At 42.6% G+C, this 60,474-nt stretch overlaps 4 protein-coding genes across 4 annotated transcripts; 1 reads left to right on the top strand and 3 right to left on the bottom strand.

Annotated features, from left to right (window-relative positions):
• Positions 1-2,480: 2,480 nt before the first annotated feature.
• LOC144459770 (uncharacterized) lies at positions 2,481-8,786 on the bottom strand. Its single transcript, XM_078164388.1, has 2 exons — positions 8,608-8,786; positions 2,481-5,149 (listed from the first exon to the last, which is right to left on the bottom strand). Exon 2 carries the CDS (start codon positions 5,124-5,126, stop codon positions 4,224-4,226), a length of 903 nt encoding a protein of 300 aa, XP_078020514.1. The 5' UTR covers positions 5,127-5,149; positions 8,608-8,786; the 3' UTR covers positions 2,481-4,223.
• A 3,971-nt stretch (positions 8,787-12,757) lies between these two features.
• LOC144459912 (uncharacterized) lies at positions 12,758-20,597 on the top strand. The gene is made up of 2 exons (XM_078164720.1): positions 12,758-13,459; positions 20,544-20,597. The coding sequence occupies exons 1-2, from the start codon at positions 12,758-12,760 to the stop codon at positions 20,595-20,597; spliced, it is 756 nt and encodes a 251-aa protein (XP_078020846.1).
• Positions 20,598-22,140: 1,543 nt separating this feature from the next.
• LOC117272818 (L-amino-acid oxidase-like) lies at positions 22,141-40,097 on the bottom strand. The gene is made up of 8 exons (XM_078164058.1): positions 39,951-40,097; positions 39,111-39,162; positions 35,536-35,759; positions 31,949-32,061; positions 31,453-31,654; positions 31,239-31,307; positions 28,977-29,113; positions 22,141-28,836 (listed from the first exon to the last, which is right to left on the bottom strand). Exons 1-8 carry the CDS (start codon positions 40,005-40,007, stop codon positions 28,047-28,049), a joined length of 1,644 nt encoding a protein of 547 aa, XP_078020184.1. The 5' UTR covers positions 40,008-40,097; the 3' UTR covers positions 22,141-28,046.
• Positions 40,098-45,721: 5,624 nt separating this feature from the next.
• LOC144459696 (L-amino-acid oxidase-like) lies at positions 45,722-58,659 on the bottom strand. Its single transcript, XM_078164147.1, has 8 exons — positions 58,504-58,659; positions 57,664-57,715; positions 54,061-54,284; positions 50,478-50,590; positions 49,982-50,183; positions 49,769-49,837; positions 48,165-48,301; positions 45,722-48,024 (listed from the first exon to the last, which is right to left on the bottom strand). Exons 1-8 carry the CDS (start codon positions 58,558-58,560, stop codon positions 47,235-47,237), a joined length of 1,644 nt encoding a protein of 547 aa, XP_078020273.1. The 5' UTR covers positions 58,561-58,659; the 3' UTR covers positions 45,722-47,234.
• Positions 58,660-60,474: the final 1,815 nt, after the last annotated feature.

The raw sequence follows: 60,474 nt of genomic DNA, 5'->3' as shown, positions 1-60,474 counted from the left end.
GTCACTAAAACAGGGATACTTACTTTGTTGATTGCAAATTACCTTCAAGGGTGCAATTTTTCAGTTCAGCCAGGTGTTTGCTAAAACTATACAGGTAAATGAGACAAGTCGCAGTTCATCTGTCACTCATTGGCTGTAGTATTACTGGTCTGTGTGCCCGTCACCAGCATCACATGTTGGACTCAATTTCTTCTGAGTGTCAGCAGTGACAAATCAGGTTACTTAACTGATGGACATTTGAGATGTGAGCTTACACAAACAAAACACACACATTTACAAACATGAGTTATTGTGACATTTATTTTGCATTTAAAACAACAATATTGCAGTACACATATAGTATTATTGTATACAACTGAACCAGTTTAAACCATTAAGTCAGTGGGCTTGGTGTAATGGGTGTCACCAGCACATAGATCTTAACTATGGTTTGAGTCCATTAAGATGAATATTTGACAGCATTCAAATGTCATATGGACAAAGAGGTATGTATTCAAATGTTATGGTGTCATTGAGCTCAGACAGCACCTGTTTACCCTGTGTGTGTGAGAGAACCTGTAATGGTATCTTTGTGAGGACCAAACTCAGCTTTAAACCATCGTACTGAGGACATTTCTGCATTGTGAGGACATTTTGGCCAGTCCTCACTACCTTACAGTACTGTTTGAAGGTTAATACTTGGTTTGAAGGTTCAGCTTAGAATTAGGTTTAGGTTCGAGGTAGTGTTAGGGTCCGGCATTTAGATGTGATGTTTAAGGTCTCGGGGTAAGGGGCAAAGGTCTGCATTATGTCAGCCAGGGTCCTCACAAGTATAGAAATGTAAAAACTGAGTAACATCTGGTTTGTACAGTACAGGCCAAAAGTTTGAACACACCTTCTCATTCAATGCGTTTTCTTTATTTTCATGACTATTTACATTGTAGATTCTCACTGAAGGCATCAAAACTATGAATGAACACATGTGGAGTTATGTACTTAACAAAAAAAGGTGAAATAACTGAAAACATGTTTTATATTCTAGTTTCTTCAAAATAGCCACCCTTTGCTCTGATTACTGCTTTGCACACTCTTGGCATTCTCTCCATGAGCTTCAAGAGGTAGTCACCTGAAATGGTTTCCACTTCACAGGTGTGCCTTATCAGGGTTAATTAGTGGAATTTCTTGCTTTATCAATGGGGTTGGGACCATCAGTTGTGTTGTGCAGAAGTCAGGTTAATACACAGCCGACAGCCCTATTGGACAACTGTTAAAATTCATATTATGGCAAGAACCAATCAGCTAACTAAAGAAAAACCAGTGGCCATCATTACTTTAAGAAATGAAGGTCAGTCAGTCCGGAAAATTGCAAAAACTTTAAATGTGTCCCCAAGTGGAGTCGCAAAAACCATCAAGCGCTACAACGAAACTGGCACACATGAGGACCGACCCAGGAAAGGAAGCCCAAGAGTCACCTCTGCTTCTGAGGATAAGTTCATCCGAGTCACCAGCCTCAGAAATGGCAAGTTAACAGCAGCTCAGATCAGAGACCAGATGAATGCCACACAGAGTTCTAGCAGCAGACCCATCTCTAGAACAACTGTTAAGAGGAGACTGCGCCAATCAGGCCTTCATGGTCAAATAGCTGCTAGGAAACCACTGCTAAGGAGAGGCAACAAGCAGAAGAGATTTGTTTGGGCCAAGAAACACAAGGAATGGACATTAGACCAGTGGAAATCTCTGCTTTGGTCTGATGAGTCCAAATTTGAGATCTTTGGTTCCAACCGCCGTGTCTTTGTGAGACGCAGAAAAGGTGAACGGATGGATTCCACATGCCTGGTTCCCACTGTGAAGCATGGAGGAGGAGGTGTGATGGTGTGGGGGTGTTTTGCTGGTGACACTGTTGGGGATTTATTCAAAATTGAAGGCACACTGAACCAGCATGGCTACCACAGCATCCTGCAGCGACATGCCATCCCATCCGGTTTGTGTTTAGTTGGACGATCATTTATTTTTCAACAGGACAATGACCCCAAACACACCTCCAGGCTGTGTAAGGGCTATTTGACCAAGAAGGAGAGTGATGGAGTGCTGCGGCAGATGACCTGGCCTCCACAGTCACCGGACCTGAACCCAATCCAGATGGTTTGGGGTGAGCTGGACCGCAGAGTGAAGGCAAAGGGGCCAACAAGTGCTAAACACCTCTGGGAACTCCTTCAAGACTGTTGGAAAACCATTTCAGGTGACTACCTCTTGAAGCTCATGGAGAGAATGCCAAGAGTGTGCAAAGCAGTAATCAGAGCAAAGGGTGGCTATTTTGAAGAAACTAGAATATAAAACATGTTTTCAGTTATTTCACCTTTTTTTGTTAAGTACATAACTCCACATGTGTTCATTCATAGTTTTGATGCCTTCAGTGAGAATCTACAATGTAAATAGTCATGAAAATAAAGAAAACGCATTGAATGAGAAGGTGTGTCCAAACTTTTGGCCTGTACTGTAGCTAAAGGTCACATCAGTGAAATTGCATCAGTGAGGTCTGACATACTTTTACATGCATTTGTAGTTCAGTGGTTTTCCTGACTAGGGGGGGAAGCCTTTGCTGCTGGACTCCTGTAAGTAGTCTTTGTTTGCACAAGGGTCCATTCACAGTCCACTATATGTGCTAGACCACTGCGAACATACAGTACTCCCCAGACCATCATGGCAAATACAAAATACACTCCAGCAAAATACCTTGAAAATTCCTAGTAGTTCTATAGAAACCACCTTGAAAACCTTGAAAAGAGATCATTTAAGAACAAACGTTAAATCACGAGAGCAGGTGACACCTTTAACCACCTCACAACCACTCAACGCACAATCACATATTATATAAATAAAACTGACCTCACTACTTTCCTAAAACCTTTAAAGAGCACTCCACCAATTTGGCATTGTACTCCTATAAAATCAAATTGTCAAAAACCTGTCATATTACCCACAATGCAACTCGACCAACAACAAAAACTAGGCTACACAGTGGATGTATAAAGAATGCTATGAACGTTATGAACTGACACTGCCTGTCCACAGATCTGCTGCATCCGGTGCCATCTGGCCAACTGGTGGCATATCATAACACCACCAAAGGTTAGGTCTGGCTACACTCTGCTGTTATATGGGATGCCCCAGGGCTCAATCCTTGGTCCCATTCTTTTCTCATTGTATATGCTTCCCTTGGACCAGATAATCAGTCAATTTGGTTGTATATCCTGTCATTGCTATGCAGATGACAGTCAGCTATATTTTTCAGTGAAGCCAGATGATCTTAGCAACCTAAACACTCTCCACAACTGTTTAGCTGCGATGAAGGACTGGATGTCTTTCAACTCTCTTCAGCTAAATTCTGACAAAACTGAGATTCTCATTTTTGGCCCTGAAAATACTGCTCAAGGCATCTTTCAGCATATTGGCCCACTTGCCCCCTATGTCAAAACTAACGCTAGGAATCTTGGCGTTACATTTGACCCTAAATTGAAACTTGAACAACATGTCAATAAAATGGTTCAATCCTGCTTTTTTTCAACTCAGGAACATTGCAAAAATCAGACCATTATTGTCAGCGTCTGACTTGGAACATATCATTCATGCCTTCATTTTTTCCTGTCTCGATCACTGCAACTCCCTTTTCACCTGCCTTATCCAAGCTGACCTGTCACGTGTCCAGCTTGTACAAAATGCAGCAGTGAGGCTATTAGCTAGGACTGGCCGTAGATCCCACATCACTCCTGTTTTAGCCTCACTGCATTGTCTGCCAGTGAAGCTCAGGATTCATTTCAAGATTCTTTTAATCACTTATAAGGCCTTACACGGGTTAGCTCCTACCTATATTTCTGAGCTACTAAGCCCATATACCACCGAGCGGTCACTTAGGTCTTCCAACCAAAAGCTGTTGGCTATACGACGTGCCAAACTAAAAACCAAAGGTGACTGTGCTTCTGCTGCCCTGGCACCCAGACTTTGGAACAACCTCCCCACTTCCATTAGATCAGCTGTGTCTGTTGACTGGTTCAAAAAACACCTAAAAACCTATTTTTTTTTAGAATGGCTTAAATAACATTTGATAAATTCAAGTGTACACTCTGGGTGATGACTGCATGCTCGCTGTGCTTGTATATGTGTGTGTTGTCTGTATGTGTTCTTGAAACTCTACAGGATGATTTAAACATCAACAACATGATGTAACACAACAACACACTAAGCACCTAGAAAGATCCAAGCAGCAACGTACAACAACCAGTTTGCAACAGCGATAGTTTTCCTGCTCTTTGAAGATACAGGACAGGTAACACCAAGCAGCTGGGCAGACTAAACCAGCTTCCACATGACGCCACCACACACATGACATTAGTGTTTGTCAGGACATAGTTGTACAGGCCAGTGGAAGCAAGCAGCCCCACAAACCACAACCCCAGCACTCCCAGTATGGCTGTGACAGTGTGAAAAGCCCTCTGCTTTGACCTGTCAACCCGCTGCTTTTCTCCGCCTCCTTCCCCTGGGCCTGGACGAATCAGAACACAGAGAACAGAAAGGCTGCAGAAAGACACGACTGCTAAGGAGAAGACCAACAGGATAATCAGTGGGATGAGGGCTGTATCAGGCAGATACAGAGCAGTTACACCCGTCATCACAAAGCTCATCAGCCAAACACATCCAATGCTGATGTTTCTGATCCTGACACCACGTTCATTTTTTAATCCCATGTAGGTGATGGGGTGAACGACAGCCAGGTATCGCTCCACACAGGTCAGGACGTGGAAGAGGGACTCTCCAAATAAAACAGAAGAAGAAATACAAATTCCAAATGCTTTAATCAGCAGGTGATTCACATACGTGCCACAGACGTAGCAGAGGCACCCCGGGCCCCAGATCAGATTTACAGCAGCCGTGTTGTAGGTGAAGACGTCAGAGTGGCTCGTTGTCTTAAAGGAGCGCTGCTGCCGCCATCGTTGGTGACCCAGGTACAGGACGAGAGAGCCGAGAGGGAAGGTGAGGAAGGTTCTTATGACCATAAAGGCATCGGTTATGATCATGGCAGCTTGAGAGCTATCACAAATGTAGAATGGAGCATTGCTGGAGTTGGAGTTGAAAGCAGAGTTTGTTGCCATATCTACTGAATGTAGCTGCTGGCCTGAGGAGAAAAAGAGGAAGGAGACATGAAGGGTAGACGAAGGGAAAAGAGAGAGATTGAGACACAGTTAAGTTATATTTCATTTACTTAAAGCCCCTAAAGGAACTTTCATTTTGAGTTGATTTTGGCGACCCTGTGGACAAAAGTGGTAGTGTTTTGCTGGAATGAAGCCTACATTTCCCATGAGCTCTAGCGCGTATTGTCGTAAAGACGCTTACCTGGCTCGTGCATGTGTTTGTTTTGGGGATGAATGAAACAACAAGACGGGAAAACTTTGCCCTCGCTCCTATCGGGGATCCCAGCTCCACCTCTCCGGCGTAAGTGCCACCACCGCCGGGGTAAACAGGGTCTGCATTGGTCCGACAGCCCATTATTCCGACATCCCATTGGTCCGACCATATTAAACCCATTGTTCCAAAGTCCCGTTCCGAAATCATCATGATGCCCTGTGGTTAAGGTCTGGTTAGGTTTAGGCACAAAAACCACTTGGTTAGGGTCAGGAAAAGATCATGGTGTGGGTTAAAATGAAAAAGAAAGTGGCAAACACATAAGCTGTGAGCCTGCTCCGCCTCAAGCCTTTCCCAGCCGACCCAGAGCCGGTTGCGGCGCACCATCAAGGCAGAAATACGCCCGCTGGGAGCCGTTCAGCACCGCGGAAAGCTCCCCACACAACCCGGACCCCAGAGTTAATAACAGGAGGTTATGGTGTTTCATTCTCTCCTCTCTATGACACTTGTATCTCGACCAGTAGCCTACTTTTGTTGCGTTTGCTGATCCTCTATGGTACACAAATACAGTATAGCCTAGTATAATCACATATCGGAACAATGGGACGTTGGACTAATGGGCTGTCAGACCAATGACATGGAGCCGGGGTAAATGCAGCAGTTGGCTGGTAAGGCTGAAAGCCTGTTTGGTGAGCACTTCCATGGCTTCTTGGACTGAGTATGGAGCGGTGCCTCGCCTCTTTATTTCTCGGCACTCGCTGGACCCTGTCGACGCCTGGCTGGTACCTGTCGTTGGCCCGGATGAGGTGTTCCAGCCCTGCGGCCCCTGCTCTCCTCGTCCCCGCTGGCGCGGGGTGAATCTGAGCAACCTGCGGCCTCTGTGTGTGGCTCCCCGGACAGCTAATGCCGTGGGCCCGCTGGCTCCTGCCAGGATTGGGCTGGTAAATGCTAGATCGCTAGCGAACAAAACGTTCATCCTGAAGGATTTCCTGACTTCCCGAGGATTGGATTTTCTCTGTGTGACTGAGACGTGGCTGACTGTTGGTGAGTCCAGTGCTTTCACAGAACTGTTACCCAATGATTGCTGCTATTTTAACTCCCCGCTGACGTCGGGTCGAGGAGGAGGAATAGCGACTATTTATAAGAGTCACTATAAATGTAAGCAGCTAGGTAAGATGACGTGTGCTGTCTGAGTGCCGTAAATTGCTTCGTCCTGGAAGCGACCTGGGGCGGACCCGGACACAGTTTCCTAAAGGTATGGATATACACTATATAGAAATAGCTTATCTTCACACCGATGGTCTCATTTGCTGTTGTAGGTCACGCACAGACATCAGCAGAAACCAGAGACTTTTGCATATCCAGTTAGAAGTTCCTTGGAGCGGCTTTAAAGAGGCAACAGACAGCATCTCTTCCTAAATATATCATGATGAAAATAATGTGGGTTGCACAGGGTAGTGTCCACAGTAAAATCAGACTATCAGTGTTTACATAGGTTACTTAGTGGCTTTGCAATCTTTGCAATAAGCTTCTGCCACCAGTGCTGAAATTTCACGGAAAAAAATCTGGAAACGCGTCATGTATTGTGAAACTGGTCGGTCAGCCAATCAGGGACTGGAGCTGGTCCTTATGAGGAGTTGGGCATGAGATAGTTGAGTCACGAGCACAATGGCAGACGGACAAAGTTTGGAGACAAGTGAAAAACGGCCTAGCAAAAGAAAAGGAGCTCCTCTGTGTGAGGAGGCAAAGAAGAGCAAAAAGGAGAGTGATAAAAGAAGAGGAAAAACAAGAGTAAACCTCAGTCAGGCGTTCAAGAGATGGAGGGAGCTCCGTGACCAAAGAGGCTTCAAAACCCATGTCCAGCTAGCTTTCTTTCTAATGGATCAGTAAGTAACACGGCTAAATGTTAGCTAGACCAGAGAGGACTGTACTGTACTGGCTGCTAGTTCATTCCTAGCTGGCCAGCATCGCAAATCGCCGCAACCAGGGAGCGGGTAGCAAGTGTTGGTCGGCTGACGTCCTGGTTGCCATTCTACGGCAGCCCTCGGACAGTGATACCCCCCTCCCTTCCTTCTGTTCTCTTCTCACGGAGGCAGCTATCCACGGACATCGCCCAGCTAAGTTACGCCCAGCTAAGTGAACACTGGACTTTGTTTCCCATTCAATTTGAGCTCCAACCGGCCGCATGGTTTCCATACGGTAGCGTTTATTCTAGAATGGGGACTGTTTACATGTGCATATTGGTATAATTCCACTGTGTCTACTGTTGTTTGTACTGATACTGTACATATTGGTATCATTTACTGTGAGCTGTTTGTACTGGTACTGTGCATTCTGCTATAATTATTTGCATTACTATTTGTTTTTTCTTCAGATAAATCTGATAATTGTTGCTCGGTCTCTTTACTCATTTATTTAGTAGAGTGTCCACACACCTTCTCATTCTACATATACATAGAGGTATACTGGTGGCTTTACAGCCTACATTTTATTCATTATCTCTGATCCCCACGCTCAATTTGGTCGTTGCCACAGTGCGACGCAACACCACTGACACTAGGTGGCGCCAGGCTAAAAAAGAACAATGAATCCTATCTGTTGACTCTTTAAATTAAAGAACTGTGTGGAGTGTTTTTCCTCCTACTGATAATTTGAAAGTTTTCTTTTAATGATCTACATCATGCACCTTAACATAGAAACATAGGAGGACAGTGTCACAATGGTCCAGGTCACTGGTGGTGAGGGTTTCTGCATTTAACAGTGGTGTAAGAAATTATTTTTAGAAATATACACAGTCGGCTTTTATGTCAGGATTTCATTTATTCCCCCCCACCCCCAAGTTATTTGGGTTAATTGCACCCTTTATCTGTTCTGCAATGCTATTTTCATGCATTCAACATAGTTTGAAATATCAATAAAATGTGTTAATTGATAAAGACATCAATCAAACAGAGGATAGTGAACCCAATTTGATAAATATATTCACTGATGTATATATGAATAAAGACAAAAACATTTTGTATCACGAATATATAAGAGATTACATTCATTTATTTTCCATACACACTTATCCTTACAGAATAACAGATTACAAAATTCCACTTGGTAATTAATAGTGCTATTTAGCCAATGACACCAGTGGAGGAACTTTCATATTAATGGGCATTTGACAAATATAATTTAAAACATATGACCTGATGATTAAGTATTGAGTTATTTAGGAGCACTCACCTTGTCAGTCGTGTTTCTGATTGTCCTCACAGCTGACAACCCTTGATGTTTAGCACAGCACCAATAGCTTTGCTTCAGTCTGTCACGTCTGACAGGATTCAAATAACCTCCGAACAACGACAGGTGTTCATTCAAATGAAATCGTGTCACACAGAGTGGAGAGCAGTTTGATGGCAAACCTCATTCATTTGCTTTACAGTGAACTTCAGTGCAAACAGTCTTCGTATGCATGACCCCAGCCATCCTTACTATTGGCAGAGTAGTGCCATGAATCAGTGAAATGACCGTACAAGCACAGATTGGTGGCTGAAACATAACCATGCTGGCTGCGAATTCACACTGAGAAGAAAGTATGGCTGTGGCTACACCCATAACACCACCAAATCTGGTTCATTTATCAACACCTTCAAACAGTCCATGTGTACTCAAACACTGTACATTTATTCACATTTATTCAGGTATATTATTTATATATTTATTCACCATTTATCTGAGGTTTGTCTGTCCAAACATCGCTACATCAGATGTCTTATTATAACATTAAAATATCCGTTATCTACCATGAAACAGTAAAAACATCCGCTCCAGTTACACCAATGACATAGCTAGCTTGGCTACACCCAAAACCTTAGATTAGCTGATGAAGAGACGTCTGTAAAACTGTTGACGGGAGTCGTCCAACTCCAAACCAGGTCATTTATTACTCTTTGTATTATTAATATTTAAGCTATGAAGGTTTAGATAATTGCCTCCTGCGTATTGGCCCAGGCATTTTTTCACTAAGTGGTTTATTTCACGCCATCCTTGCTCACGCACAATGCTCCTTTCTTAGCAATCATGACACTATCACTTGTTACTGAATAACACGTTCACCTGTGGAATGGTGTTTTTTGACCGCTCCACAACTTCTCCAGTCTTTTGTTGCCTCTGTCCCAACTTCTTTTAAACATGTTGCAGGAATCACACTCAGCAGGTTTATCAGTTTGAACATCTAATGTCTTAAATATGTTCTCTTTGTTTTTTTGTCTTTGATTTTTTTCCCACACAAATTTACAACTCAAATCTTAGATAATATCCGTGACACATTTGCCTTAGATAATAACCCAACAACCACAGTGTGACTATTCTCACCCTCACCCACACATTTGAGTAGAAGATTTATCTTGCAAGATCTTGGAAGGGTCTGAAGTTTGCAGTGGTCTAGGTGGTGATATGTGTGTTGAAGTGTCAAAAATCGGTGCCTGGAAGTGGGCCTGTAGGCCCCCGACCTTGAACCTCTTGTCTCTTGTTGGTTGTCCTCAAATGTTGTTTTGGTATCTTAGGTTCAGCTGGTAAATACTCAGAGAAACACTGGAAACAGGCAAAGTCCGATGCAATCAAGTTTAATGTGTCAACAGGCTTTAACACATACAACTTAGCGAGTCAGACTCCGGAGTGTGACTAAAAACCTGCTCTCAGAGCCCTGGCTTATATGCTGGTGGAGATTCAAATGAGTCTCCACCTCTTTTTGCTAATCTTTCCCTCTTAAGACCAATTCTATTGGTGGAAAACCTTTCTTTGTGTCCAATTCTGATTGGGCCCGTTTTTAATGGTGTAATGCAGCCTGGAATTTCCCAAGTTTTCTACCCTTAGGTTTGGTTTCGCTTTCACTCTATTTTTAAAAAACATGTGTATTTTGGGGACTTTCTATACAGTCCTCAGTGCTCTCAGTCTTATGCAAGGTGAACCTTTAGAGTGCAATCTGTGAATGTGTGTATGTATTACAGCATTTAAGTATGTGTTTCATCATTAAACAAGACACAGTGTGTTCTTTCAGTAGGTGCATACAACATGATTACATAGTCTGGTGCTATGAGCACTTCCACACATACAGCAATATTTCATCATATCTAAATGCAGATCAAGGAGCTTTATAATGCCTTGTACATAAAAAACATGACTATATAACCTTTAAATTCTTAATCAATTTATACGTCTTACCCTTGCTACTTGATTTGTTAGGCACAAACTTTTACACTACAGTGTTTTAAATGAAATTTTCTATACTGATGATGTGATCTTCTACATGACTGGCTTGTTGTCATGTTTATAATGTTTCTTGTTAAAAATCTTTTGAACTGAGTCAAAAGAAGAACAATCTAAGCCTGTAAGAAAACAGTTTATTACCTGAAAACACATCTAACACAACTATGACTCCCATTGTGACATTTCTGGCAAGAGACCTCCCGTCACCAAACTGAGAATTCTGTCACGTGCACCACTAACGTTAGTTAAAGCTTACAGCGCTAAGACAACTGAAAACAAAATCTGCAAATTAAATCAATTCATATCTAAATTGTGGGTCTATTCTCCAGTGTTTCTATTTTAATTGACAGGATTTGGTTTAAAGAAAAATGAAGGGATCCGAAACACTTCGGGAACCAGCAGCAAATCCTGATTAGTATGAATGCAATTCTGATGCACCTGGCTGGAGTTACTGAAATAACAACAGCTCTACTTGTGAAACAATAGTTTGTATTCATGGTGGTTATCAATCACCTGATGAACTCTTTCCACCAAACTGCTGTCTGTGCGCACACGCACGCACACACACACACACACACACACACACACACACACACACATACACACACACAGACTCCCATGCATGGCACCATTTAATTTGAATAAACACTAGCCTTTGTTTGCAGGTTATTTGAATCCTGTCAACATGATGGACGGTTGAGTGATGGGACAAACCTTAACACCATGAGTGATTCAAATATTTGGAGCTTAATTTAACCCTTCCTGCATTAAGACTGATTTCAACCTCACAAACCTAAACAATTACTCGGTGACGTCCATCAGCAGCTGACCCTGCACTCTCACCTCTGAAATGCAAAGAACATTTGCCTACCACAATTGAGAGTCCACAGTGACATGGGATCCATCATCTGTTTGACAATATGCTAAACACCCACAGTCCTGCTGCTGTCTGTCACTTTGACACATTGGATCATTTAATACACTCCTACACAGAGGCTTTAATGAATGTTAGGATCAGATACTGGTGATAGCAGTCAGTGACTCTGGATAAGCAGGAGCAAGATCAGAAACGAACACTACTGACAAGGTGGGTGTTCTTTGATTCTATAAAGGTATTTAAATAATAGTTTTAAATTCCTCTTTTATCGTGGATATCATTCAACGCTGCATCCATGTTTATAATTTAGCATACAGTGCTTAACATTTTCTTTAAGCTGGGGATGAACGAGCTGTTGTTTTGACTCATCTCTATACTCAACCAAACTCCAGTCCATTTTCCCTGATTTTTACTTAATGAACTTTTCTCGTCTTTTGAGGGTTTTACACAACATATACACAACACTGTTTGTCAGGTGTGACAAAGACATCTCTCAGTTCGATAGTTTAAATAAGTTGTTGAATGTAATTTCATTTTTCTGATCTCAAGTAGGCAAAATGTTATCACAGGCCACTTCCTTGAGGACAGAAAAAAAAGTGATTTTAAATCAAATTTACGAAGTTTGAGATTTGATGTTTTAGAGTGAAAATTATGAGATTGTGAGCCCCTTTTCTGTTAAAATGTTTATTTCCGTTGTGGTTTGTGTGACGCCCTCCATTGATGCAAAACGTGTGGAAATGCAGGCTGGATCGCGAGATAGCACCAAGGTCCACAGACTCCTGAAGGGAACCAGTTCAAGAACCACAGCTAACGTGATGGAAAAGGGGCATGTGTGGAGTTTGCATGTTCTCCCTGAGTTTGCTTGGGTTTTCTTCAGGCTCTCCGGTTTCCTCCCACCGTCAAAAGATATGCAGGTCAGGTTAGTTAGGTTAATGTTAAGGGTCTTTCGCGATGTCAGCTGGAACAGGCTCCATTCACCCCCCTGCGATCCTGAATACGATCAGCAGTCACAGATAATGGGTATGGGCAGAGGGACATGTAAGCAGGCTCCATTCACTGGACTGCTGTGGTCGGCCAGTGAAAGAAAGCAAACTTGGCTTTCAAATGGTCACACATAGATAAGAAATGTGTTTAGAGCAAATGCATCTGCTGAGACTACAGACAAAAAAATGTACGACAAAAAGCAGTCTGAATTTCTGTCCCTCTTGTCTCTCTTTTCACCTTCAAAGCAGCTCCATACAAGCCGATATGTCAGTCGTCTACTCTTCCTCCTCCACCCCTTACACCTGCAACGACTCCAGTGCTGGATTACTCGTCTCCGTCACTTTCAACACCACAAAGATCCTCCTCCTCCCTCTCTCCGTCCTCGTCCTCTACCTGGGTCACCAACGATGGCGGCAGCAGCGCTCCTTCTCAACAACCAGCCACTCCGACATCTTCACCTACCACATGGCTGCAATTGAGCTGATCTATGCATTTGGGGGCACAGTTGCCTTTTGTGGCATCTACACTGAAGTCTCTGAGGTGGTGATTGTGGGGGCTTATCTGTCTTCTATGGCTTTCCCTGGACAGACATGTTTTCACCTCCTGACCTGTGTGGAGCGATACCTGGCTGTCGTCCACCCCATCACCTACATGGGGCTGAGGCAGTCAGGTGGGATCAAGATACGAAATATCAGCATTGGATGTGTTTGGCTGCTGAGCTTGGTGTGGAGTGGTGTCATAGTTCAGAGCCTCAATGATATTCCTGTCGCCCCTTTTCTCTGCTTACTGCTCTTCACTTTAGTTGTGGTGTCTTTCTGCAGCCTTCGTGTCCTCTGTGTGCTGCTTCGTCCTGGGCCAGGGGAGGTGGGCAGGGACAGGAAGCGAGTGGATCAATCAAAGCAGAGGGCTTTCCACACCATCGCAGCCATAACGGCAGTGCTGTGGTTTTCGCTTGCTGGGTTCTTTGTTAGTTTTACTCTGAATTTCTTACCACTGCACAGTGGCACTGAAAGCTGTGTGATTATGTCATCTGGAATGTGGTTTTCACTGCCCAGCAGTTTGGTTTTACCTCTGCTGTTTCTACACCGAGCAGGAAAACTGCTCCATTGCAAGTAAAGATGTGGGTGGATGGGGTCAGAAAGGAATTCTGTTAAATTAGTTAAAGGTACAGTGTGTAGGTGTAGCTGCGTCCAAACATGTTTATTTTGGTGAACACTGTCAAAAACTGTATGAAATATTCTCTGCATACATCATCAAAAATCCTGGTTCTTGCCAACCTTATATTCAAAGAATGTCTTAATAGTTCCGGGTTGACTGGCACAAGGAGGGGCTTTAATCAGTATCAAGTTATCCAGTTATTTATTCTGTAGTAGTATAAGTGGAAATGTGCAGGTTGTTCTCACAAATTTTTCGTATGTTTTCCTGCAAAAAGCAATGCACCCAAATCAGTACATAACCCATGTATTTTAAGAGGCTGTGATCATGTGACCAATACTCCGACAGCAGTAAACAAGGAAGCAGTCCGAAGCTTTTGTGAGGAGGCAGGTTGGGGTGGTGGATGGGTAAAAAAACAACAACAGACTTTCGCTTGGGACTTTCCCCCGAAGTTGCGTGATCGGATCCACAAAAAAAACAAAAAAAGAAACGAACTTTGGCACAGGAGTCGTATTTTCATATCCATGTAAACTGAGTCATTTTAAGGTACACCCTCACCATGTTTCTTTTCCTAAACCTAACCTCAGTAACTTTACGTTAATTACGTAAATGCACATTAAGGACAACGTCATTCATGGGGTGCAAATTTGTAGGATATCATACGAACTGTTGTGCATGCATTTTTGGTAGGATATCATATGAATTGTTCTATGAGAACATGTTGCCTTATTCAATGTGCATTTTTATTTTTTTCTGAAGAGATGCCTTTTGATGTTTTTATTCTATTGATTGATTACTGTTGTTTTTGTTTTCACTGATTACTGATTATGTAACCAGTGTAAGGGCAAACATTGTTTTTGGTGTGCACATATTCTATTTATGGCATTATTTAGTTATAGGTATATTTTGACAAAATAAAAGGAAAAAACGGTTGGACAGCTATTGTACTGAGGACGGGCAAAGAGCCTGCTGCTACTGTGTGTGTGTTGACTGTGCCCTATGCTACTCTTAAAGATTAAACGGTAACACTTTACAATAAGGTACACAAAATTAGAGTAGTTACTGAGGAACAAAGGTACACAAAATTAGAGTAGTTACTGATGAACTAATGAGTAACTAATGAGGAATGAATGAGTAACTAATGAGGAACGAATGAGGAACAAATGAGGAACTAATGAGGAACAAACGAGTAGTTACTGAGGAACTAAGCTACACAAAATTAGAGTAGTTACTGGGGAACTAATGAGGAACGAATGAGGAACGAACGAGGAGTTACTGAGGAACTAAGCTACACAAAATAATGAGTACTGAATCATTACCTACTCATTTTGATGTCTCACTTTACTTTAGGGTACACAAAAAGGGTAGGTAATGACTAAGTAATAGTTAAGTAATCATTACCATTATCATTACCGTCTCACTTTACTTTCGGGTACACAAAAAGGGTAGGTAATGACTAAGTAATAGTTAGTTCCTCATTAGTTCCTCAGTAACTACTGAAATTTGATCAGGAGTTACTGAAGAACTGACCATTAACTAATAGTTAGTTCCTCATTAGTTCCAAATTTGTTTCATAGTAACTACTTTAAATTTTGTGCACCTCAAACAACTGTACTGTGAACAACGGTGTGATCAGTATACAGTACTTTACACGCAGCCCCTATGATACATTCTTTAAGCTTAGCCTACCTAAAATGTGACACACTATCATATTTATTTCTAAGGCATCATCGTACAGAATAACATGGATGGTCATATTAATGTGTATGTGGTCTGAAAATAATTAATAAAACTCTTCTCAAGAATCCTGCTGTCTGATTATTTTTGTTAATGAACTAATTGTAAAGATGATGATGAAGTAATGAAAGACTACTTATTATGTGTCACTTTACTTTAGGACATAAAAAGGTTAACTAATGGACGGGTTATTGAGTAATGATTCTGTACTGATGAAGTAACTAGTTCACTAATCATTAAGTCGTGGTTAACCCCACTATGAAATTTGATCATGAGTTAATGAAGAACTGACCATTAACTAATAGTTAGTTCCTCATTAGTTCCTCAGTAACTACTCTAATTTTGTGTACCTTATTGTAAAGTGTTACCGAATAAACATGCAGATCCTGATTACTAGTGTGAATTGTGTTCTTCAGCCTGTGAGCAAACACACAACCGCTGCTATGAAGGATTTAGGGGGACATATTGGAAGAAATGCAATATAATATTCATGTTTTCAGCAGTTTAAAATCTCCTGAATCTAACAATAAATGTGTCATTTTTACCGTAGAATGAGCCATTTATATCTATGTACTGAGCGGTAGTGATGGCCAAATGAAGCATCATGAACCACTGTTTTTATTCTCTGAATCCACTGGATGGCGCTGTTTGTTCAACAAAGGTTTGATAGCACACTTCACTGCCAGTCCCTCAGCCTTTATCTATAAACCAAGAGTGCCATCTGGCGGGGTCAGAAAATAAAGAAAATGGTTCATGAGGCTTCACTAGGCCATCACTACCGAACGGATCCTCTTTGTGTCTGCTACATGCTTGATGGGAGAAGTTTTAATTGGTTGCAATGTGCAACCCTTACCGCTACATACCACCAAATCCCAAACACAAGTCCCGTCCCTTTTCACTCCGTGCCCCAATAACAGCTGAACAAGCGTGGAACCTGGCAGAACCTTGGTCAGCTCTCTCCTTTCCTGTTATACATATGTGCAAGGTAAAAATGTCAAAAAGAAATACTAATTTTGATGATGGTTAAAGATGTTGCTGAAGATGTGTGTGTGAAACAAAGGGCCGTCTGGCCTAAAAAACAAAATGGCTGACAACCACAGACTACAAGATGGCCAAATCAAAGATGGCTTCAGACCGGGGGAGGTTTTGCCTGACCGCGTGGTCAGTCAGGGCAAAGACAACGGAGAAGAAGCAGGACCTCTGAATTTCCTTTTAAAGAGTAGTTGTGCTGAGAGACACCTTTTCTGTGAGTAACTCTGATACATGAGAGAGGTGCCTGAAACTGTTTGACATGATTTTGAAATCTTAGAATCATTTTAGAACAGATCAAGTGTCTGATATTTATTCCCAGCTTCAATGTGCATGTTTCATCCTATTTCATGCTTGTTTCTCTGTGCCTTGTTGTTATATATATATATATATATATATATATATATATATATATATACATACAGTACAGGCCAAAAGTTTGGACACACCTTCTCATTCAATGCGTTTTCTTTATTTTCATGACTATTTACATTGTAGATTCTCACTGAAGTCATCAAAACTATGAATGAACACATGTGGAGTTATGTACTTAACAAAAAAAGGTGAAATAACTGAAAACATGTTTTATATTCTAGTTTCTTCAAAATAGCCACCCTTTGCTCTGATTACTGCTTTGCACACTCTTGGCATTCTCTCCATGAGCTTCAAGAGGTAGTCACCTGAAATGGTTTTCCAACAGTCTTGAAGGAGTTCCCAGAGGTGTTTAGCACTTGTTGGCCCCTTTGCCTTCACTCTGCGGTCCAGCTCACCCCAAACCATCTGGATTGGGTTCAGGTCCGGTGACTGTGGAGGCCAGGTCATCTGCCGCAGCACTCCATCACTCTCCTTCTTGGTCAAATAGCCCTTACACAGCCTGGAGGTGTGTTTGGGGTCATTGTCCTGTTGAAAAATAAATGATCGTCCAACTAAACGCAAACCGGATGGGATGGCATGTCGCTGCAGGATGCTGTGGTAGCCATGCTGGTTCAGTGTGCCTTCAATTTTGAATAAATCCCCAACAGTGTCACCAGCAAAACACCCCCACACCATCACACCTCCTCCTCCATGCTTCACAGTGGGAACCAGGCATGTGGAATCCATCCGTTCACCTTTTCTGCGTCTCACAAAGACACGGCGGTTGGAACCAAAGATCTCAAATTTGGACTCATCAGACCAAAGCACAGATTTCCACTGGTCTAATGTCCATTCCTTGTGTTTCTTGGCCCAAACAAATCTCTTCTGCTTGTTGCCTCTCTTTAGCAGTGGTTTCCTAGCAGCTATTTGACCATGAAGGCCTGATTGGCGCAGTCTCCTCTTAACAGTTGTTCTAGAGATGGGTCTGCTGCTAGAACTCTGTGTGGCATTCATCTGGTCTCTGATCTGAGCTGCTGTTAACTTGCCATTTCTGAGGCTGGTGACTCGGATGAACTTATCCTCAGAAGCAGAGGTGACTCTTGGTCTTCCTTTCCTGGGTCGGTCCTCATGTGTGCCAGTTTCGTTGTAGCGCTTGATGGTTTTTGCGACTCCACTTGGGGACACATTTAAAGTTTTTGCAATTTTCCGGACTGACTGACCTTCATTTCTTAAAGTAATGATGGCCACTGGTTTTTCTTTAGTTAGCTGATTGGTTCTTGCCATAATATGAATTTTAACAGTTGTCCAATAGGGGTGTCGGCTGTGTATTAACCTGACTTCTGCACAACACAACTGATGGTCCCAACCCCATTGATAAAGCAAGAAATTCCACTAATTAACCCTGATAAGGCACACCTGTGAAGTGGAAACCATTTCAGGTGACTACCTCTTGAAGCTCATGGAGAGAATGCCAAGAGTGTGCAAAGCAGTAATCAGAGCAAAGGGTGGCTATTTTGAAGAAACTAGAATATAAAACATGTTTTCAGTTATTTCACCTTTTTTTGTTAAGTACATAACTCCACATGTGTTCATTCATAGTTTTGATGCCTTCAGTGAGAATCTACAATGTAAATAGTCATGAAAATAAAGAAAACGCATTGAATGAGAAGGTGTGTCCAAACTTTTGGCCTGTACTGTATGTGTATAAGGATGTCTGTTATTTGCCATATAAATATTCTATGTCTTGCCGTCTAATGTGCCTTTATGATAATTCCTGTTCAAGTAAGCTGACTGGCACCTGTTGTACGACCATCTTGCTCCCATACACCTCTGCTCAACTCCCCTCCCACTTGTCGTTGTCTTTGTCAAAAGTGCTGAATTTCATCCTGTTGTGGGACAGGTTAGACGCCATGTTAGACTAGAGCCTGATTTATGGTCCTGCGTTAAATCAACGATGTACCTATGTCATAGGGTACGTGGCTACGCAGGAGGCTCGCTGTAGCCTGACGTGAACCTCCCAAAAAATGTAACTACACGTCGAGGCGACGCAGACCCAGCGCAGACCGAGAGGGCTGTCTGTTGCGATGTAGATGTTGCAGTATTGACATACTTTATTCAACATCCAACAACTCCAACTTCAGCAAGATTCTCTCTCTCTCGGTCACCATTGTTCACTGTGACTGGAAAAGCCAAAAGCTAAACAAAGAATCAACTAGAGACGACGATAACCATTCAGGAAAGGAACGCAGCCCCTGACTGCTCTGGCGGTGAATTGCACCACGACGAAATGGAGTGACGGAGAAGTTCGAAGGGTTCACGACGGCATCACGGCAACGGCGCAGGTACGTCATAGGTACGCCGCAGAACCATAAATCAGGCTTTAAGCATCACCAGAGTGTCCTGGACTCCCTGATGTACCCAGAAACATCTCCTCTCCACCTAAATTGGCTCCAAAGTTGAACTGTCTTTACCACGAGATCTGCAACAGATGATTACTTGTGATAACTTTTAGTCACCTCTTCATGAACTCATCTTGTATCATGTCCTCAGTAACACTAACAGGAGATGATAAGGGACCTGTTGCTGCTCCACTCTCTATAGTGGTATCTGAAATTGAGGGCCATGCAGTTCATGATGGTGACTGTTACCTGTCAAACTGAGACACACCAGTAAGTTGAGTCGCGCCATATTTGTTTCTGTCGTCCTCCCTCTGTGTGAAGACCTCTTGCCAAATGTTTCTCCGATGCCACCGTTGGGTTATTTAAGGTCTCCTGGTTCAGTTCCACAAACCTGTGACTCAGCTGGCCTGTAAACACACTAAACACACACACATCGCCCTCCCAGCTCAGTCACTTCAGGACTTACTGGCATTCAATCTGGAATTGTTTTCTCAGAGCAAACAGTGACAAATAGCCCTGCCAATAACAACAGTGAGACAGAAACTATCCAGTCAAAGGTAGTCGTGAGGGATAGGTGACTGTTTTTCTGCATTTTCTGTATACTCGACTGTGTAACATCTAAAGCCAGACACCATCAACATCCAGAAACACAACCAACTTCGCATGAGTGTAACGGAGTTAAAAAAAAGCACTTAATTCTCAATACATATTTCCAATCTATATTTGAGAATTTGTAATTATTTTATTTGAATATTTTATTGGGTATTTGTGAATTTTATCTCAATTAGTTGTTTTTATTTGTGGTTATTTTAATTTTCCTGTGGAAACTGCTTTTTTGCCCTTCATGGCTCCTGTACCTCCTGGGTTTCCGTAGCTCCTCCTTCTCTGCCCCTCACAGTGCTGTTTCGCATTGCTGAGGGTAAGTTGTGTGTGAAAATGCTCCGACATTATTTTGTTATTTACATTATAAAACGAGCTACATAAGCCGTAACCCTTGGTGTGCAGTGTTAACTGTTGTTAATATGATGTTATCCAGCTGTTTTGAGCTGATTTGAACAGTGTTATTAGGAGTTTGGACGGTGTTTTTATATAACTTTTTGGGCGCAATTTGCAATACAGCGTACTGCCAAAAGTTGTGTCTTCATGTAGAGCAGGAGATTTTCCACCTTATTCAGCAGTGTTTGGTATGACTTTGCAAATAATTTAATAAGCAGTTTGTATGTTATATTAATTACATATTTAAATGTAATTTTATTGCATTTATACATATTGTTAAAAGACAAATGAGCTCAGACAGTGCTGTTTCGCATTGCTGAGGGAGCTGAGGTGCAGACAGTGGAACAGAGGGCAAATTATGTGCTTTGTGTCTTCTGCAGACCAAAATAAATGCTGAAAACCAGTCCCAGTGTCGGTCCCCATACGTGCGCTAGCTACATCTGTTACACGAGTACAAGCGTATCTGAGCTGTACTGACACCAAGTGTTCTGACGAGTCCATAGTGTTCAAGATTTTCAAGTTGTTTTTTTTTAAATCATGGACATCCAGATTGTTATCCGCACAAAGTTTAAAAGCCAACATCTGTGATGTATGGGTGTGTGTTAGTGCCCACGGCATGAGTACCTGTGACAGCACCACAAATGGTGTCGTTTTCAGGGACATCTGTCCTTATTCCCGCAAGACAAAGCCAAGCCACATTTTGCACATGTTACAATAGTGTAGCTCCATCATAAAAGGGTGTGCATGCTAGACTGACCTGCCTGCAGCTGGAAAATGTGTGGAACATTATGAAGCACAAAATACGTAAACGGAGAACCTGGGCTGTTGAGCAACTGGTATCGTATACCAGGAAAGACTTTTACTTTTAAAACTTCAACAATTAGAGCCCTCAGCTCCCAAACGTTTAGTGAGCGGTGTTAAAAGAAAAGGTGACGTAACACAGTGGTAAACATGCCCCTGTCACAATTTTTTGGAATGTGTTGCAGGAATCAAATTCAGAATGAGTGTATATTTACAAAAACAATAACGCTGATCAGGTTGAACATTAAACTGAACTCAACTAAACTGAAAGGCAACTGCAGATTAATGCATTCTGTTTTTATTTAGGTTTCACACAGTCCCAACGTCTTAGGGCTTGGAGTTGTACAGTTGTCCCACCTGGATCCCTGTTTTTTTGTCATGCTGCGTTCCATTTACCCTGAAGTTTGGAATTCGGTCGGAAAAACCAAGATACTGTTAGAAATGCAGTTCCAGACAGGTAGGCCATTGTTAATGATAGCAGTTTTTGACCCATACAAACACTGCAGCAACATGTCCACAGGTAGAGGCTGGACTGTGCTGTGTGTACAACTATTTTAATGAGACATAAATAAGACAAAAGTGCTAATGAGCAGTATATTTCTACAGTTTACACAACTGTTGATGCATGAAGCGGCCATCTTGGATTTTGAAGTTGGGATTAATGAGGCTTCACTGACTTCGGAGTACATATGTATATATATTCATAGCACATTACCATTATACTAACACTGCTATTACCCCATTAAATGTATCTCACTAAACAAGAAAATATTTGTAATAATATACGTCAAAATGTTGTAATAACAAGACATTTCCTCATTAACTTTACAATATTCCATTAACTTCAATTTTCCGTATACATTTTCTCATTTTAAATGTGCTGTATTATTTCTGTGCGTGTGTGAATACTGCTGCCTCTCACTAAGAGGGTTCCAGGTTCAAACACACTGGCCAACCTGGGCCCTCATGCATGGAGCTTGCATGATCTGACATATGCAGCACATACAGCTGTATTAACTGTATAATAACTAACAAAGGTCAGGTCTTAAAACCACAAAGTTGTATTTAATCTCACAGATAGAAATGACCACGATGTAAATGTAAAGGATGGAGGAAGATTAGAGGTGCACATACTATTACTTATCAGACACGGTCACTGCAACACCGCTCCTTAAATCATTGATGTCTTTGGTCGATTAAATGATTTTATTCATGGATTTTCAGATAAAGAAACAAATCCAAAGGATAACATACTAAACTGAAAACACTTATTTCCAACATGGTCCCCAGATGTTAGAGGGGAGAAAACCCAAAGAAGCACAAGACATTCAACATTAAAGCTACACCTGAAAATCATAAAACACATCCCACATCCAAAAAACAATGATAATGAAAATAACAATGTCATTGCAAATTTCATTATAAATCTGATTGTTACATCATGCGATCTTTCACTGCCAAAAATCTACCAATTTGATGTGGATTACAGCAACGTATCCACGTACAACATTCACATGACAGCTAATAAAAATGCACATACAACAGGTCGTATGGTATGTCATAAATTAGCGCCCCACAAATGGTGTCATCAAGTCATGTGTTTAACAAAAATTTATGTACACAACATGTACAATTACGTAGGTTAGGTGTAGGCAACTGAAGTTACATACGTTAGGTTTTGCAAAGTAAATTTACATAGATTAGTTTTAGAAAAGCAAAGTTATGTTGACTGCTTTTGGCAAAGTCAAAGTAAAGTTACATTGGTTACACTTAGGAAAGTAGACGTATGTAAGTTAGGATTAGCAAAGTTACGTAGGTTACTTTTGGAAAGTATTTTTTTGTGGGCTAGGGTTTAAAGGCTCGGACTCTTCTAAATGCTTTTTACATTATTTATTAAGAACTGCTATGAGATGACGTATGTAGCTTTCAGCCTGCCTCGCCTCCTGGTTTGGAGTCACTACATGTGATGATTAACATCTGTCGATCATTTTCAGTTTGTTGACGTTCATAATGAATCATCCTTACGTACCAAAGTTTGTTTTGGAGTTCCGCAAGGTTCTGTGCTTGGACCAATCCTATTTACTCTATATATGCTTCCTTTAGGTAACATCATTAGAAATCACTCTATAAATTTCCATTGTTATGCGGATGATACTCAGTTGTATTTATCGATGAAGCCAGAAGAAAGTAATCAATTAACTAAACTCCATAACTGCCTTAAAGACATAAAAACTTGGATGAGCACCAATTTCCTGATGTTAAATTCAGACAAAACTGAAGTTATTGTTCTTGGCCCCAAACAACTCAGAGACTCTTTATCTGATGATATAGTTTCTCTAGATGGCATTGCTCTGGCCTCTAGCACTACCGTAAGAAACCTCGGAGTAATATTTGATCAAGATTTGTCTTTTAATTCTCATTAAAAACAAACCTCACGGACTGCATTTTTTCATCTGCGTAATATTGTGAAAATTAGGCCTATCCTGACCCGAAAAGATGCAGAAAAATTGGTCCACGCTTTTGTTACCTCAAGGCTGGATTACTGTAACTCTCTATTATCAGGTAGCTCTAGTAAGTCCTTAAAAACTCTCCAGCTAATTCAGAATGCAGCAGCACGTGTACTAACAGGAACTAAGAAACACGATCATATTTCTCCTGTTTTAGCTTCTCTGCACTGGCTCCCTGTAAAATCCAGAATTGAATTTAAAATCCTACTGTTAACTTATAAAGCTCTAAATGGTCAAGCTCCGTCATATCTTAGAGAGCTCATAGTGCCATATTATCCCACCAGAACACTGCGCTCTGAGAACGCAGGGTTACTCGTGGTCCCTAAAGTCTCCAAAAGTAGATCAGGAGCCAGAGCCTTCAGCTATCAGGCTCCTCTCCTGTGGAATCATCTTCCTGTTACGGTCCGGGAGGCAGACACCGTCTCCACATTTAAGACTAGACTTAAGACTTTCCTCTTTGATAAAGCTTATAGTTAGGGCTGGCTCAGGCTTGCCCTGTACCAGCCCCTAGTTAGGTAAAGTAAAGTTATGTAGGTTTGGCTTCGTACAGTAAAGTTATGTAGCTTTGGCTTGGTAAAGATATGTAGCTTTGGCTTGGTACAGTAAAGGTATGTAGGTTTGGCTTCGTACAGTAAAGGTATGTAGGTTTGGCTTCGTACAGTAAAGGTATGTAGCTTTGGCTTGGTAAAGTAAAGTTATGTAGGTTTGGCTTTGTACAGTAAAGTTATGTAGGTTTGGCTTGGTAAAGTAAAGATATGTAGCTTTGGCTTGGTAATGTAAAGGTATTTAGGTTTGGCTTCGTACAGTAAAGTTATATAGGTTTGGCTTGGTACAGTAAAGGTATGTAGCTTTGGCTTGGTAAAGTAAAGGTATGTAGGTTTGGCTTGGTACAGTAAAGGTATGTAGGTTTGGCTTGGTAAAGTTATGTAGCTTTGGCTTGGTAAAGTAAAGGTATGTAGGTTTGGCTTGGTAAAGTAAAGATATGTAGATTTGGCTTGGTAAAGTAAAGGTATGTAGGTTTGGCTTGGTAAAGTAAAGGTATTTAGGTTTGGCTTGGTACAGTAAAGGTATGTAGGTTTGGCTTGGTAAAGTAAAGTTATGTAGGTTTGGCTTGGTACAGTAAAGGTATGTAGCTTTGGCTTGGTACAGTAAAGGTATGTAGGTTTGGCTTGGTACAGTAAAGGTATGTAGGTTTGGCTTGGTAAAGTAAAGATATGTAGCTTTGGCTTGGTAAAGTAAAGGTATGTAGCTTTGGCTTGGTAAAGTAAAGATATGTAGCTTTGGCTTGGTAAAGTAAAGGTATTTAGGTTTGGCTTGGTAAAGTAAAGTTATGTAGCTTTGGCTTGGTACAGTAAAGGTATGTAGCTTTGGCTTGGTACAGTAAAGGTATGTAGGTTTGGCTTGGTAAAGTAAAGATATGTAGATTTGGCTTGGTACAGTAAAGGTATGTAGGTTTGGCTTGGTAAAGTAAAGGTATGTAGGTTTGGCTTGGTACAGTAAAGTTATGTAGGTTTGGCTTGGTACAGTAAAGTTATGTAGGTTTGGCTTGGTACAGTAAAGGTATGTAGGATTGGCTTGGTACAGTAAAGTTATGTAGGTTTGGCTTGGTAAAGTAAAGGTATGTAGGTTTGGCTTGGTAAAGTAAAGGTATGTAGGTTTGGCTTGGTACAGTAAAGTTATGTAGGTTTGGCTTGGCAAAGTAAAGGTATGTAGGATTGGCTTGGTACAGTAAAGTTATGTAGCTTTGGCTTGGTAAAGTAAAGTTATGTAGGTTTGGCTTGGTAAAGTAAAGGTATGTAGGTTTGGCTTGGTAAAGTAAAGGTATGTAGGTTTGGCTTGGTAAAGTAAAGTTATGTAGGTTTGGCTTGGTACAGTAAAGTTATGTAGGATTGGATTGGTAAAGTAAAGGTATGTAGGTTTGGCTTGGTAAAGTAAAGGTATGTAGGTTTGGCTTGGTAAAGTAAAGTTATGTAGGTTTGGCTTGGTAAAGTAAAGGTATGTAGGTTTGGCTTGGTAAAGTAAAGGTATGTAGGTTTGGCTTGGTAAAGTAAATGTATTTAGGTTTGGCTTGGTACAGTAAAGTTATGTAGGTTTGGATTGGTAAAGTAAAGGTATGTAGGTTTGGCTTGGTAAAGTAAAGTTATGTAGGTTTGGATTGGTAAAGTAAAGGTATGTAGGTTTGGCTTGGTAAAGTAAAGGTATGTAGGTTTGGCTTGGTAAAGTAAAGGTATTTAGGTTTGGCTTGGTACAGTAAAGGTATGTAGCTTTGGCTTGGTACAGTAAAGGTATGTAGGTTTGGCTTGGTAAAGTAAAGGTATTTAGGTTTGGCTTGGTACAGTAAAGGTATGTAGCTTTGGCTTGGTACAGTAAAGTTATGTAGGTTTGGATTGGTAAAGTAAAGGTATGTAGGTTTGGCTTGGTACAGTAAAGGTATGTAGGTTTGGCTTGGTACAGTAAAGGTATGTAGCTTTGGCTTGGTAAAGTAAAGGTATTTAGGTTTGGCTTGGTAAAGTAAAGGTATGTAGGTTTGGCTTGGTAATGTAAAGGTATTTAGGTTTGGCTTGGTACAGTAAAGGTATGTAGCTTTGGCTTGGTACAGTAAAGGTATGTAGTTTTGGCTTGGTAAAGTAAAGGTATGTAGGTTTGGCTTGGTACAGTAAAGGTATGTAGGTTTGGCTTGGTAAAGTAAAGTTATGTAGTTTTGGCTTGGTAAAGTAAAGTTATGTAGGTTTGGCTTGGTACAGTAAAGGTATTTAGGTTTGGCTTGGTAAAGTTATGTAGGTTTGGCTTGGTAAAGTAAATGTATTTAGGTTTGGCTTGGTACAGTAAAGTTATGTAGGTTTGGATTGGTACAGTAAAGGTATGTAGGTTTGGCTTGGTAAAGTAAAGTTATGTAGGTTTGGCTTGGTAAAGTAAAGGTATGTAGGTTTGGCTTGGTAAAGTAAAGTTATGTAGGTTTGGATTGGTACAGTAAAGGTATTTAGGTTTGGCTTGGTAAAGTAAAGTTATGTAGGTTTGGCTTGGTAAAGTAAATGTATTTAGGTTTGGCTTGGTACAGTAAAGTTATGTAGGTTTGGATTGGTACAGTAAAGGTATTTAGGTTTGGCTTGGTAAAGTAAAGTTATGTAGGTTTGGCTTGGTAAAGTAAATGTATTTAGGTTTGGCTTGGTACAGTAAAGTTATGTAGGTTTGGATTGGTACAGTAAAGGTATTTAGGATTGGCTTGGTAAAGTAAAGTTATGTAGGTTTGGCTTGGTAAAGTAAAGTTATGTAGGTTTGGCTTGGTAAAGTAAATGTATTTAGGTTTGGCTTGGTACAGTAAAGTTATGTAGGTTTGGATTGGTACAGTAAAGGTATTTAGGTTTGGCTTGGTAAAGTAAAGTTATGTAGGTTTGGCTTGGTAAAGTAAATGTATTTAGGTTTGGCTTGGTACAGTAAAGTTATGTAGGTTTGGATTGGTACAGTAAAGGTATGTAGGTTTGGCTTGGTAAAGTAAAGTTATGTAGGTTTGGCTTGGTAAAGTAAAGGTATGTAGGTTTGGCTTGGTAAAGTAAAGTTATGTAGGTTTGGCTTGGTACAGTAAAGTTATGTAGGATTGGCTTGGTACAGTAAAGTTATGTAGGTTTGGCTTGGTACAGTAAAGTTATGTAGGATTGGCTTGGTACAGTAAAGTTATGTAGGTTTGGATTGGTAAAGTAAAGGTATGTAGGTTTGGCTTGGTACAGTAAAGGTATGTAGGTTTGGCTTGGTAAAGTAAAGTTATGTAGGTTTGGCTTGGTAAAGTAAAGGTATGTAGGTTTGGCTTGGTAAAGTAAAGTTATGTAGGTTTGGCTTGGTAAAGTAAAGGTATTTAGGTTTGGCTTGGTACAGTAAAGGTATGTAGCTTTGGCTTGGTACAGTAAAGGTATGTAGTTTTGGCTTGGTAAAGTAAAGGTATGTAGGTTTGGCTTGGTAAAGTAAAGGTATGTAGGTTTGGCTTGGTAAAGTAAAGTTATGTAGCTTTGGCTTGGTAAAGTAAAGTTATGTAGGTTTGGCTTGGTACAGTAAAGGTATTTAGGTTTGGCTTGGTAAAGTAAAGTTATGTAGGTTTGGCTTGGTAAAGTAAATGTATTTAGGTTTGGCTTGGTACAGTAAAGGTATGTAGGTTTGGCTTGGTACAGTAAAGTTATGTAGGTTTGGCTTGGTAAAGTAAAGGTATGTAGGTTTGGCTTGGTAAAGTAAAGGTATTTAGGTTTGGCTTGGTAAAGTAAAGTTATGTAGGTTTGGCTTGGTAAAGTAAATGTATTTAGGTTTGGCTTGGTACAGTAAAGTTATGTAGCTTTGGCTTGGTAAAGTAAAGTTATGTAGCTTTGGCTTGGTAAAGTAAAGGTATGTGGGTAACTCTCAGGAAATAAAACATAGTTGGGTGTCATCGAGTTATGTATTTAACGTAAACATACACAGGTTAGATTTCGCAAAATGAAGTTATGTAGGTTATTTTATAACAAACATGGTGACAAGGTTCCTAAAGATGAATTAAAGTTCACTTGGTTTCAGACGGTCCAAACCCCGACCCCAGAAAGCAGATTGAAGACCCTAGAGCTTCTCACGGTGTTGAGTTCCAGCTGACTCTCTGTTAATGTTGGTAGCAGCTCTGATTCCAGATTTCATAGCCGTCTCAATCCAGGCGTGAGGGAAGGCCGTGTGTTCACCAGCAAAGTGCACCCTGCCTTCATGTCTGAACAGCTCCTTGGGGAACTCTAAATGTTGGTAAGGTGTGAAGAGAGCGAAGGCGCCCAGGCTGTAAGGATCATCGCTCCACCTCTTCACCACCACCCCTGTGCACAGAGACTTGACGTGCTCGCCGTGGATCTTTGCCAAATCTCTCAGAGCCAGCTCTTTCAGGTCTTCATCACTGGCACCTAGGAAGAGGAGGGAGTCATCAGACCAGGTGTAGGAGGCCAGGAGGACGCCGATGGTCTCATTGGTCGGGAAACTGTGGCTGGGGTAGTAGATAAAACGGGACGGCCCGTCAGTGATGCTCTTTCCTCCTCGGATGTTGTCATCTTCCCAAAACTTCCTGCTGAAGGTGAGGACGATTTTAGTGGAGCTGGTGTAGTGGACCGACCTCAGTGCCAACCTTTTTGGGTTGGAGAGAGGTGGATCAAAGTCAATAAAGAGAGCTGCCTTGGCTGTGGTTGTTACCAGAACGACGTCGGCGGGAAGGACAGTAAAAGACTGTGGGCCTGTCTGGTATGTTACAATCACACCTTCATCTGAGTGCCTGATGCGTTTCACTTCAGAGTTGAGGAGAATGTCACAATCATTAAGGACGTTCAGCAAAGCATTGGGGATAAGGTCCGTCCCCCCAGTCACTTCTGTGTACCTTAAAAACAAAGAGACAAACAGATACTCTCATTGAGATTCTGATGCAGAATGGGAACCTGTAGACATCAGGTTCATGTATTCAGTCAGTTATTTATATCCCCATGTGTGATGTTGACAGTGTGAAATGTAGGGCCTTACTCAGTGTTGTCGTTGATGTTAGACTTCTCATAGATCATCTCAGTCAGCGCTATGTGCATAAGGCTCTGCTCGTTAAGCAGGTCTCCGATCATCCTCACCGCCTCTGAACTCAGAGTACTTTGTTCCTTCAGAAAATCCTGTTTAAATAAACAGAGTCCATGTCATGCTTTCAGGGTGACTCAGAGAGACAGCTTTAAGATGAAATGTTTTTTTGTTGTGAGGATTCCAAACATCAAGAATCAGAGATTCATGGAAACTTAGTCTGGAGATAAACTTGCTTTTTAACCATGCCTTTGCGTCGACAACCAGCTGCGCCATGAACAGAATTATTCACATACTGCCTAAATTCTACACTGGAGGGTTCCACTGGAGGGAACACCAGAAAACTTAGCTGTATAGAACGTCCACAATTCTCAGATCATCGCCATCATAGAGAATATGTATGAAGCATATCTGAACAACGGTGAGTTTCTTTCTCTTGTTCTGCCAACACTGCCCTGACCGTTCATGTGTGTGTGTTACATCTTGTGGATACTAGTTAATGTCTGAGGATGTGCACAACCAACACATTAGTGATGGCGAAATGAGGCCTCATGAACCACTATCTTTATACTCTGAAGCCACTGGATGGCCCTGTCTGTCCAACAGAGGTTTGAAAGCACACTTCACTGCCATTCTCTCAGCCTTTCTCTTTAAACCAATAGTGCCATCTGGTGGAATCAGAAAATGATTGGTTAATGAGGCTTCATTTGACCATCACCACAACACACCAATACCTAGTTCGAGGCAAGTAGATTTTTGACCTTATGGAATTTGGTTCCTTGTTTTCTCTGTACAGATCGCTCAACCAATCTCAGATATTTGACAGACTGTGTAATATTTTGATTTACAATGAAATGAGGACAATATATGGACATTTAAAGTCACAGGGTGTTGGGATTCACAGGACCACAGATGATTTGTCATTTGTTAAAATCTAAACTGGACATGTGAAGACTTTTCTTCTCTGCTTGCTCTTTGTTCTTCATACAAAGACAGCTATCTGACACTCAACTCCACAGGAGGTCACCTCAAACCTGTTTGTGAGGCAAGTCTCAAAACTTGATTGGACAGTACTTTTACGGTGTCACGTGATTCTGTCATGTCACCAGGCAATGGTAAAGAACGGAAGTTCTCTCACTTTACTGTCAGTCTTTCTCTTGCTCCTGAGCTGTCGACCAGCTCACACCACCTCTGGCTTCTGGGCCTTTGGCCAGCCCAGACAGACCTCTTTTCCTCCTGGGCGCTTGACCTGCCCAGAGGCTCTTCTCCTGCGGGGCAATTGCTCTACGAACTTTTGTTCTTTTTCTCTTAAGACTCTCATGCCCTCACTCCCAGCAGGAGCACAACCTAACCAGAGAAGTTAGTGTGCCAAACACAAGGTTTGCAACTACCCTTCCAGCAACAAGGAGAACCAAGTCGATTTAGCACCCCAATGTCTAACTTTGCAAGGACCCCGAGCGACTGGCTTCCTCGGATCAGCACCATTGGAACAAGGACACAGCAGAGACTGCATCTGGAACCACAGCTCTTTCCAGCCTTCCTCTGCCGGCTAACAAAAGCAGCACCACAAAACGACTCTTTCCTCCATCCATTCAAGGATTGGTAACGTAACAACTGGGCATAGCTTTATCACAGCTGTACAGGCTGAGTTATTGTTGTGATTGTTTGCAGTTAGGTCATTGGTTAGTTGGCTTCACCAAGCTAAGTGATGTTAGATTGCTAATGCTGTTCACAAACAACGTCTTGCATGCAACTAAACATCATCTGCACTAATCCAGACCGTTTGCTACACAAATCACATTCACATAGACTCATTTACAAATTTGCTTCCAACAGAGCTACACCCACACAGGCAACTCAAAGTTCCCACTTCTCGTCCTTTTCCTTTGTCCTGACCACACGTCCACACATGTCCCACAAGGGCATGTGGGGACAGCCCTTGTGACAGCATTATGAAAGGATCCCTACAGAGGTCGATCTCTTTGTTAAAGAGTAAGCACATAAGTGTTGTAAAACTCACTTCTGTCAAAGTCAACAGAAACCATCTTGGTTCATGTTTCCAGTGCAGTGAAAGCTTTTTTTCATTGAGGTTTTCTGACAGTCAGTTAGCTCACACTCGATTCATGCTATTTGTGATGCACTTAAATATCAGTATTGATTCACATAATTAATTTACTCAATAACAGTTTTTACATTTCATGACATCACATTGTGTTTTACCTGTACAGAATAACGGTCGTATTTTATCAGTGCAGCCCAGCAGCCATAAGCCTCCACATCATCTTTTACCTACAAAGAAAGGAAAAGTCACTTCCATGGAGCAGATGGTGTCATAACAAGTATTTAAAACTGAGCTCTGATGAACCACCAATGTGTAACTTGACTGTATGGCCAAGCTGGACGCAAAAAGCAAACCAGTGGAAGTCTAACGTACCTTCTGCAAAGCAAACTGTAGCAGTTTGTCAGCTGACTTTCCTTTCTCACTGGGCCACACATCATAATTCAGATCTTCAGGGTGATTTTGCACTGTGCTTGTCTTCTTCAGAATCCCATTGACATAGTAAAAGGTGTTCTCGTCTACCATCCTGAATTTATTGAGTTTGAGCCCCAGCTTTTCAATAAGCCAGTGGAGGATGCTGTGGACAGAGGAGGTGATGGTGGCAGAGTTACATTAAGTAAAGTGTCATGACCAGCATTCACTGGTGACACACGTGACATTCAAACACAATTATTTGAGATTTGAGTTAAGTCATAAAGAAGAGTAGTGGTGGTAGCAGTGTGGTAATAGTTTGCAGGCCTGAAATGTATCAGCACCATAAAAAGCTTCATTAACATTCCTTCTACACAGTCATGTCAGTCTGTGACAGCAGAGGGCTGCATGCACGTATTTATATGTAAATGCTCGACTGAAAAAAATCCCATAAACTCACTAGTGATGTTGTGGGATCCTCATGGCTCCCAGTTCAACATACCAGCCCTCTTCTTCATTCCTGTGGGTCATCACTCGTCCTCCAACACGACCACTAGCCTCTAATATGGTGACCTTGTCAGAGCAGATAGACACACAGATACATATGAAGAAGTCCAGTCATGTAATGTTTCAATGGCAGCAGGTGTGTTACCACTGATGGTGTTCCTACAACTACTATTAACTACTATGTTTTGCTTTTTTGACTGCTGCTGGTCGTACAACAGCTATTGCTGCTACAACTGGTGCTAGTTTTACTACAACTACTAATTGTAGTTGTAATGCACTGTATACATACGTCTACTATTACTGTTATTAGAGTTTTGGCTGTGTTTGCAGACACCGAACCCATGCGCCCATGATGGAATATCCTTTACACAATCAAGTCAATTTTTAATGCCTGAGGGGGCAAAGATCACGGGCATTCAGTGTTGGTTTTGAGCCTTGCCCCTAACATGAGGAGATTTCTCCATGTTCTCTGAATCTTTTGATGATCTTATGGATTGTAGATGATAAATAATAATAATAATAAATTTTATTTATATAGCGCTTTTACAGCTCTCAAAGACGCTTTACATTTAAAACAAAGAAAAGAAGTACAAACCAAAAAAAGGGGGAATACATGAGAAGCAGAGAACGAAAAGCTAATGTTTAAAGGTTAAAAGCGGATTTGAAAAGGTGGATTTTGAGGAGTGATTTGAAGGTGGATGGATCTGGACAGTCACAGATGTGTATAGGGAGGGTGTTCCAGAGGGAGGGGGCGGCTATGGAGAAGGCTCTGTCGCCCCAGGTTCGGTGCTTGGTCCTGTGTGGAGGTGAGAGGAGGTTTTTGGCTGAGGCGGCTGATGTGATGTTCAAATGAGAGGTTATTGTCGAAGATGATACCAAGGTTGCGGATGAATGGGGAGGGAGAGAGGGTGGTGTTGTCGATGCTGAGGGTAAAGTTTTGTGTTGATGTAGAGAGGGATTTTGGGCTGATGAGTATTATTTCGGGGGGGGGGGGGGGGGGGGGGTAAATGGTTTTGATCTTTAACTGAAAAAATGCCAGGAAGGAGTTGTATGTGTCAGTTGTGATGGAGGAGAGGGTGTTGTCGCAGGGTTTGAGGAGTTTATTGACAGTGGAAAAGAGAGTCTTGGGGTTTTTGGAGCCAGAGTGAATGAGTTGTAAGTAGTAGTTGGACCGGGCGGTAGTGAGGGCGTCTTTGTAGTTTAAAGGTGGTCAGTATAGGCATGGAGATGGACTGTGAGACTGGTTTTCTTGTAAAGTCTTTCAAGCTGGCGCTTACGGGTTTTCATGTGATGGACTTCAGGAGTGTACCAGGGAGATGAGTGAGTAAATGAGACAGTTTGGGTCTTTAAAGGAGCCAGTTTTTTGAGGCAGAGGGACAGTGTGTTGTTGTAGTGGGTGACCAGGTCAGAGGGGTTTGGGGTCAGCGGGGTGGTGGATGTGGACAGAGTATTTGCCAGTGAGTCAGAGAAAGCAGAGGGGCAGATGGACTTGATATTTCTGAAGGATATGTTGCGTGTGAGTTTTGGGGGAGGGAGTTGGGTCTTGAAGTCCACAGTGATGGCCAGGTGATCCGAGATGTGGAGGTTGGTACTGGAGAGTTGGTGGAGGGTGAGACCGGTGGAGCAGACTAGGTCCAGGGTGTGGCCGCGACAGTGGGTGGGGAAGTTGACATGCTGGGTGAAATGAAGACAGTGGAGCAGTTCCAGGAGGTCTATTGCACTTTTGCAGTTTGGATCATCAGTGCGGATATTGAAGTCCCCAAACAGGAGAATTGAGGGGGATACGGCAGATAGCTGGGTGAGGAATGTAGATGACAGCAACACCACCACCCCGTCCGTCTGGGCGGGGTTTGTCAGTGTAGGTGTAGTCAGTGGGTGTGGTCTGGTTTAAGGAGAAGTAATCCAGGGGTTTGTGCCAGGTTTCGGTGAGGCAGAGGAAGTCCAGTTTATTGTCAGTGATGAATTCATGTAGGATGGCACTTTTGTTGGTCAGTGAGCGGGTGTTGAGTAGAGCCAGTTTCAGGTGTTGTTGGGTTTGAGTAGTACAGGGGGTGGCAGGAGTGCAGAAGATGGGGCACAAGTTTTTGTTATTCACAGTCTTAGTGTGGTAAGGGCGGGGTGGTCTGTGCTTTATGGGGAATGTCTCAGGTGGGAGGGTTAATGATAGATATGGTCAGACAGGGGCGCTGGTGAGCGGAGCGTCTGAGGACGGCTTCCTTCAGGAATTTGCGACGTGAGGCAGAGGTAGTTGTGCTGGAGGAGAGCTGGCGATCTGGGACCACAGCAGAGCCACTCTGGGCACCGGTGGGAGCTGGCGGGGAGGAGGGCTCCACGTCACCCATGGGTGCTGGGCCGTCAGGGCGGTGAGCCGCGGGGACACTGGCAGCTGCCAGTGTGGAGCCAGCCGCAATGATCCCAGAGGCAGGGCAGCTGGAGCGGGGAGACGGCTCACCAGCAGCTGCCGTCGGAGCGGGAAGCCGCGGGGACGCCATCAGCCGCAGGTGTAGGACCAGCTACCCCAGATGTGGAGCCACCTGAGCCTGAGGGCGAAGCACCAATAGCCACAGGCAGAGAGGGGCCAGCGGCCTTTCATGAGCCAGGCATTGCACGACCACCAGCAGCCGTGTGCAGAGAGCTAGTGGCGGGGCTAGCATGTTGGCTAGCTTGAGCTATGCTAACTGGGTGGAGATCTGGGTTGTCTGCTAGTGCCTCAAAGCGGTTGGAGAGGCTCAGGTGAGGAGGAGAGGCAGTTGCATCGTGGAGTCTCTTTCTGTCGCGGATCGCAACTTCAGCCCAGGATGTCTGGAGGCTGGGTGTGGAGGAGGAGGAAGGCCGCGGACATGTGGAGGTATCCCTTGGGACGGTGTCCTGGAGGGCCGCTTTGAGGGAGACAATGTGCAAGGACTGTTCGTGAGCCAGGTCCAAGCAGAAGGTCAGCATGGCCTGCTTATCTTGCAGTGCCTGAGAGAGTCGGCGGATGTCTTCCTTAAGGTCTGTAATCTGTTTGTTTGCTTTTGTGACCATTGTGTTGTCACAGGCCATGGATGTAGCACGTTGGCTAGCTTGAGCTATGCTAACAGCTAGGTGCAAGGGTAGGAGGTGCCGGTAGTCAAGGCGGTGGGTAGATGCAAAACTAGGACAACAGTCAGTGGAGCCAGCAGGGTTGTGATGAGGTGGTAAGGGTGTATAGATACCGCTGTGGGGAGAATAGCTTCTTGGATCAGCAACGTATCAGGCGTGAAGAGCAAGCTGCTTGTGCTGCTGTGCTAGATGGTAAAATCTATGAATTCCTCGCAATTCAGTGTTGAGAAAGGGTGTTTCCAAACTGCTGGACCGTTTGCCCACACCACATTTTTTTTTTTTTTTTTTTTACAAAAAGACCATGTTTGCTTTTGAACAGTGGAGCTAATTAGAGACCCTGCAGCTCATTGCTTTCCCCAGGATTTCCTAGCAGGTTAATCTGCTGCCCCACTTCCAAAATTCTTTGATAGCAAAGAAATATCATGTATCATGTATATCACATGAGCCTGCTGCATGTACCTTGTGTCCTGCGTCCTGCAGCAGCATGGCAGCCGTCAGTCCAGCCATGCCAGCTCCAACAATGACAACGTGCTGAGATGTATTGGTTGGTGGAAGGCCGTTCTGAATGGTGTGCATAAGCACATCGTAGTCTGTATCATTCAGACATTCAGCCAGACTTTTCCCCAGGTTGGGATCATCAACAGAGCTGTCGTTCACTGTGACATGTGACACACTGACATCATCTGGAAACACACCAAGAGAAACACATTGCTTACAACAGAAAACTATCAAATCGTATTCAACCTTTATTGTTGTTTTACTGAGCATTTTATCACAGCACAGAGATGTTCATATTGTCAAATCATTTGAAGAATCTGTTTTGATAGTTTGCCTGCTCTTTTGCTCATAGATCTATATTTGACATGTTTTGCATTCTGATATTGTTTTGTTGAGCCTACAAAGACAAAGAAATGCCTGGGCATCATTTTATAATTTTGCCATATCTGAGTGTGTTCTTTTAGGCAGTACCCTTTGTTTCTGGTGCAGTGCAGAGTCACGTGTTACCTTTGTGGTAAGCATACCATTTGTATGTGTAAGGTGTGCCGCAGGGCTCTGTCTTGGGTCCTGTCCTTTTTACCATTTACATCAATGATATTCTTTCTTCTCTGAATGACTGTCATGCCCATTTGTATGCAGACGACACAATTCTGTATTGCATTGCTGACTCTGTACAGTTGGCCACCGAGAAACTGCAGCTCTGTTTTAATGTTCTCCAGGAGGCTCTTATTAGCCTGAAATTGGCCTTAAACGTAAAAAAAACCAAATTTATGCTATTCTCTCAATCTCGAAACCTGGATTGCAACAACACACTTTTATCAACCATAGATAGCTCACTCATAGAACGAGTCACTGAATATAAGTATCTTGGCCTCTGGCTTGATGAAAAATTAACTTTTAAGTTTCATATTAATGTTCTTGCCTCCACCCTGCGACTGAAGGTTGGCTTCCTGTACCGAAACAAATCTTACTTCCCATTAATCAGCAGGAAGAGAATTGTTGAGTCAGTCTTTTTATCTGTTTTGGACTACGGTGATATTATTTACAGACATGCAGCAACTACAACCCTCAAACCTCTGGATTCCATTCATCACTCTGCTCTTAGATTTATTACCGGGGATAGATATGACACCCATCATTGTATACTATCTAAAAACGCTGGTTGGTCCTCTCTTTCTGACAGACGCATGAAGCACTGGTATATGTTTATTTTCAAGGCCCTTACTGGTAAGCAGCCCCCATACTTTTCATCCCTACTAGAATGGCGCTCTGGATCTTACTCAACTCGATCCAGTGGTTTGATGTTTCTTAAGGACCCTTTTGTACATTCAGAGCTCGGTGAATCAGCTTTTTCTTTTGACGCTCCAAACTCTTGGAATATTCTCCAACACGCTTTGGGGCTGGAGAATATACCCTCTCTTGCTGATTTTAAATATATGGTGTCTGACTTTTGTAAATCGCCTTGTGATTGTTTTTCAATGTAATTGTCATTGAGCAACTGGTTGATTTCACATGGTCTCACGCCACACCTCCAATTTCACACTCAGTGCTGGAAGTGGTTCCACTCCTGTACGGTAGGTGGCGCCACCTTTCATAACTAGGTTCCTACTACCTACAATGACGAATGATGCCCTCCTGCTAGTAAGAAGAGGAAAAAAAATATTTCAAGTCTTGCATTTCTCACCTCCAGGTATGTTGGCATGTGTGTTGGGAAGTAGTCAGTCCTTAGCTTGTACTCTTTACAGTTAGTGTCTTATATGTGCTGTGAGAGCATGTAAAGACATTTGGAGCTTTGAAATGTCAAAAATGCTCAATTAGCAGCAAAGAGTTCTTTATGTCAGCAGCTAAATTAAAATAGCAGCCTATTGCTGCAGCAGCCATCCTGTCAAGCAGCTGGGCAGAGCAAGCAGTAGATAGGCCAGAAATTATAATATTTTAGTTAGATCTCAATCAAAATATATTCAGCTATCTCAACCATGACTTTTGCTTTAAATCCAAAATGGGTCTTGTGTCTACAAAGTAATAGGCTATATGCCACATAGGCAAGTGAAGGCTCTGCAAGTCAGGGTGGCTTTGAATGAATGAATGTAGGTATTGCCCATCTCTAGAATGCTACCCCTAAACAACCACCTAAATCACATCTACCACATCCAAACTTTTCTGGGGGAGGACCAACAGACCCCCACTGTACCACCATTGTCTCTCTCTGTATGGTATTCCTATGTAAGGTATGAGGCTCTATCCATCTCCAGCAGGCACCCCAAAAATCCGTTATAATGTGGGGGATCAGGGTCACATCTACCAGATCAATTGACAAATGAAAATTGTATGTGACTGCTTAAACAATGAAACTGTGTCAGCCCCGCTGAATCTCATGCCAAGGTTTTTTGAAAAGTTGGCAGCCTTGACTTGGTGACACTGTTTGACTTGACTTTAAAATCTCAGAATAATTTACTAACAGATCAACCGTCTAAAGGTCTGAGAGCAACCTCTATCTCTGGCCTCAAATATTTACCTGCAGCTGTGTACTCAGAGCTGGCTATACCCCCTCGTCAGTGCTCCAGCTACACCTGCAGCATAGTCTCAAACCGACTGTGTCATGTCCCTCGGCTAAAGGAAAGAATTTAATGCACCAGTAACAACAAAAAAAAGACCAAGGTAAACTGATATATATCTTTTAAATGAAATCTTGTCTGAATAGGCCAAAAATTAAACCACAGTCAAGTGGTGGGCTTATTTCTAATAGAACTTAACTATCTTAAAATGATAAATAGAACTGTTCAATTTTAATTAAATTATGCTTCATTTAACACTATGATCTGAACCTTGGTACAGTAGTAGTAGTAATAGTAATAGCTTACTGTCCTTTGAAAGCTCAGTTTTTATGCTAGTGCAAAGCCAGTGGTACAATTACCACCTGTAAGCCACTAACTCATTGCTGTATCCTGTACGCTCTGGTTGGCTGGCTCTCTTTACAGTTTTGTAGACTTTCATCAACACGTCCTCACTGTGACCTCGTCACATGACCACGTTTGGTCATCAACATATGACGTCCAAGGTACCCTGGGTGTGTTGGTTGTTGACGTTCTGGGATGCCGTGTCAACTTCAGCCTGTTACATGCATTGTCTGTTTTCAAAATACACTTCTGTTTTCACAGGAAATGTACAGTTTGATACAGTCTCTTTCAAAATAAAAGCACGTGGTTACGTTTAGCCAACACACACACGTGGTTACGTTTAGCCAACACACACACGTGGTTACATTTAGCCAACACACACACACACACACACACACATGGTTACGTTTAGCCAACACACACACGTGGTTACATTTAGCCAACACACACACGTAGCTGTGCTGCTAATTTATGATACAGATTAAGAAATGAATAATTAAATATGTCTAATTGCAGAAAATTGTGTCATTTCTTTTTTTTCTGGGGAAGAGCGCCCAAGCCCTAGTTGCACTCCCCCAGAACTTTGCGTTCAATGACACCCTTGCTACCCCTTTGGCAGAGATGGACAGTAGGAAGTACCTGGGACCTCTGTGATGTCGTCTTTCTCTGGGCTCAACTGGACCATCTGTGCCTGAGAGAAGAAAAGAAAAACAACTCAGACTCCAGTGTGCATCGTGTTGCATCTGTGAGAGTTAGAGATTTTTAAAGAATACTTGATGTGGGGCACAACCTGTCATACCTTATTTGGGGATGGCAGGATGACGTTAGGCCTGTACTACAAAGCAAGTTCAGCATACCCAGGATAATCTCTGGTCATCTGGCTTTACTATCTCTAACACTGGCCATCGAGATAACCGGTATCACAAGCTGGTTATCAACTATCTCAGTCAGCTCTGGGTTTCCTATCCAACTACGAGGGCATCGATGTGAAAGAGGTGGGTTGATATTTATGTGCTACATCATCAGAGCCACAAATGATGCTCTTCATATGATATGTATGTTCATCAAATCAGCGCACAGCAACATGCTGAGAGCTTGGGAAGATGCATCATTTGCACAACAAATGTGGCATTAGGGGGAGGATGGAGAATACATTTCATAATTGAATACATGCAATGACTAAACTGATTTGATGTTTTGAAGGCCCAGTGAATATTAGGTTAAAAAATGATAATATCTATCTGTATATGGAGACGATCATGTTGCTCAGGATGAATAAACTTTTATCTCTTTTATCTTATTAACAAATACAGCTAAACAAGCAGTAAACACGAACCTTATTAACACAATATACATTTCTAAAATGTAAAAATGACAGAATAACAAAAAGAAGTTGTGTTGAATCATAGTGTTGCGTCAGTGTCTTAGTTTGTAAAATGATTTCATGTTTTAAATCAGTCACTGTGATGTGAGACTCACCAGAGTTGAGGCCGCACAAATCAAAGTGAGACAGACGGGTAAGTCGAGTCGCGCCATCTTTGCTCTGTCTTCCTTCGTCTGTGTGAAGACTGTTACTGAATGTTCCTCTAATGTGCTGTCGGCTTATTTAAAGCCTCCTGGTTCAGTTCCACAAACCTGTGCCTCAGCTCCCACCCACAGCCCCCATGAGGTGTGGGGGTGGCAGGTGCTGTCCAAATGGGACAAACAACACAGATATTTTTCTTTTTCAGCCTGTAAACTGCACCAAACCTACTGACACTGCAACCCATCACTTTACTGTTTCTTCTGTAATTTCTTCTATTCCTATGTTTTCCTATGTCCAACTTCTGTGGAACTTCTCGGGACAAAGAAAAGGGTACGCGCACATGTCTTAATGAATATTACATACATAAATTCCATTGATTAAAACTGTATCAATACGAGGAACAACTGAAGTGAACACATTTGAAAGTGAATTGAGCCCAGTGACACTGCCGTCTAGATTTTGTCTGCAACCAGTTCAGTGATCATACATGAAGCACTGGTGAGTTCTGTGTGGACACTGCAAAACACATCTATATAGAGAATTACACACTACATTAAGAGGCCTAAGACAAGTGCCACATGTGTTTTGATAAACACTGTCAGCATAATCAATAACAGGCAACGTTCATCAAGAAACGTCCGTCAGGTCAGATCGCAGCACCGCCCACTCAGTACGATTACTTTAGGACTTGTTGCCAATTCATGTTTTCCCAAAGTAAACAATGACAAACTGAGCTGACATTAACAACTATGAGTCAGCATTTACTCCTCATGTCGATGAGAGACGGATATATGTGACCATTTATTTGCCCCTTACTGCAGGTTTTACATCTAACAGCAATCTTACAGGACCTCACAGCTGATCAGTGGATCTACAATGACCAGAATTTCAGAGCATGGCGAGCATTAAATGAGCCGTAAGAGTGACAAAGTCCACTTGGGGAAAAGGGAAAAGAGTTGGTGGACGGGTCAAACAAAAGCAGGACATTCAGTCAGGAGATTGCTGTTTGTGTGAAACCAAAAGTCAGTGTTTGTTCTTTTAACAACGTAACGTATGTCACATGAGATATGTTGCATAATGTTACTGTTACGACAGTCCAGAAGCACATTTAGATTAGTTCAGTTAAGCTCAGTTTCAGTAATAGATAAGGAATAGGAAATAACCTTGCCCCCGCCCAGCTAGGTTTCTCTTTCTTCTCACTTTGATTTATTTTATTATTTTCATGCCAAATATATTTGTATGTATATTTGTCTGTAACGCATGTTGCGTGTCTAAATAGTGATGCTGTAGTTCTGTCGGCGCTAGTGTAGTTGCAGCCTTTCTTTGATCTGCGCGCGAGCTCTTTGATGTGTGTATGCCTGCGTGAGTGTCTGGACACGTTGGAGTGAGTGAGAGAGTGGAGCCGTGTCTGTGGGTGAAAGCCGGTGTTGCCATCCGTTGGTTGCTGAAGAAGACGTGAAGAGGATTTTCGGGACTGTTCCTGCCTGGTGTGCAGATCAATGCCGGCTGAGAGTCGCTAGCTAGCTAGAGCTAAGCTAGCTAGCCGGCTCCTTCGACGGACAGTCACACCCCCTCATCTTCAGTTTGACCTGCTCCCCCTCTACACTTGGGACTTTCATCTTTCCTGGACATCATCGCTGCACGAGCTCCAACCCCTGGGCATCTGGTACCATAGCATAGGATTAGCATAGGGACTTAGCATAGTTAGCTTAGGCCATTTAGTATAGGGTTTAGTTAGGATAATATTGTGTATTGTATTTCATGTGTGTCTATTCATCTAGCTTCTATTAAAGGTACAGTTTGTTATTCTTTATCCCTGTGTCCCTCCCCCAGTTATTTAGTAGAGTGTCCATCTTACAAAATTACATATAATATTATACACAGAGGTATGCTGGTGACTTTACATCGCCGTTTGTAGGTCATAATATTTAGTGAGTCAAAGTAAGTATACAGTCCTTTCAGTTTAATTTAATTTCGTCATTGTAGCGTGAGCTGTAACAGTTACGTTAGTAATAAACATTCTTATTTTACCCCAAACCATAATCTTTATCTTAACCTAACCACGTAGCTTTGGGGCAACTGCAACCATTTCACAACATTAATCAAACGATTAAAGCTGTGACAACAACAATCATATACGACCTATTCACCCCCATCACCACCGGTGCCCACACCTCCGCTGCTGCACTGGCGAGGATCTGTGGTTTAAGCCACACACTGTTCATCTGCACACACTGCGATGACACACAGCTGGTTGAATATCTGCAAAGTTTCCCTGCTTCCCTTCACTGGTTCCTGTACAGCAGGGTCGGCCTTTGTTTCACTGTTCATTAAAAAGCAAATGCAGCAAGTGTATACATTCAGTAGGCTATATCTTCAGTAGCTAGCTAGCTAGCTAACCCTACACTTTTCAGGGTTTGATTTGGGTTTTGGAGCAGGGAAGAAACGTATATCTTTTTCCAACCTAACCTTAAGGTAACGAGCGTCATTAACACGCGACCTGTATAACTGAGCTTAGATGCACTTTAAAAGGAAAAATCAGTTGTCAGTTGCTGTTGTAGGCCCGTTAATGACAAAGACATTGCTTTATGTTGGTTTTGGAATCTATAGTAAACTCACAGCTTCGGGTTTTCCTAGACTCACAAAAAATACTTCAACCTCAACAATCAGGCTTCAGACCAGGTCATAGCACTGCCACAGCCTCAACACTTGTTGTCAACAGCATCTTAAACGGTCCTGATAATCACCAGCACTGTGCAGCCCTTTTCGTTGACCTGTCTAAGGCATTTGATACTGTGGACCACATTATACTATTAAGGAAACTATCATCCATTGGCCTAGATAATTCCTCTGTCAACTGGTTCTCAAACTATCTCTCAGGAAGAACACAAGCTGTTGCAGATGGTACTAGATTAAACTCTCTCTCATTATGTTAAGGTGTTCCACAAGGGTCCATCCTAGGCCCACTTTTATTCACTCTGAATATCAACAACATCATACTCCCCTCACCACTTTGTGATGTCCTTTATTACGCAGATGACACAGTTTTCTACAGTATTGGCCCCACTTGTAAATCAGCTGTTGCAAATCTGCAATCTGTTTTTAACTGTTTCCAATCGTGTCTTATCACCCACAAGCTTGTCCTGAACTCTGGCAAGACTAAATGTATGTGTTTTCAAGGTCCAAAATGAATGACCTCTTTCTTGGCATCTGAACTCTGCATGGTGAGTTAATTGAAACTGTGGAGTCTTACAGGTACTTGGGGATTTGGCTGGATACTAAGCTCTCTTTTCGAACCCATGTGGATCACCTCACAAAAAACTTACGACCTAGGATGTTTTTTTTATACAGAAATAAGTCTTGTTTTTCTTTACCTAGCAGGAAGACCATTGTGCAATTTTCAATAATGTCCGTTATTGATTTTGGCGATATCATTTACATGCATGCTTCATCCTCCATCTTGAAACCTCTGGATGCAGTTTTTCATAGCGCCCTAAGCTTCATTACCGGGGATCAGTATCTCACGCATCGCTGCACTTTATATGAACAAGTGGGTCGGCCTTCTCTTGCCATTCGTAGAGAATTACATTGTCTTTTATTCATTTACAAAGCTCTGTGTGGAAAGCTTCCCCATATTTAAGTTCACTTTTAATACCCAGTATCTCTGGACATCATACACGCTCACAGACTCATATAAGACTTCACATTCCACGTACGAACAGTGAGTTAGGAAAGACTGCCTTCAGTTTTTATGCCCCTGACAAATGGAACAAGCTCCAGGCTGCACTGAAGCTGGAGAGACTTGTTTCCATTGAGACTTTCAAGGTTTTACTTGATGATACACTGCTTAGCGATCAGTCCTGCTCTTGCTAGTCCTAGTACCATTATGTTGTATTGCATGTATTTTTATATATTGTATTTAACTCTGTTAACTCTGGAATTGTGTATTTTTGTGGTGCATACAGGGCGTCCTTGAAAAAGGGAGCTCGCTCTCAATGGACCTCCCTGTTAAAATAAAGGTTAAATGAATTGAAAATGTTTATCCAAACTCATTGTTTGATCTTGGCCCGTGTACCGTCCTTCCAAAGCCGTGTTCAGGTTGTCTGATAACAGAATTAACAAGTTAAATCAATGAATTTTATTTCATGAAAATAAACTATGTCATTATTTGGGTAATCGGTAATTCATATAGCACTTTAAACTGTACTGTATGTAAAGCCCTTTATCTGATCTTTATCTGAAGGACTATAATGCACTAAGACAGTTTTCAGGAAGTTGCAATAGCACAAGGTCTGCTCATCTTGTATTTAAGTGTTTTAAATGTGAGTCCATGTATTTGTCTTTCATGTACAGTACTATGCGTTCCTGTGTTGTAATATGCCTTTTTAACCTGACTACACTAAGACAAACTCCAATCAACCTTGTGTTGACATGGCAAATAAAAGTATTCTATTCTATTTCTATTCTATTCTATATATGACTTGAGCCAGTTCTCAATTGCCAACAACAATTCTCTCTCTCTCTCTCACACACACACACACACACACACACACACACACAATAAAAAATGCATTGTCATGTTTATCCTGATGTCAAACTGTGGAGCTGGGATCTCATTATTTTGACTTTCTGTGACTGTTCTGTTTGTCATCCTAATAATTTGTTAAGTTCGTTGGTGGGAATGTTTTTCGTTTTGGTACAGCTTACAGCTGTTTGTTTGTCTGTGTGTCCTTGCTGTACACACCCACACTGAAAACAAACACATCGGCCACTCAGCTCGGTGACTTCACTGGACTTAACTGGTTTTTGATCCAGAGTGTTTTCATAAAGCAAACAGTGACAAGCAGCACTCAAAGTAAGAACTATGAGCCATTCAATTTGATGTGAAAAACAGGAAAAGCTCAGTAATGCATTGCAAGTTTGTTTATAGCATGTAACTCTTCCGCTATTACACAAAATAAATGTATCTCATTAAACAAGAAAACATTTCTTGTCATGATATGAGCCGATATTTTGTAAGAAGAAGCCAAGTTTGTTTATATCGCACTTTACACACAAACATGGTTCATCTAAAATGCTTTTTAAAAAACAGAAACAAAGGATGAAAACAAACACAAATTTGAGTGATAACAGCGATAAATGTGACGAGTTCACTGTCATCATATAAAGTCTGCAAGGACAAAGACTGCAAGCCGCTGACAGACAGGCCTCGAGATTACACTCATTCTAACAGCTGCCGTCACTGTGTCGCTGCAGATAACAAGATATAAACCTCATGTTCAGGGTTGTTTTGTGAGTGAACAAAATAAATGTCTGTCCAACACACAGACTGCAGACAGTGAATGACGGCTGAGCTGTGACTGAATAAACTGTGTCGGCCTGTTAGTGACATCAGAAATACTTCTTTAGTTGTTTCTCTCGGCCACTTTTCGAGCACATATATCTGGCATTACACTGCGCAAACTATGGAGTAGGCTGCAATAACACACTGCATGTTGATGGACCTCTCTGCATCAAGTTTGCATGTTCTGTTTTGTAGAAATGGTTTATTGTCTGTACAATAACTTATGAAGGTCAGGTCTGAAAACACCAAAGCTGTATTTAATCTCACAGATAGAAACGACCACGATGTAAACATCAAGGTTGGAGGAAGATTTGTGGTGCACATACTGTAGATTGTTATCAGACACAGTCACTGCAAACGCTTGCATAAATGATGGATTCCTTTGATTGGTTGAATGATTTTATATATGGATTATCAGATACAGAAACAAATCCAAAGGATAACATGGTTATGGGAAACAATTTATTTCCAACATAGTCCCCAGATGTTAGAGGGGAGAAAACTCAAAGGAGCACACAGCATTCAACATTAAAACTAAATCTGAAATCCTTAAAATCCAAAAACCCATCACCAACAAACTAACAAAAAACTCCCACATCCAAAAACAAGGTTAGCCAAGATAACAATGTAGTTATAAATGTGATTATACTTTTGCAGAGTAAAATCAAACCATTTTCTCACTGCCAATAATCCACCAGTTTCATGCGAATTAGAGCAACGTATCCTTATACAAAGATTTGTATGATATAAAAATGCACATACAACAGGTTATATGATAGCTTACAAATTAGCACCCCACACAAAGCATCATCATTTCATGTACTTAACGTAAAGTTATGTAGTAAACATAAAGTTCTGCAGGTTAGGTTTAGGAAAAGAAACATGGTGGGCATATTTTTGTTCTTAACGTAAAGTTAGGTAGGTTTGGTTTAGGAACTTGATGCTACATAGGTTACACTTAGGAAAGTACAGTTTTACAGGTTAGGTTTGGGGAGGGAAAGTTACATAGGTTAGTTTTATAAAAGTAAAGCTGTGTAGGTTTGCTTTAGGAAAACAAACGGTTGGGTGTCATCACATTACATACTTTACGTAAAGTTACGTGGGATAGGTTTAGGCAGGTAACGTTATCAAAGGTTATGTTCAGCAAAATAAAGCTACACAGGTTACTTTTGCAAAAATAAAGATATGTAGGTTTGGTTGGGAAATTGGGTGTCATCATGTTAGGTAACTACTTAACGTGAAGTTTAGGGAAGTGATGTTACATAGGTTACCTTTAGCAAAGTAAAATTAGATAGGATTGGTTTAATTAAAGTTACGTAGGTTAGGAAGGTTAAGGTATGTCTTTTACATTTACGAAGCTTAACTAAAGTAGGTTTTAGGTACAGGACAGTAAAGTTACACAGGTTATGTTTAGGAGGGTTAGGGTTAGACAAACATGGTGACGAGGTTCCCAAAGATAAATCAAAGTTCACTTGTTTTCATACGGTTCCAAACCCCGGCCTCTTGGGGAAAAGTCCTATGTTTGTTTGACCAATCCACCACCCAAACCTGCCTCCTTTAATGGACTTTCACTCTTTATATTACTTACTTCTTTATACTCATCAGCGCATTGATCATGGAGTCGCAGCCTTCCTGATTATGTGAGATATATATGAGTTCTGCTGTATTAGTTTTGGTAGGGATACATAGGATCAGTGCAGGAGAGCAGCCTGATAAGAACTGCATGTCAGAAAGAGAATCACTATGAATCTCAATCCTGAAGCAAGCAAAACAACCGACCAAGCAAAAGTGTCGTAATTTTTCACCTCTTTCCTCTCTGAGCTCTGCTAGCTTTTGATGCAACCATTTTATTAGTACTGTAGTACTACCTGCCCTTGAAAGCAGACTGAAGACCCTACAGTTCGTCACGATGTTGAGTTCCAGCTGACTCTTTGTTAATGTTGACTGCAGCTCTGATGGCAGATTTCATAGCCGTCTCAATCCAGGCGTGAGGGAAGGCCGTGTGTTCACCAGCAAAGTGCACCCTGCCTTCATGTCTGAACAGCTCCCTGGGGAACTCTAAATGTTGGTAAGGTGTGAAGATGGCGAAGGCGCCCAGGCTGTAAGGATCATCGCTCCACCTCTTCACCACCACCCCTGTGCACAGAGACTTGACGTGCTCGCCGTGGATCTTTGCCAAATCTCTCAGAGCCAGCTCTTTCAGGTCTTCATCACTGGCACCTAGGAAGAGGAGGGAGTCATCAGACCAGGTGTAGGAGGCCAGGAGGACACCGATGGTATCGTTGGTCGGGAAACTGTGGCTGGGGTAGTAGATAAAACGGGACGGCCCGTCAGTGATGCTCTTTCCTCCTCGGATGCCGTTATCTTCCCAAAACTTCCTGCTGAAGGTGAGGACGATTTTAGTGGAGCTGTCGTAGTGGACCGACCTCAGTGCCAACCTTTTTGGGATGGAGAGAGGTGGAACAAAGTCGATAAAGAGAGCTGCCTTGGCTGTGGTTGTTACCAGGACGACGTCGGCAGGAAGGACAGTAATAGACTGTGGGCCTGTCCGGTACGTTACAGTCACACCTTCATCTGAGTGACTGATGTGGTTCACCTCAGAGTTGAGGTGAATGTCGCAATCATTAAGGAGCTTAAGAAGAGCATTGGGGATAAGGTCCGTCCCCCCAGTCACTTCTGTGTACCTTAAAAACAAAGAGACAAATAGATACTCTCATTGAGATTCTGATGCAGAATGGGAACCTGTAGACATCAGGTTCATGTATTCAGTCATTTATTTATATCCCCATGTGTGATGTTGACAGTGTGCGATGTAGGGCCTTACTCAGTGTTGTCGTTGATGTTAGACTGCTCATAGATCATCTCAGTCAGTGCTGTGTACATAAGGCTCTGCTCGTTAAGCAGGTCTCCGATCATCCTCACCGCCTCTGAACTCAGAGTACTTTGTTCCTTCAGAAAATCCTGTTAAATAAACAAAGTCCATGTCATACCCTCAGGTGTGTGTTACATCTTGTGGATACGTGTTAATGTCTGAGGGTGTGCACAACCAACACACCAAACAGACACAGGTGATGCGGGGCAGACATCATGTGCAACTGAACACGCAGATAAAGGCAAGTATATATTTGACCATATGGAGGTGGTTCCTTGTTTTCTCTGTAAAGATCACTCAACCAATCCCAGATATTTGACAGACTGTACAATATTTTGATTTACAGTTAAGTGAGGACAATATATGGACATTTGAAATAACAGGACATGGGACACTTTTCTGGGTTCTCTTATCTGAAGTTTGTCCAACACTTTTTCTTAATTCAGTGATTTTTACTTTTAGCGGTCACATTGCATGATTCTGCAAAACAAAGGACTCAGGTGATCTTGGGGTATTTTTCAACCTGGACCATATTTTCCAATGTTTTTGAGTCTATGGGAACAACAGTTTTAAAACTGGTTTGGTATTGAGAGAGAGCACTGCAGCCAGGCTGCAATGTAACCACTCAGGTCATGTTTAAACAGTTTGTCTTTGACACACTCAGATTGTTATTGTATGTCTGACAACATTATGAAAGGATCCCTACAGAGGTCGATGTCTTTGTTAACATTCTACCTCCTCCCCCTGGGCACAATCCTCCATCACCATGGGGTCCATTTTCACTGCTACGCCGACGACACACAGGTCTACATCTCCTCCAAACCCACCACTGCCATCCCTCCACCTCCCTCACCACCTGTCTTGAAGACATCCGGAGCTGGATGAGCAGGAACTTCCTGAAGCTAAACAGCAATAAAACAGAGGCCCTGCTCATCGGCTCCAAATCCACCCTCACCACGTCACAACACACCCCAGCTCCACCCTTCATCATCAACAGATTCCCTGTACCCTTCTCCTCCCAAGTCAAGAGCCTCGGCGTCATTCTGGACAGCACCCTCTCATTTGCACCTCATATTCAAAACATCACCCAGACTGCATTCTTCCACCTCCGCAACATCTCCAGACTCCGCCCATCACTGTCCCAATCCAGCACTGAAATCCTGGTTCACTCATTTGTCACATCCCGCATCGACTACTGCAACGCCCTCCTCACCGGCCTCCCACCAAACTCATCCACAGGCTGCAAATCATTCAGAACTCGGTCGCCCGGATCACCACCTGCACCAAATCATCTGACCACATCAGCCCTGTTCTCATCCACCTTCACTGGCTCCCTGTACAATACTGCATCCACTACAAAGACTCTAACTGGACACTGTGCACTACACTTGTTCTTATGTTGATGTTTTGCTTTAACAATGTCTTTTATCCTCTACGCTCTGTAAGGTGACCTTGGGTGATGTGAAAGGCGTCTCCAAATAAAATGTATTATTATTATTATTATTATTATTATTATTATCAGTTTTTACATTTCGTGACATCACATTGTGTTTTACCTGTACAGAATAACGGTCGTATTTTATCAGTGCAGCCCAGCAGCCATAAGCCTCCACATCATCGCTTACCTACAAAGAAAGGAAAAGTCACTTCCATGGAGCAGATGGTGTCATAACAAGTATTTAAAACTGAGCTCTGATGAACCACCAATGTGTAACTTGACTGTATGGCCAAGCTGGACGCAAAAAGCAAACCAGTGGAATCTAACGTACCTTCTTCAAAGCAAACTGTAGCAGTTCGTGAGCTGACTTTCCTTTCTCACTGGGCCACACATCATAATTTAGATCTTCAGGGTGATTTTGCACTGTGCTCGTCTTCTTCAGAATCCCATTGACATAGTAAAAGGTGTTCTCGTCAACCATCCTGAATTTATTGAGCTTGAGCCCCAGCTTTTTAATAAGCCAGTGGAGGATGCTGTGGACAGAGGAGGTGATGGTGGCAGAGTTACATTAAGTAAAGTGTCATGACCAGCATTCACTGGTGACACACGTGACATTCAAACACAATTATTTGAGATTTGAGTTAAGTCATAAAGAACAGTAGTGGTGGTAGCAGTGTGGTAATAGTTTGCAGGCCTGAAATGTATCAGCACCATAAAAAGCTTCATTAACATTCCTTCTACACAGTCATGTCAGTCTGTGACAGCAGAGGGCTGCATGCACGTATTTATATGTAAATGCTCGACTGAAAAAAATCCCATAAACTCACTAGTGATGTTGTGGGATCCTCATGGCTCCCAGTTCAACATACCAGCCCTCTTCTTCATTCCTGTGGGTCATCACTCGTCCTCCAACACGACCACTAGCCTCTAATATGGTGACCTTGTCGGAGCAGATAGACACACAGATACATATGAAGAAGTCCAGTCATGTAATGTTTCAATGGCAGCAGGTGTGTTACCACTGTTGGTGTTCCTACAACTACTATTAACTACTATGTTTTGCTTTTTCGACTGCTGCTGGTCGTACAACAGCTATTGCTGCTACAACTGGTGCTATTGTTACTTCAACTACTAATTGTAGTTGTAATGCACTGTATACATACGTCTACTATTACTGTTATTAGAGTTTTGGCTGTGTTTGCAGACACCGAACCCATGCGCCCATGATGGAATATCCTTTACACAATCAAGTCAATTTTTAATGCCTGAGGGGGCAAAGATCACGGGCATTCAGTGTTGGTTTTGAGCCTTGCCCCTAACATGAGGAGATTTCTCCATGTTCTCTGAATCTTTTGATGATCTTAAGGATTGTAGATGATAAATAATAATAATAATAAATTTTATTTATATAGCGCTTTTACAGCTCTCAAAGACGCTTTACATTTAAAACAAAGAAAAGAAGTACAAACCAAAAAAAGGGGGAATACATGAGAAGCAGAGAACGAAAAGCTAATGTTTAAAGGTTAAAAGCGGATTTGAAAAGGTGGATTTTGAGGAGTGATTTGAAGGTGGATGGATCTGGACAGTCACAGATGTGTATAGGGAGGGTGTTCCAGAGGGAGGGGGCGGCTATGGAGAAGGCTCTGTCGCCCCAGGTTCGGTGCTTGGTCCTGTGTGGAGGTGAGAGGAGGTTTTTGGCTGAGGCGGCTGATGTGATGTTCAAATGAGAGGTTATTGTCGAAGATGATACCAAGGTTGCGGATGAATGGGGAGGGAGAGAGGGTGGTGTTGTCGATGCTGAGGGTAAAGTTTTGTGTTGATGTAGAGAGGGATTTTGGGCTGATGAGTATTATTTCGGGGGAGGGGGGGGGGGGTAAATGGTTTTGATCTTTAACTGAAAAAATGCCAGGAAGGAGTTGCATGTGTCAGTTGTGATGGAGGAGAGGGTGTTGTCGCAGGGTTTGAGGAGTTTATTGACAGTGGAAAAGAGAGTCTTGGGGTTTTTGGAGCCAGAGTGAATGAGTTGTAAGTAGTAGTTGGACCGGGCGGTAGTGAGGGCGTCTTTGTAGTTTAAAGGTGGTCAGTATAGGCATGGAGATGGACTGTGAGACTGGTTTTCTTGTAAAGTCTTTCAAGCTGGCGCTTACGGGTTTTCATGTGATGGACTTCAGGAGTGTACCAGGGAGATGAGTGAGTAAATGAGACAGTTTGGGTCTTTAAAGGAGCCAGTTTTTTGAGGCAGAGGGACAGTGTGTTGTTGTAGTGGGTGACCAGGTCAGAGGGGTTTGGGGTCAGCGGGTTGATGAATGTGGACAGAGTATTTGCCAGTGAGTCAGAGAAAGCAGAGGGGCAGATGGACTTGATATTTCTGAAGGATATGTTGCGTGTGAGTTTTGGGGGAGGGAGTTGGGTCTTGAAGTCCACAGTGATTGCCAGGTGATCCGAGATGTGGAGGTTGGTACTGGAGAGTTGGTGGAGGGTGAGACCGGTGGAGCAGACTAGGTCCAGGGTGTGGCCGCGACAGTGGGTGGGGAAGTTGACATGCTGGGTGAAATGAAGACAGTGGAGCAGTTCCAGGAGGTCTATTGCACTTTTGCAGTTTGGATCATCAGTGCGGATATTGAAGTCCCCAAACAGGAGAATTGAGGGGGATACGGCAGATAGCTGTGTGAGGAATGTAGATGACAGCAACACCACCACCCCGTCCGTCTGGGCGGGGTTTGTCAGTGTAGGTGTAGTCAGTGGGTGTGGTCTGGTTTAAGGAGAAGTAATCCAGGGGTTTGTGCCAGGTTTCGGTGAGGCAGAGGAAGTCCAGTTTATTGTCAGTGATGAATTCATGTAGGATGGCACTTTTGTTGGTCAGTGAGCGGGTGTTGAGTAGAGCCAGTTTCAGGTGTTGTTGGGTTTGAGTAGTACAGGGGGTGGCAGGAGTGCAGAAGATGGGGCACAAGTTTTTGTTATTCACAGTCTTAGTGTGGTAAGGGCGGGGTGGTCTGTGCTTTATGGGGAATGTCTCAGGTGGGAGGGTTAATGATAGATATGGTCAGACAGGGGCGCTGGTGAGCGGAGCGTCTGAGGACGGCTTCCTTCAGGAATTTGCGACGTGAGGCAGAGGTAGTTGTGCTGGAGGAGAGCTGGCGATCTGGGACCACAGCAGAGCCACTCTGGGCACCGATGGGAGCTGGCGGGGAGGAGGGCTCCACGTCACCCATGGGTGCTGGGCCGTCAGGGCGGTGAGCCGCGGGGACACTGGCAGCTGCCAGTGTGGAGCCAGCCGCAATGATCCCAGAGGCAGGGCAGCTGGAGCGGGGAGACGGCTCACCAGCAGCTGCCGTCGGAGCGGGAAGCCGCGGGGACGCCATCAGCCGCAGGTGTAGGACCAGCTACCCCAGACGTGGAGCCACCTGAGCCTGAGGGCGAAGCACCAATAGCCACAGGCAGAGAGGGGCCAGCGGCCTTTCATGAGCCAGGCATTGCACGACCACCAGCAGCCGTGTGCAGAGAGCTAGTGGCGGGGCTAGCATGTTGGCTAGCTTGAGCTATGCTAACTGGGTGGAGATCTGGGTTGTCTGCTAGTGCCTCAAAGCGGTTGGAGAGGCTCAGGTGAGGAGGAGAGGCAGTTGCATCGTGGAGTCTCTTTCTGTCGCGGATCGCAACTTCAGCCCAGGATGTCTGGAGGCTGGGTGTGGAGGAGGAGGAAGGCCGCGGACATGTGGAGGTATCCCTTGGGACGGTGTCCTGGAGGGCCGCTTTGAGGGAGACAATGTGCAAGGACTGTTCGTGAGCCAGGTCCAAGCAGGAGGTCAGCATGGCCTGCTTATCTTGCAGTGCCTGAGAGAGTCGGCGGAAGACTTCCTTAAGGTCTGTAATCTGTTTGTTTGCTTTTGTGAGCATTGTGTTGTCACAGGCCATGGATGTAGCACGTTGGCTAGCTTGAGCTATGCTAACAGCTAGGTGCAAGGGTAGGAGGTGCCGGTAGTCAAGGCGGTGGGTAGATGCAAAACTAGGACAACAGTCAGTGGAGCCAGCAGGGTTGTGATGAGGTGGTAAGGGTGTATAGATACCGCTGTGGGGAGAATAGCTTCTTGGATCAGCAACATATCAGGCGTGAAGAGCAAGCTGCTTGTGCTGCTGTGCTAGATGGTAAAATCTATGAATTCCTCGCAATTCAGCGTTGAGAAAGGGTGTTTCCAAACTGCTGGGCCGTTTGCCCACACCACATTTTTTTTTTTTTTTTTTTTACAAAAAGACCATGTTTGCTTTTGAACAGTGGAGCTAATTAGAGACCCTGCAGCTCATTGCTTTCCCCAGGATTTCCTAGCAGGTTAATCTGCTGCCCCACTTCCAAAATTCTTTGATAGCAAAGAAATATCATGTATCATGTATATCACATGAGCCTGCTGCATGTACCTTGTGTCCTGCATCCTGCAGCAGCATGGCAGCCGTCAGTCCAGCCATGCCAGCTCCAACAATGACAACGTGCTGAGATGTATTGGTTGGTGGAAGGCCGTTCTGAATGGTGTGCATAAGCACATCGTAGTCTGTATCATTCAGACATTCAGCCAGACTTTTCCCCAGGTTGGGATCATCAACAGAGCTGTCGTTCACTGTGACATGTGACACACTGACATCATCTGGAAACACACCAAGAGAAACACATTGCTTACAACAGAAAACTATCAAATCGTATTCAACCTTTATTGTTGTTTTACTGAGCATTTTATCACAGCACAGAGATGTTCATATTGTCAAATCATTTGAAGAATCTGTTTTGATAGTTTGCCTGCTCTTTTGCTCATAGATCTATATTTGACATGTTTTGCATTCTGATATTGTTTTGTTGAGCCTACAAAGACAAAGAAATGCCTGGGCATCATTTTATAATTTTGCCATATCTGAGTGTGTTCTTTTAGGCAGTACCCTTTGTTTCTGGTGCAGTGCAGAGTCACGTGTTACCTTTGTGGTAAGCATACCATTTGTATGTGTAAGGTGTGCCGCAGGGCTCTGTCTTGGGTCCTGTCCTTTTTACCATTTACATCAATGATATTCTTTCTTCTCTGAATGACTGTCATGCCCATTTGTATGCAGACGACACAATTCTGTATTGCATTGCTGACTCTGTACAGTTGGCCACCGAGAAACTGCAGCTCTGTTTTAATGTTCTCCAGGAGGCTCTTATTAGCCTGAAATTGGCCTTAAACTTAAAAAAGACCAAATTTATGCTATTCTCTCAATCTCGAAACCTGGATTGCAACAACACACTTTTATCAACCATAGATAGCTCACTCATAGAACGAGTCACTGAATATAAGTATCTTGGCCTCTGGCTTGATGAAAAATTAACTTTTAAGTTTCATATTAATGTTCTTGCCTCCACCCTGTGACTGAAGGTTGGCTTCCTGTACCGAAACAAATCTTACTTCCCATTAATCAGCAGGAAGAGAATTGTTGAGTCAGTCTTTTTATCAGTTTTGGACTACGGTGATATTATTTACAGACATGCAGCAACTACAACCCTCAAACCTCTGGATTCCATTCATCACTTTGCTCTTAGATTTATTACCGGGGATAGATATGACACCCATCATTGTATACTATCTAAAAACGCTGGTTGGTCCTCTCTTTCTGACAGACGCATGAAGCACTGGTATATGTTTATTTTCAAGGCCCTTACTGGTAAGCAGCCCCCATACTTTTCATCCCTACTAGAATGGCGCTCTGGATCTTACTCAACTCGATCCAGTGGTTTGATGTTTCTTAAGGACCCTTTTGTACATTCAGAGCTCGGTGAATCAGCTTTTTCTTTTGACGCTCCAAACTCTTGGAATATTCTCCAACACGCTTTGGGGCTGGAGAATATACCCTCTCTTGCTGATTTTAAATATATGGTGTCTGATTTTTGTAAATCGCCTTGTGATTGTTTTTCAATGTAATTGTCATTGAGCAACTGGTTGATTTCACATGGTCTCACGCCACACCTCCAATTTCACACTCAGTGCTGGAAGTGGTTCCACTCCTGTACGGTAGGTGGCGCCACCTTTCATAACTAGGTTCCTACTACCTACAATGACGAATGATGCCCTCCTGCTAGTAAGAAGAGGAAAAAAAAATATTTCAAATCTTGCATTTCTCACCTCCAGGTATGTTGGCATGTGTGTTGTGAAGTAGTCAGTCCTTAGCTTGTACTCTTTACAGTTAGTGTCTTATATGTGCTGTGAGAGCATGTAAAGACATTTGGAGCTTTGAAATGTCAAAAATGCTCAATTAGCAGCAAAGAGTTCTTTATGTTAGCAGCTAAATTAAAATAGCAGCCTATTGCTGCAGCAGCCATCCTGTCAAGCAGCTGGGCAGAGCAAGCAGTAGATAGGCCAGAAATTATAATATTTTAGTTAGATCTCAATCAAAATATATTCAACTATCTCAACCATGACTTTTGCTTTAAATCCAAAATGGGTCTTGTGTCTACAAAGTAATAGGCTATATGCCACATAGGCAAGTGAAGGCTCTGCAAGTCAGGGTGGCTTTGAATGAATGAATGTAGGTATTGCCCATCTCTAGAATGCTACCCCTAAACAACCACCTAAATCACATCTACCACATCCAAACTTTTCTGGGGGAGGACCAACAGACCCCCACTGTACCACCATTGTCTCTCTCTGTATGGTATTCCTATGTAAGGTATGAGGCTCTATCCATCTCCAGCAGGCACCCCAAAAATCCGTTATGATGTGGGGGATCAGGGTCACATCTACCAGATCAATTGACAAATGAAAATTGTATGTGACTGCTTAAACAATGAAACTGTGTCAGCCCCGCTGAATCTCATGCCAAGGTTTTTTGAAAAGTTGGCAGCCTTGACTTGGTGACACTGTTTGACTTGACTTTAAAATCTCAGAATAATTTACTAACAGATCAACCGTCTAAAGGTCTGAGAGCAACCTCTATCTCTGGCCTCAAATATTTACCTGCAGCTGTGTACTCAGAGCTGGCTATACCCCCTCGTCAGTGCTCCAGCTACACCTGCAGCATAGTCTCAAACCGACTGTGTCATGTCCCTCGGCTAAAGGAAAGAATTTAATGCACCAGTAACAACAAAAAAAAGACCAAGGTAAACTGATATATATCTTTTAAATGAAATCTTGTCTGAATAGGCCAAAAATTAAACCACAGTCAAGTGGTGGGCTTATTTCTAATAGAACTTAACTATCTTAAAATGATAAATAGAACTGTTCAATTTTAATTAAATTATGCTTCATTTAACACTATGATCTGAACCTTGGTACAGTAGTAGTAGTAATAGTAATAGCTTACTGTCCTTTGAAAGCTCAGTTTTTATGCTAGTGCAAAGCCAGTGGTACAATTACCACCTGTAAGCCACTAACTCATTGCTGTATCCTGTACGCTCTGGTTGGCTGGCTCTCTTTACAGTTTTGTAGACTTTCATCAACACGTCCTCACTGTGACCTCGTCACATGACCACGTTTGGTCATCAACATATGACGTCCAAGGTACCCTGGGTGTGTTGGTTGTTGACGTTCTGGGATGCCGTGTCAACTTCAGCCTGTTACATGCATTGTCTGTTTTCAAAATACACTTCTGTTTTCACAGGAAATGTACAGTTTGATATAGTCTCTTTCAAAATAAAAGCACGTGGTTACGTTTAGCCAACACACACACGTGGTTACGTTTAGCCAACACACACACACGTGGTTACGTTTAGCCAACACACACACATGGTTACATTTAGCCAACACACACACACACACACACACATGGTTACGTTTAGCCAACACACACACGTGGTTACATTTAGCCAACACACACACGTAGCTGTGCTGCTAATTTATGATACAGATTAAGAAATGAATAATTAAATATGTCTAATTGCAGAAAATTGTGTCATTTCTTTTTTTTCTGGGGAAGAGCGCCCAAGCCCTAGTTGCACTCCCCCAGAACTTTGCGTTCAATGACACCCTTGCTACCCCTTTGGCAGAGATGGACAGTAGGAAGTACCTGGGACCTCTGTGATGTCGTCTTTCTCTGGGCTCAACTGGACCATCTGTGCCTGAGAGAAGAAAAGAAAAACAACTCAGACTCCAGTGTGCATCGTGTTGCATCTGTGAGAGTTAGAGATTTTTAAAGAATACTTGATGTGGGGCACAACCTGTCATACCTTATTTGGGGATGGCAGGATGACGTTAGGCCTGTACTACAAAGCAAGTTCAGCATACCCAGGATAATCTCTGGTCATCTGGCTTTACTATCTCTAACACTGGCCATCGAGATAACCGGTATCACAAGCTGGTTATCAGCTATCTCAGTCAGCTCTGGGTTTCCTATCCAACTACGAGGGCATCGATGTGAAAGGGGTGGGTTGATATTTATGTGCTACATCATCAGAGCCACAAATGATGCTCTTCATATGATATGTATGTTCATCAAATCAGTGCACAGCAACATGCTGAGAGCTTGGGAAGATGCATCATTTGCACAACAAATGTGGCATTAGGGGGAGGATGGAGAATACATTTCATAATTGAATACATGCAATGACTAAACTGATTTGATGTTTTGAAGGCCCAGTGAATATTAGGTTAAAAAATGATAATATCTATCTGTATATGGAGACGATCATGTTGCTCAGGATGAATAAACTTTTATCTCTTTTATCTTATTAACAAATACAGCTAAACAAGCAGTAAACACTCACCTTATTAACACAATATACATTTCTAAAATGTAAAAATGACAGAATAACAAAAAGAAGTTGTGTTGAATCATAGTGTTGCGTCAGTGTCTTAGTTTGTAAAATGATTTCATGTTTTAAATCAGTCACTGTGATGTGAGACTCACCAGAGTTGAGGCCGCACAAATCAAAGTGAGACAGACGGGTAAGTCGAGTCGCGCCATCTTTGCTCTGTCTTCCTTCGTCTGTGTGAAGACTGTTACTGAATGTTCCTCTAATGTGCCGTCGGCTTATTTAAAGCCTCCTGGTTCAGTTCCACAAACCTGTGCCTCAGCTCCCACCCACAGCCCCCATGAGGTGTGGGGGTGGCAGGTGCTGTCCAAATGGGACAAACAACACAGATATTTTTCTTTTTCAGCCTGTAAACTGCACCAAACCTACTGACACTGCAACCCATCACTTTACTGTTTCTTCTGTAATTTCTTCTATTCCTATGTTTTCCTATGTCCAACTTCTGTGGAACTTCTCGGGACAAAGAAAAGGGTACGCGCACATGTCTTAATGAATATTACATACATAAATTCCATTGATTAAAACTGTATCAATACGAGGAACAACTGAAGTGAACACATTTGAAAGTGAATTGAGCCCAGTGACACTGCCGTCTAGATTTTGTCTGCAACCAGTTCAGTGATCATACATGAAGCACTGGTGAGTTCTGTGTGGACACTGCAAAACACATCTATATAGAGAATTACACACTACATTAAGAGGCCTAAGACAAGTGCCACATGTGTTTTGATAAACACTGTCAGCATAATCAATAACAGGCAACGTTCATCAAGAAACGTCCGTCAGGTCAGATCGCAGCACCGCCCACTCAGTACGATTACTTTAGGACTTGTTGCCAATTCATGTTTTCCCAAAGTAAACAATGACAAACTGAGCTGACATTAACAACTATGAGTCAGCATTTACTCCTCATGTCGATGAGAGACGGATATATGTGACCATTTATTTGCCCCTTACTGCAGGTTTTACATCTAACAGCAATCTTACAGGACCTCACAGCTGATCAGTGGATCTACAATGACCAGAATTTCAGAGCATGGCGAGCATTAAATGAGCCGTAAGAGTGACAAAGTCCACTTGGGGAAAAGGGAAAAGAGTTGGTGGACGGGTCAAACAAAAGCAGGACATTCAGTCAGGAGATTGCTGTTTGTGTGAAACCAAAAGTCAGTGTTTGTTCTTTTAACAACGTAACGTATGTCACATGAGATATGTTGCATAATGTTACTGTTACGACAGTCCAGAAGCACATTTAGATTAGTTCAGTTAAGCTCAGTTTCAGTAATAGATAAGGAATAGGAAATAACCTTGCCCCCGCCCAGCTAGGTTTCTCTTTCTTCTCACTTTGATTTACGTTATTATTTTCATGCCAAATATATTTGTATGTATATTTGTCTGTAACGCATGTTGCGTGTCTAAATAGTGATGCTGTAGTTCTGTCGGCGCTAGTGTAGTTGCAGCCTTTCTTTGATCTGCGCGCGAGCTCTTTGATGTGTGTATGCCTGCGTGAGTGTCTGGACACGTTGGAGTGAGTGAGAGAGTGGAGCCGTGTCTGTGGGTGAAAGCCGGTGTTGCCGTCCGTTGGTTGCTGAAGAAGACGTGAAGAGGATTTTCGGGACTGTTCCTGCCTGGTGTGCAGATCAATGCCGGCTGAGAGTCGCTAGCTAGCTAGAGCTAAGCTAGCTAGCCGGCTCCTTCGACGGACAGTCACACCCCCTCATCTTCAGTTTGACCTGCTCCCCCTCTACACCTGGGACTTTCATCTTTCCTGGACATCATCGCTGCACGAGCTCCAACCCCTGGGCATCTGGTACCATAGCATAGGATTAGCATAGGGACTTAGCATAGTTAGCTTAGGCCATTTAGTATAGGGTTTAGTTAGGATAATATTGTGTATTGTATTTCATGTGTGTCTATTCATCTAGCTTCTATTAAAGGTACAGTTTGTTATTCTTTATCCCTGTGTCCCTCCCCCAGTTATTTAGTAGAGTGTCCATCTTACAAAATTACATATAATATTATACACAGAGGTATGCTGGTGACTTTACATCGCCGTTTGTAGGTCATAA

The sequence above is a fragment of the Epinephelus lanceolatus genome, chromosome 22, assembly GCF_041903045.1.
Source record: "Epinephelus lanceolatus isolate andai-2023 chromosome 22, ASM4190304v1, whole genome shotgun sequence".
In the NCBI taxonomy this organism is placed as follows: domain Eukaryota; kingdom Metazoa; phylum Chordata; class Actinopteri; order Perciformes; family Serranidae; genus Epinephelus; species Epinephelus lanceolatus.
The sequence above is the reverse complement of the archived record's forward strand: the minus strand, read 5'-3'. Positions and strand labels throughout refer to the sequence as shown.

What these genes read in the sequence shown, in the direction of transcription:
- LOC144459770 (XM_078164388.1), bottom strand. Translation starts at nt 5,126, where the DNA reads ATGGCAACAAACTCTGCTTTCAACTCCAACTCCAGCAATGCTCCATTC.
- LOC144459912 (XM_078164720.1), top strand. Translation starts at nt 12,758, where the DNA reads ATGTCAGTCGTCTACTCTTCCTCCTCCACCCCTTACACCTGCAACGAC. An exon ending in TTTCGCTTGCTGGGTTCTTT is followed by an intron (nt 13,460 to 20,543) that starts GTTAGTTTTACT and finishes TGTCTTCTGCAG; the next exon opens with ACCAAAATAAATGCTGAAAA.
- LOC117272818 (XM_078164058.1), bottom strand. Translation starts at nt 40,007, where the DNA reads ATGGCGCGACTCGACTTACCCGTCTGTCTCACTTTGATTTGTGCGGCC. An exon ending in ACGACCGTTATTCTGTACAG is followed by an intron (nt 29,114 to 31,238) that starts GTAAAACACAAT and finishes TTATTTAAACAG; the next exon opens with GATTTTCTGAAGGAACAAAG. An exon ending in AACATCAACGACAACACTGA is followed by an intron (nt 28,837 to 28,976) that starts GTAAGGCCCTAC and finishes TTTGTTTTTAAG; the next exon opens with GTACACAGAAGTGACTGGGG.
- LOC144459696 (XM_078164147.1), bottom strand. Translation starts at nt 58,560, where the DNA reads ATGGCGCGACTCGACTTACCCGTCTGTCTCACTTTGATTTGTGCGGCC. An exon ending in TTTGTGCGGCCTCAACTCTG is followed by an intron (nt 57,716 to 58,503) that starts GTGAGTCTCACA and finishes TTCTTCTCTCAG; the next exon opens with GCACAGATGGTCCAGTTGAG. An exon ending in ACGACCGTTATTCTGTACAG is followed by an intron (nt 48,302 to 49,768) that starts GTAAAACACAAT and finishes TTTATTTAACAG; the next exon opens with GATTTTCTGAAGGAACAAAG.